At 46.8% G+C, this 72089-nt stretch overlaps 1 protein-coding gene and 1 long non-coding RNA gene across 2 annotated transcripts; both read right to left on the reverse strand.

Moving 5' to 3' along the window:
• Positions 1-2225: 2225 nt before the first annotated feature.
• LOC119402758 (zinc metalloproteinase/disintegrin-like) lies at positions 2226-16970 on the reverse strand. The gene is made up of 8 exons (XM_037669836.1): positions 16903-16970; positions 16719-16849; positions 15360-15415; positions 14491-14596; positions 8433-8570; positions 5494-5626; positions 4525-4623; positions 2226-2309 (listed from the first exon to the last, which is right to left on the reverse strand). The coding sequence occupies exons 2-8, from the start codon at positions 16790-16792 to the stop codon at positions 2280-2282; spliced, it is 636 nt and encodes a 211-aa protein (XP_037525764.1). The 5' UTR covers positions 16793-16849; positions 16903-16970; the 3' UTR covers positions 2226-2279.
• A 3226-nt stretch (positions 16971-20196) lies between these two features.
• On the reverse strand, positions 20197-47297 carry LOC119402759 (uncharacterized). The gene is made up of 4 exons (XR_005185914.2): positions 47115-47297; positions 38336-38462; positions 30285-30323; positions 20197-20316 (listed from the first exon to the last, which is right to left on the reverse strand). It is a non-coding gene; the product is annotated as an uncharacterized LOC119402759 (long non-coding RNA).
• Between the last annotated feature and the right edge of the window lie 24792 nt (positions 47298-72089).

The following is a 72089-nucleotide window of genomic DNA, read 5'->3' on the forward strand; positions in this document are numbered from 1 at the left end:
CAAGCAAATGACGAAGAGAGCATACTGTGCGCAGCAGCGTTATTGCAGCCACAGCCGCTACATAAAAAGAAAGGGTACTGAGAAGGCAATGCACGCAAAAAAACCTTGCGTGCCCGCTGTAGCAAACGCCGCTGTCGTCTGCTCCCGAGCGCTGTTAGAGAGAACGCGCGCGGGCGTGCTCTCTGGCCGCGCCCGGCCTGTAGCGCTTGTTTTTCTTTTTTGCTGTTGTGACTGGCTTCGCGCCGCAAGGCGCCGCCAATTGAACTGCCTCTGTCGGCGCATGTTATTTTTGTATTTTTTGTGATGTTATCTGGACGCCCGCCGACGCCCGTTCTAAAGGGACTTTCGCTTCCTAAATATTTTTTCCTCCGTGATCGAAGTACAGGGCCTCAAGCATTTCGCCTCCATCAGAAATGCGGCCACCGCGACCGGCATTCGATCCCGAGATCTTCGGGTCAGCAGTAGAGCACCACAACCGCTAGACCATCGTGGCGGGTTTTAGATACGAAGCAGCTCTTTGACTAGCCTGTGTAACGCTGTCCGTCCGTCCGCACAAACGCGAGGCTGCGCGCTTCCCTCGGCGCAGGTGTTGAAGCGGTGCCAAGTAGGTCACGCTGCAGCTGGGCGTTGACGTCACGCTCCCCTCGCATGCTTCCCTCGCAGGTGCGCGCGTACGTCACTCTCTCCCTCGCCCGCCGGAGCGCCCGCAGCTGCCGACTCCAACGCCCGCTCGTCTCCCGTGTCTGTGCTTCAAACAAACGTTTACACCAGTAAACGCTACACCGAGTTTCGCTTCAAACGATTCTTCCAGCGCTCACCGCAGCACCCGCGTTAGCGCCGTTCAACCCGTGACGCCACCCGTGCGCAACGCTGCTGCTTCACATCCCATCAGGGTTCCCTTCGGGGAGATGGTCCGAATTTTTTTTGGGTTGCGAATTGGTCTGAATAGAACAATGCTGCTCTAGCTTCAATAAATTTTTTCGTTGTCATCTCTCTAAAGGCAAGCTCGTTTAGACAGCAATATAATTTTGTTGGACGTCAGAGGTGCTTCAAAAGTGACAGCCATGTGCTCGCCTAATATCTCTCCGCAACAAACGGCACATTACAGCATCAGCTGTACTGCAAAAAATAAAAGAACTGAGGGCTCCTTGTGCCTTCGCCTAAGGCGACTAAGAAGGCAAGGACCATGTTCTCTTTCCTCTCAGTCGATTTATTGATCCTCCCACGTCCCCCATCGAAAGCCTTTCGCAGCTAACGTTGTTTTGCACTACCTCCAGGATCGGATATGCATCAAAAAGGACAGGTGGGGTTGATGATTGGTCCGGTTGGTTTGGCTGCTTGGTAGGCACCATAGAGCGAGCGTTATCTCATGTGCAAGCCCTCGAAGATCTCTGTACGCCGACTGGACTCCGCCGAAGAGACGCCACCCTGCTTTATCGCTTATGGCTAGGCGTGGAATTTACGATGTCCTACTCATTTCGTAATCGAATGGCCGACAACGTTCTTTGCGATGCCTGTCGTTGCAAGGAGACTCTACACCACGACCTATGCGACTGTTCGGCATATAATGTTCAGAGACAGCGACTTGCGTCCGTTCTAGCGCGCCTTGACTGTAGACAAATGTCTGTTGAAACAGTTCTTGCATGCCGTCAACAGAAGACATCACAGCTGAAGGCGACGAAGGCACTGCTGAGGTTTTTAAGGGAGACGAACTTGGACAAGCGGCTCTGACAGAAATGTCGCGTACCACGCAAGAGTGACCGACTGATTCTGTGTGTGCAGTGTCATGTGCTATCTTTCTTTCTCTCTCTCCTTCCTCTCCACCTTTAATCTACCCCGCCCTGTCCCCATGTGTAGGGTAGCGAACCAGTTGTCCTATACTGGTTAACCTCCATGCCTTTCCTTCTCTATTATTTCTTCTCTCTCCAGGATCGGAGGCTTTCCGAGCTTTCTGCACCTCAACTTGTTTTGCACTGCCTCCGTGATCATCCCGCCTTTCATCAATAGACAATGTCATGTGATGACAACATCACGCAACATCATGGTGACATCAAAATTTCGGTGATATGTGACCTCATGTTGTTAGATTGTGGCGTCATGACGTGATGATCTATCTTTTTATACACTCAGGTTGACGGCGCCGACGCCGTCGACGGTGAATTCTCGCGTTTCATGAGGCATCTAAGGCTTTCGCCTTCAAATGAATTGCACAGCAGGAAAAACAGTTCGTCACAAAATCAACTTTTATAATTTGCTTTATTCGATGTGCCGCTTCACTGTTATGACGAGCATTGTCCTCGCACACATTTCTGTAAAGAACGAAGAATTCCTTGGTTTAAGTTTCACAGACTGCTTTGAAGCTTCCTAGGTGTTTCTTCTTAACCCTTTGAGGTACATGGGACGCTTATGACCCCCTAACTAAATCAGGTGTATATAAAGAGCTGCCGCATTGATTACCGTATAACTTGCACATTCGATTTGCTTAAGCTGGCTTTAACAGAAAATTACATTTAGGTCGGTGTAAATGCCATACAAATTCCACCAGAAGCGCTGCTTGGCACGCTGAAGGGCAGCGTTTTTCGCCAGGCAAAGTATTTGCGATTTCTTTAACTTCCTGTGTGTTCTAATTTTTCTGTGTGTGTTTCTAATTTTTCTGTGTGTAATTTGCTGTGTGTTCTAAGTTTTCATAGGCTTCATAATAAGTGAAACAGCAGAAGCAGTGGCTAAATCAGCACGTAGCGCACTTTATTTCGGGAAAAATTGGCTTGATATGCGCATGTCACTATGTACCGTGGCGGAACATCGGTTCTACGTTGACAGAATTGACGTGAACGCAGGTGGTGCATCCTGCCCTGGCAAATGTCACGAGAAAAATATTTCATGGTGCTTTCGTGTTTCTTCTTGTGTGTCCGTGAGCTCGACTTCGTAATTTGACTAACCTCAGCTTCTTGCCTCTAGGAAGATTGCTGGAAAGCGGCGTAAATTTACTGTGCCAGAATAAGAAGTCTACTAAATGTTCCTTGCCCATAACAGCGACGAAGGAACTGCGTTTTAACTTGACGTTGTGGGGGCGCTGGCAGCTGCTAGCAAGAATAGAGAAGAATAAAGGGCAGCCTAGGGCGTGCTCGCGCTCGCCAGGAGAGCTGGCAGTCTGGGCATGGCTTCCGAATAGTAAAGATGTCTGCTCTGATTGGCCTCCATGTTCTTTCTGAGAGCTCCGGCCGACCGGTGTCCCTGATCCTACAACATTGATGATTTGGAATCCAAGGACGAAAACGTACCAAACATTTGGGCAGAGACTTACACTAAGCACTTGAACAAACCGAGGTCCTCCCCACAAGAAAACCGTATAAGGCAGCCTGCCTCTCTCCCGTCAACTACCGCATCCAGATCTTCTCTTCTATTTATCCACGAAAGCTACAACGATTTGCCATAAGCTAATAATTACCAGTCCAGAAGATTTATAAATCATGTGGGGATGAGACTAGTGCGATGCATCGGATGGAGATTGATGGAGTGTTCACAAGACTTGAGTTTTTGTCAGCAGTCATGAACATGAATAGGGTTGTCTACGACGTACTTGTGAGAGAAGCTACTGATTACACACAGCAAAATATTTGTTGTATTCACAAAAACAAAGAAACGACGACGTTTCTGGAGTCAACTTAGCGATGAGTTACCACGCGTTGTTAGCACTCAGAAAGTGTTGCTCAACCCTGTCAAACATTGTGGTGCTTTTTATTACCAGTGCGATGCCTCTTCATCTTTTTTAGCTATGAATTTTGGAGAGAACGAGTTTGACCCGAGTTTAGAGCAGCCCAACTTTGACACAGCCTACAAAGTGCGGTCTCTTATTGTGTATTGCAATGGTCAAAATTCACTGTAGCAAGCCCGAATTGCGCGAAGGGAATTAGTGAAAATCATGCCATAAGTATGTGCAGTGCCCTTGGGCTTTACGACGGAAATAAATTGTTTCCCAAACTTTCATACAGCAAGGGCGTGTCGACCACTGCTTTTGCGTGTTGGTTTCTATAATGTACATAGTGACGTATGTGTCCAAGCCCATGACTTCTTTCTTAGAAATGCAGTATCGTTTAACTGCTTTTTTCCTTTTTGAAAAGTGAACACAAACAAAATACAATCATTGTATCTTGTTTCCAGTCTCTAGTTTTCTTGTGTACCTCCAGGGGGTTGAAGTTAAAATAAATATCTGGGCATCAGTTTCCGAGATTTCATTGAATGTTCCTAAGTAATTTTTCTAAAAGCGCAACTACTTTTTGGATATGGTGGGGTTATACTTTCGTGTGCTTTCTTACACTGGACACACTAAGAATTTCTATGATACTGTATGCGACTTCTACGTGAATATGCACTTTCAGCTTCGGGTAATCCTAGTTGCAGTTTATTATCGAACAGCATTATTTTATAGTTTCGATGTGAAATATACTTCTGGCAATACCTCGAGCACACAAACATCTCAAATTTTGTTCAACACAAGTTTTTAAAAAATAGGAAAATCTTTACCTTAGAACGATCACGTGGGTCGCATGGCGTCTTGTCATCGTCCACATGAACAAAAGAATGTGTTTCGGTGTAGCAAGTAAACTTGCACATTTGATACGTCTGTGTGAGAAGATGTCAATAAAAACACTAACAATTTTGACATTCAAAATATCAGTAAGCCGCTACATACATGACATTCGAGAAACCAGTTACCAGGACGCCCGCAAGGTTGGCGAATGTTTACCTTAGACAAAAACAAATTTTTCTGAACTAAAACTTTGCTACTGAGAAATTGGGTCTCATTCCCTTGGTTGTAGGACCGGGATATAAAAAGGGATAATTTTTTTAAACGGGATAACAACTGGTGGAATAAGCATAACCACACCGTACACAAAGTGGGTTCGCGTTTCTCCGCAATACTAGTATGAGTCACTAACCATACTACTATGTCATTCATTATTTCACTTTTCTTTCGTATCGGCCTCTTCTCACAACGTCTTCGCTCATGAATTAAAACAGATGCGGCAATCAAATTTTTAGGCGAAAACAGGTTACAATCTCGCAATGTATTATTATATTCTACTGGGTATTTGAAAGGACAGCGACTGACGTCATTTCTATGGTTTTAGAGAAGTCGTCACGGACGTAATGAGTCTAAACTCTCCAGCATGGAGGATACCTACACGACTGATATTGAGTCACTCTTTGTCGCACTGTTTACCTATTTTTGATGCAGGTATTTGGAAAATGATGATAACGGTGCAGTGTTTCGGGACCTAGCAAAATGAAATGTATTTGCAGTTCTCAACAAACAAAGGAGTACCAAGTTACGGCACTATAAGTCTAATAAACGGTAATCGTATCCTGAGCTTTACTCTGTCACTGTTTATTTCAAAATGCTTAAGCAAAAATTTGGCTGCATGAAGAGTTGGATTAATGCTGATGTTATTTTTAGCACGACACTAAATTAATAGGTGATAGATGTCATACCTCAGTCACCACAAGTCTCTCTCCTCTGGGCAAGAAGGCTTTGCACTTCTGAGCCCTTCTTTCAGCAAGCCGTGGATCAACTGGCATGGCTGGTACATGTGTGTCTGTGAACAAGCACGTAGCTTTCGGGGTGCTGCGTAAATGCATGAATTAAGATTTCTTAAGAATACGGATCTCAAATTTTCTACAAACGAAATGTGGGCACTAATGCCCAACCGACTTGATTGACCCTTGAATACTATTGTTTCGTGAATCACTTTATTCCAGCTATTTTCGTTTGTCCACTGGGCCACATAGTGATGATTCCAAGGAGTTAGTTGGCGTCTACAATCGTGTGAGAGTGTGGAATGAGCTAGAATATTTTAGAATATTTCCAGTAATAAAAATATTCCTCTTGCTATATATTTCTATAGATGACGAATCATCGAATTCGTCACCATTGAACGGCAAGGTCCCTCGCGGTGAAAAGTACAAACACACACACACACGCTATATATATATATATATATTATAATATTAATATTAAATGCGTCTATCTACGCACATTTGCACCCACAAGGGCAAGTTGCCCAGCCTGGAAAGTTGGGCTTCCTTGTTTCGGGCACACCACAATTCCTTGATTTCTTGTAATCATGGAATGTCTACCTAGTAGCTTGTTGAAGGCCAGCGGGTAATATAGCGTTATATATGCTTGTTTTCTTTTCATGGCGACCATGCTTCACTTACGCCGCGCCAGGTCACGCCAGAATCTGCGGAGCTTTGCCGATTGTTTGGTAATCATATCGACGCAGATTGCGCGCATGAGTCGAGTAGATGAGTTTGTTCTGGAAGTAACGCAAGTACCAGAAAAGCGCTGGAGCGTTCCGTCGCATAGTTCTTATTATTTGAACATGCTGCAAGCTCAAACAGCCCTTGCAGGAGTGGTTACATAAAAAAGGCAATCATGTACAGAAATGAATGCGTTGCACTTAAGTAACAAATAATTTTACAGTATTACACTTCACAACACTACTAGTTAAGCCATTCCAGTGAGAGATTGGTAAGGGAAAGAGTTAATATTTGTGTGTTTTGACGCGGCTGGAAGGTTGTCTAATGGTTGTACTGTTGTTATTTCCTGATGAGTGCTCGAAAGGATGGAGTAAATAACGTGACTTTGGAATTTGGAACTGACCGTCGTACCAGATGATCAACACAGTTAAGCTTTGAAGCTAATATAGCAGCTCTAGGTTTTTTTCACTAATAGTTCCATCGACGATTACATTTTTGACGACCGGCTACCCTTTTCGCCGTTATCGCTGTACAAAGAATGCTGCTTGAATTGCGGGTGTGCTCTGGCGGGGCACAAGTTCGCATAATCAATAAGTCGATCTTTGCCAGTGGGACTAGGTTATTCTTCACTCTCATGACCACGTGACAAGGCACATGCTGATTATCGGATTATTACATCCGAAGAGCGATATCAGTTGGTATTAGTGAACCCAACTAAAAGCAGGTATTTAAGACAGACAGTTTAACGTGATAACGATAAACATCCGTAGCATATGCAAAAAGAAACATTTAAGATAATGCTTTTGCAATGTCAGAAGTATGAAATGTTAATAGGAAATTGGTAAGCCGTTCCACTCTGTAAAGGTGGAAGGCCAGAGCGATCTGTTTAGCTCGCAACACAGAGGTGACACAGAATATCGGACAACATCCGATCACACATCTTGCAACTAAATCCGAAATGTCTGCCCACGAAATATCTTTCTGAATGGAGCGTAATCTCCTTGAATTTTTTCAACTTGAGAAGCATGCGTCGTTTTGGCGCGACATGCGTAATTTTACCTGACTTGCCGCATGCGTTCGATGTGTAGCGTGCGATCTTTCGAAGCCATTTGAGCAGTACGCGTCTTTTTTCCGCCTTCAGCGTTTTAGCGACATGGGTCGCCTCCTCTGGCATGCGGTTCGAGTTGCGTGCGAATCGTAATTGGTGAGCAAACCACACTAGTGTGTGGTTTGCTCAAGCTGTTTGGCTGATACGTCAACGTTTGGCGCCATTGTGTTTCCCTCACCAATTTTAGTGGACCAGTGGTAAGTAGTAAGGTTTGCCCAATTTCTGTGGCACGCATGATTTTGTTTGCACACAGACCGTTTGCCCGAGTCATACAGAGCTTCGATATGAAAACATGTCTCTTTATAGTATAGCGCCGTGCCTCGATACGAACTGTGTACGAAGAGCGGTCTACAAATGGTATTCATACATAGTAAAAATTGCACATGGTGTAACTGTAGCCATGTTTTCGGTGAAGGCGTTTTGATCCAACAGTATTGATTCAAAAACCATAAAGCTTCTCACTCAACCACGAAGATTGAAATTTTGCTTGAATTGAGTGAATGCTATGGCTGCTATTTGGCAACGATTTATGCCCCTTATATCCAACGATGAAATGTCATCTGCTTGAATATCTTGCTCTCGAAGAACACGGAAAAGAATGTTTGCGGGCTTCACATGCAGCGGAGAAAGAAAGAGAGAAGATGACTGTTTAAAAGTTCTCTTTGATCCCTGCAATGAACTACTCATCTTAATTGTTTCTCACACGACACTTATACGTCTTCATATGTTTTCTTCACAGTATTCTTTTCGCTTTAATTTTATATGGGCCAAACTACCATATCTGTAGAACAATGCGTTTATTTTATTTAGTCTGCCGGTCTTAGTCCCCTTGCATTTAAAGCAACAGGAAGTAATACCGCTATAGGCCTCAGCACCAAGGCGTTACAGATTTAACACCAACAGAGAAATTGGTGAAGAAGGATTGACAACCTGTATTTCGAGCGTATGGAGTGGGACGCCATGATGGTCTCCCCGGTTAGCAGCGCTGACGAAGTGCGGTGAGCACATCGGATTGTTTGTTGACGGGACGCAACCTATGAACAGCATAATGATGAGCACTTACCGCAGAAATTTGTTCACAGCAGCGATGGTGCAGTCCGAGTAGAATGGCACCGTTTGTGTCGTGGTTGATGGATTCATTACGTAACCATCCTTCGGGCAACCTTTCGACGTGCCTTCACCGTCGTGATTCGATCCGAGTCTGAAAAAAGTAATTTCTGTCGAATTGCATAGTCGGCCATGATTGACGTTAACGACATACATGAACTAGAACGCGTGAAACAGCGCTTATAAATCTATTAGCATTAAGTATAGGTGGGCGCAGTCAATATTCATTCACCGGTCGGCACACGAGTTGCGTTGTACGATCATGTTGTCGACCAAAACAACCGTTCTGACAATGTGTTCCACGTGTTCTTCTAAGAAGAAAAACATGGTTGGTAGAAATCAGCTGGCTAAGATAAAAACCGACATTTATCGTAAAAGTCTTCAGAGCCTTAACATAGAGATATTTATGTGTATGTAGCTTCGTTCGGTGTTACTGCTATGGTTAGTTTTTATAAGCTATTCAGTCAAACCCCGCGATATTCAACTTGGGTAATCCAATTATCCTTCATATCGAACTCTTTTCCAACACGAGAATTGTTTAACCTAAATGCATAGAAACTCCACGCCTACATCGAATAATAATTGTCGGAAGACATCATACATCAAACATCGGGCACTGCCAACCAGCCAGGAAGATGGCTGTTCCCCGCAAATATTTGGCTTTTCCTGGCAGAAGGGGACTTCTGCAGGCCAGGCATGTCTTTGAAAATGTGAGTGGTGGGTTTAATTAGGAGGGCTCCGCGCTGAGCAAGCAGAAACTGGAGCTTGCCATTGCGTGCTTTCTCCCATGATTCTTCGTGGAAGGACCCGTTGGCCCGTTGTGTTGGGTTGCCGGTCGTTTCTCCATCCACTTTGTTAACGCAATGGTTGCCGTAAGACAGAACAACCTGGCTGTTTTCCGCAATGCTGGCGATAATTAACATAGTCGAACAGAGACAAAATAAGCCTGGCATCGCCGCTGCGTACTTGATCCCAAGAAGCATGCTCTGTACGGTTGAAGAAGGTCGACAGAAAGTCCAAGGTAGACTAAAGGCTCTCGGCGCCCCACGCGTACGCACAGGTACGTATATATGAAGATGTTCAGGCGCTGTTTACATCGATACTGTATTTACTCACGTATAACACGCTTCAGCATATAAAATGTATTTCCAACTGTAAACTGCGCAAAAATAAAAACAAAACAACACAAAACAAAAAGTATCCCAGAGGTAAATTGCGCACCGAAATTCGCTTCGAAAATACGCCAATTTATTTAAATGCTCGGCATGGAATTATACAATATATCCAACAAATATCCCTCTTTTATTAGATTACAGTGTTTATACCGATGGTCCACCAAGATTTCAGTGACGTTTTCCGTCGCGGAAATGGCGTTGAAAAAAAATGCACACAATCACATGGCAAAGAAAAAAGATCTCCATTAACTGAAGTCGTACCCACGACCTCTCGGTCCACGACAACAGATATTGGGCATGCTATCCATTGCCCCATGGTCACACACTCTGGAGGCTTTACAAGTGCGCCTTTTATATTGCCACGCACGCTTCTATTGCTATGTTTTTGTAACTGGTCCGTTGCACGTATAATCGCTGTCTTGAGCGGCCGCGCCAGAATGTCTAGGAACATTCCAGATTGTAGTAGATTATTTTGTCAAGATTGCGCACATGACGCGAATAGTCAAAATTATTGCAGAGCTTGCGCAACCACTAGTGATAAGGCTGGAAACTTCCATGCATGATGTATAAAAGATAGCGCGTTCCAGCCATGAGCAGTTCATCGACGCCCGAAGCTCTGTTCGCCGCTATAAGCATACAATGCGTATTGCTGTAGTTCGACTCTCCGTTTCCCGGCCACGAATTCAGCCAAATAAAGAGTTTCATCTTGAACACACCTACTGGTGCCTTCGTCGACGTCACGACCCCGTGAAAATATCTCACCAACACCTCCCAAAAAACTATGCCTGGAACGCGAGCCACGAACGCGCTGGACTACCCTCGAATTTTACCCTCCCTCTCCGGTACCTAGGCGAGTGTCTCTGGCGGACGCTTCTGTCAAACACGAACATCCCTCAGAGCTGCCTCGGAGCAGCTGCCAAGGTTATATCACGTGACTAAGCGGCACGGTGGCGGCCGTTCTCCGACATCGCCTGGTCGCAACACGCGCCAGGCCTCTGAGATTGCGCTCCGGCAGGAGGCCCTCTATGGAAAACAGAGCGACATTCTAGGCATACTTTTCAGGAGGCGTTCATGTCACATATTCTTGTCAGTGTTCTTGGTCGGCGGGGTGGTGTCGCCCTCTGGGAGCGGTAAAGTGACGTAATAAATCATGACCGTGGTCTCCGCGATTAGCTCCTGCAATACGTGCTTGCTACGCGTCCGTGCCAGTTCGTACCATTCGGCACGTTTCCAATATTATAAGTGGGATTGTGTCAGCGGCTTAACACCGCGAGGTGGCGACATTAGCCCAAATGTCGGCCTCGCTCAGAGCATCCATCCATACCAAAAATAGCTCTGCGATGCGCGCCTTCCTCGCCTGGCTGTAACACCGCGCTCCCAGTTTACGCTTGCCCCGAAAAAAAAGAAATTCGGCAGATCCCGCGCTTTGTGGGAATCGGTTTCGTGCGAAGCAGTCAGCGAGTACTTCTATTGAATATTATGGCTCTGAGCCAACCGTTACGAGGCGGATCGACGTGTTTTTGTAAGTCTAGCAGCTGTGTACACATCGTGGGCTTACCAGGCGCGTCGACAACACAGGCTTTTAAAGGGTAACTTACGGTGCGACATAACCTCAGCCCTCACGTAAGAGTACATACGTCAGTATTATAGGAACTAAGTGCACTTTATGGTGCAATCATGGGAATATCATACGTACCTTTCGTTAATGTATTCCTCCGCGGTCGAGCAATGCTTGAATATAGCTTTCTGAATCATAGGATATGACGCCTGCATCGTAGAAGTGTACATATGTAGTGTTTATCGCTTTCTTGACAACTTAGACGGCCAGTACCACAGCCACAATTGACGCTGTACCGACATTACGCCTGCATAGGGCGTTTTCCCAAAGCAGTTTCTAGACCAGGCGTGGTTCTGTGGTAGACTACCTGAATGCCACAACGAATGCCTGGGTTCGATTTCTGCTGGGATCCTAATTTTTATGCTTTGCAATCGTCGGGCTCAAGGCTGCTGACGTCGGTTTTTCTAAACGATCTCGCAATTAAATTACCAATGTATGTTCTCGCCGTTCTAGGGTAGATAAAAACTATCAATCACCTGTGGCGCATACCTGTACACTGCGGAGCGTGGTAAACGAGTATGTGCCACGCGTGACTGGAGGACAGGGTTTGACTACGTACGCGAAAGGATTTGCACGTTATTCATGTCATGACCCGAGAGTCATATTCGTAAAATTCACGTACCCTCCCATGCCAATTTTCGTATACACAAAGTTAAGGAGGTGATTATGAGAGCACCCAGACGCTGGCGGCTTGACAGATAGATAGATACGTAGATAGAAACGCTCACAGTGCCACATGTTCGTTACATTAAGAACTGCTTCGCAGTTAACACACAATGCATGCATAATACATAAATACTACTACATAATATTCCATATTACATATATGCAAATATAGCTATTTCTTAACTCAGCGGAAGCTTTTAAATGCGGAACAGCGAACCTTTGGCACTTTGAGCGTTTCTATCTATCTATCTATCTATCTATCTATCTATCTATCTATCTATCTATCTATCTATCTATCTATCTATCTATCTATCTATCTATCTATCTATCTATCTATCTATCTATCTATCTATCTATCTATCTATCTATCCGCCTACTTCTGGGTGCTCTAATCATCGCCTCCTTAACTTGGTGTTGACGAAAATCGGCATGAGACGGTAAAAGAATTTCACTAATGTGACTGTCGGGTCATGATGTGAATAACGTGAAAATCCGGACGAGTACGTCGTCAAACCCTGTCCTCCAGACACGTGTTGCACATTTCCGTATACAGTAAGCCGGTATGCGCCACAGGATATTGACAGTTAATATATTCCCATTAACGGCGAGAACATACAGTGGTAATTTAAATCAGAGAGCGGTAAGAAAAACAGACATCGGCAGCATTGACCCGACGAATTTAACTAATAAATATTAGGATCCCAGCAGGAATCAACCCAACCATTCTGCGTCGCAGCCAGGTATTCTACCATATAGCCAAGCCTGTCTATAGGCTATTTTAGGGATGGCGATGAAGTGGATGGGTTTAAAGGAAGTATATATATGTGACACTACTCCCTTTTTTTCCAATAAACAAGTTGTAAGTTGCCCAGTGTGTGTCCCGTCTCTTCTTCGTCCTTGTCTTTCAAGCGCATCCACTTCATCGATATGCTGAATCAACTGCCCCAACTAAGTGCACTGACAAACTTTAGGGATGGGTTTCGGTGCCGCCATATTGGGCTGTTAAACTTGTCGATTCTTATCTTGAACAACTAAGCCAACAGCACTACGGTGGGCGCATACACACGAAGACGGTTGGGTTGGTGCATTAAGCGTTTGCTGGCCTTATCAATTGACGTCACGAGAGAGAAAGTAGGAAAACATTCGGTCAACAGCCCAAGGTGGCGGCGCCCGATTGTCTTACGTAAAGTAGTCTACAGACTGCTTTGGAAAAAACAGCCTATGCAGGCGTACTGACGGTGCAACGTCATTTGTGGCTGTGGTGCTGGCTGTCTAATTTTACAAGAAAGCAATAAACACTACATATGTACTTCTACGATACAGGCGTCATATCCTATGATTCAGCAAGCTCTATTGAAGCATTGCTCGACCCCGGAGGAATATATTAACGAAAGGTACGTATGATATTACCATAATTGCACCATAATGTCCACTTAGTTTCGATAATACTGATGTATATACTATAACGTGAGGGCTGGCCTTACGTCGCACCATAAGTTACCCGTTAAACGCCAGTATTGTCGACGTTGCCTGGTAAGCCCACGATGCGCACACAGCTACTACACTTACAAAAAGGAGGAAACATCTCCCGCTAAAGGGGACCATAAGGCGATGCGAAGCCGGAGCACTTGCACGATCGCGTTCCGTTGGCGTTCGCTGGGCATGCTACCGACCTCGCGTCGTGGAACGCGAAGAGGAACACTACACGCGTCGTGTCTTCCCTCTAGCCTGGCCGCTAATTCTCACAGGGCGTGCGGGGAACGTCGACAGGCGCGCGAGAGAGAGGCAGCGTAGGAGAGGAGAGAGAGGGGGAGGGGACGCGCATGCGCTGGTCCTCATCGCGGCGCTACGCAGGAGAGAATTTCGGCACGCCGAGACCGCATTTGAGAGGAGACAACCGAAGCAAGCGCTGACTGAACGCGCGCAGCGCTCTTCTATTTGAAGGAGAGTAGACTAGAGGAGCATATGCGCCGTGACAGCAGAAGCGAGAACGCAGGAGAAGAGCAAGCAGGTGCTGGTAGATAAGTGGAGAGAGTAACGCGCAGCTGTTAGAGAGAGAGACGGAGGAGAGTCGCGCATGCGTAGTGTGAGTGCGGACCACAATGCTGCGTGCGGATGACCACGCCGCGTTACACACCCCCGAGCAAGAGATACTTCGCATCTAAAACACGTCGATGCACCTTGTAACCCTTGGCTTAAAGCCACAAAATACAGCACAGAAGTACTCGCTGATTCTTCGCATGAAACCGATTCCCACAATGCTTGGAATATGCCGAAATTTTTGCATACGAAATGTACTGGAGACCCCGGCCGTCAATTAATTTTGCGTATACCTACAAAATTACAACAGGGTGTGGGGGGCGGACACGTCCCTTTTGTTGAGAGATAGCAGACAGGCATGAACATATGCACTAAGGTCGTGTGGGTTAAACACCGGTTGATGCCCTCCGTGTGCTGCCAGTTATGTATCCTCGCTGTTAAGAAACGACTCGTGAGACAAACGGAAAAAAATAGCAAGCAGGAGACAGACCAAAACCAACTGATGGAGCACTTACGTGTGTCCTATTTCGTGGGCTATGGTCATGTAAACGCCCCTACGATCACCGTCGTAAACTACCAACGTTTTGCGAAGACCGCAAGCAGACCCTGTAAACGCCACACCTGTAGGAAAGCACGGATACAAAGTAATTAACCTCCGTGATAATTGCACAGTCTTGCGAAAGCTGAAAGTAGTTCTTCGGTTATTTAGCGTGGTGGATGCTTGTTCTGAAATATACTTTTCATAGCCTCTATGTACAATAATAGGACGTACGAATACACCGGCACACTGAGCACCAAATTTCGGAGACCTGTTAACAGAGCAAGTCAGGAGCCATTTCTATTTTTTCCTGTCTTTCGCTCCGAACGCTGTTCATGTGAAGCAAAATCAAACTATCATTTCAAGTTAAAAGACGAGGATAGAGCGCGACCTTGTATAGCGACGTAAGTTGTGCATGAATAGTTTTTTGCAAACTTGCAGAAGTCGGGGGATTTAAATTGATGCTTGTGCCAGAATTGATTTTCATTTATCAATTTAACGCAACCAGGATCAACCTCGTGGCCTAAATGCTGGCGCGCGCGTCAAGCAAAAAATAATAAATAATGAACACAGTCTTTATGCGAAAATATGAAAATGTAGTTTGCAAGAACACAACAAATACACTATGACAGTGATCATAAAGAGAGTTCACGTGAAACAAAGCACGCCATAAAACGATACGAGAGGAGAGGAAAATAGCCTATATGGTATTGAGTTTGAAGAGAAAGACCTAAGGAACGAAAAGTTGCAATTAAATTGTATTACTGAAAAAAAATATCCGATGGCATAAACACAGAGCACTTGGACGAGTACATAAATGAAAATGGACATGAAAGCAGGACATACCAGTTAATTCTTCAGATGGATTTTTCCAGCCACCTCTAACGTAAACGAGCTTTAGACTGCAATGTTGAAGCAAAACATTCCGGAAAATCTTTTGAAGAGTTTTGAAAGACCTCAATACATGCACGCTTGAAATTTATAGCGCAGAAATCAGCATGATATTGAACGATGTTGAACAATTAGCGAAAGATGGCATCGGTAGCTCGAGACATATTTGGGCGGCGGTAGTTCTACAAATGTGACAGTCGCATTAATCCATTTCTCCTACACACTACTCTAGGTAATAGCTAGTGCGGTCAGGCATTAACTAATTAAACCACTGACGAGGTATCGTGCGTCGTACATTGTATTTTAGTTCAAGGTTCCCAGCTTCCGAGTAATCAGATAACTAAATTTACAATCGTTTCCTACTGAGCGCAGCTAAGATGCGCTGGAATACGATCGCGAACTGGTTTAATATTATATACTAGGCTGTTAGTGCTTGCGACTTTATGTATGCTTACGTATTGCATCTGACCTGTTTTACAAACAAATCACAAAAAATTGCACACGCGCGATATGAACATGAAGGTTTAGTATCATGGACAAAATTATGGCGCATGAGTGAGTGAGTACATTTGATAGGAATAACCATATTCTTATAACTTTGTCGCATGGCAAGGTTTCGCACGTGCATCAGAAAAAGCACTTGTCTGGCATGGCGTCTGTGTAAATTGTTCGATGGCCGCTATAGAGGAACAGAATTTAGGTGGCGCGTCAACCACACAATAACGGTCCATGCAACACTACATCAACAGTCTAAATTTGCCATTTTCATGAGCAACATTCTTAAAGGATGCTGTATCATTTGGCATAAGAATGTTCCTGTTGTTACCAGAGTTCTCGTGTTCATTTTCTTTGGGGGGGGCGGGGGGGTTAGGGCGCGGGAAATATTGATGACTATCATAGTACAGTTATTTCTCCGTTATAAGATAATATGACGTGCATCTACCTTCTACACTAAGCGAGCTCGGCATATCAATCAGGTACAAATTAAATCGCCAAGTTTCGCAACCAGTATCATTGAATAAAAGGAATGAAACACCATTTGCAATCTCGATGTATGCGTGTTTCCTGAATGGTAAGCTCGCCAAGGCTCAATAAACGTGCTTCCCTAAATGCCTCATGGTAATGGGCTTTTTCAGTATTCTCACTCGGAGTAAACCGTTTTAGCATTTGTTTCCAGTGCGAGTGGCCGCACTGGAAATGCGTTCAGACGCAGCAGGTAATTCATTTAAAAACACCGTGGTCACAGCTCTAAAGATTGATGTCACAACGAGGATGTGCATGATTTTAGCGGAAAAACATCGGTGTATTCCTCACTCAGTCAACAGCAATATGATGTCTGCAGTCCACATATGCATGCGCGGCCTCGCATAAGAATGTAGCCTTTTCATCGTTTCAGGTACCAGAATTTCCCCTTCTTTTGTCTTTTGCAAGTAGCCTTCTTCTCCCTGAAAGATTCGTTTCGTTACACAAATGCGGTGGCGAGACTCATTACACTCACCGATCGATAAGTGTGACATCCTTTTAGAGTAATAAAGCCAGGAGGTTGAAGAGTGCTTAGGATACCGTTTACCTACAAATGTAGAGAGCGTCAAATGAACTAGTTCTTTGCAGTCATGCACTGAGCGTATCATATCTCGTCAGGAGTTAGCCGCCACGGTGGTCTAGTGGTTATGGTGCTTGACAGCTGACCCGAAGGTCGTGGGATCGAATCCCGGCCGCAGCGGCCGCATTTCAAAGGAGGCGAAATGCTAGAGGCTCGTGCATTTAAATTTAGGTACATGTTAAGGAGCACCAGATGGCCAAAATTTTCCGGAACGCTTCACTGCGGCGTCCCTTATAATCATATGGTGGTTTCGGGACGTAAGACCCCCACAATTACTGCATTAATCGCCAAGCGTTGAAACATCAATAAAAATATGATTGTAATTTTGTCGCTTTTCAAATTATCACGTCACATGCACAAATCAGATTAGCTTCAATTATTGATAGATGACGTTTTATATCACCAGAGCATGCAAAGTACAGATTGAGCAGAGGAAACAGGTGAAGTGTCACATAGTGTTCTTTATGATAAAGTGAAGGTGTGCAGTGTTTAGACAGATTAATTATTCATAGTCGCGCTTGAGTACTGACAATATCCCAGGAATAGTATACAGATAGGGAGTTCCACTATGTGTAAGTGCCAGAGCGGTGTGGCTTACGTCAAAGATTTGCCAGAGCCTCTTCGACAGATTGAAGTTTTTTCCGTAATTCAAACTAATGCAGGGCCGCGTGAGCATTAAGGTGCTCACTGTAGACTAAACTGTTCATCAACTATATTTCTCCCATTGTGTGAGAATTTCGTAGCTTGGTTATTTTGGTATATACGATTCGTATATTCGCGCATGTATGAATATTGCCACGTGCGTTTATTATCACTTTTGCTGTATTAGGTTTTCGCCCACAAAGACTGTCAGAAACGCCCAGCGCAAACCGCGCCTCATTGTTCCAGAAGCTTCGCGATTATTGGAGATCGTTTTGTTAAGATTGCGCGCAAGACGCGAACACTCCAGCTTATTCTAGAGCTTGCGCGACAACCAGCGATAACGCTGGAATATTCGACGGCAGATATATAAATGCCGACGCGCTTCACCACTTGTCAGTTTTTTTTTTTTTTCGACGGCCGACGCCGCTATCAGTGTGGCAGTGTGCGTCGCTGTAGTTTGACTTTCCGTTTCCCGGCCACAAGTTCAGCCGAATAAAGAGTTTATTCTTGCACACGCCGCCTGCTGCCTTCGGCCCCGTCACGACCCCGTGACAATATGTTGGAAAAAAAGAATGGGCTCCTACTATGCGGACGCCATTGCAGCCCCGAGAATTTGTTGCAACATGTAGTTTCTGATTTCTAATTACTGTTTAAATTGTTATTATACCTTGTATGTAAAGTTATTTTGTATATGTACGCGCTTAAGCAATCTTCAACTCGCAAATACAGTTTTTTAAGTGAGCAGTAATTACTTGAATGCTCATGTACTATGAAATGTGACTTACTAATACTAGCTTCAGCAAAAGATATGCATTTCTAAGGACGAGAGGACGCGCCAAATAATCAGTGGAATTTTGAAGAGAACTTCACTCTTATAAGCATCTAGCGGCGTTAGTGAGCAAGATTACCTCATTGAAATACAATTTACATTGTGATAAATTTAACCCACTTTTTCAAACATACCGCCATCTTCGTGTCGCAATTCTGTTCTCGAGAAAGCATTACGAATTTGTTTTAGGAAGTTCAGAATAAACAATTAGGAAAATATCATGCATCGTGCAGCCATTAATGACTGTCTCTTTCTTACTTTCAGATATGCGAACAGAGTAACCAGAAATATTAAGAAAAAATATGGTTGATCCCTCCGTCATAGGAATCGGAATAACACGAAAGTAAAACGTGCCCTTATAGAAGTAACTGAATCTTTACTGTACATTGATATAAGAGTATTTGCACAATGTATATTGATGTCTGGCAGCTATAGCACCGTTTAACGTGGATGCACCCACTTGGATGTTTGGTGGTACATCTCCATGCCGACGACTAACGTCCATGTTCAATGATTAAACAAACCCTTGTGGTAGCTGTAGTAGTTAACGGTGAAAGCGTAATCAGAGAACGAGTTGTGATAGCCAGATGAGCGTCGCATATTGGAAGCAGAACTTGGTCGCCATCGTGCGGCATGTTAAAATGCGACTGAACACCACGGCCGCACTAGAGGGAAACGCAAAGCGCGTCGGGCCTCCCCGGAGCCCGGCCACAATTTTTCTCGGGGCGAGCGCGTTGGCGGGGAACGCGGTTTTTACAGCCAGGTGAGAGTTGGTTCTAGTTCAATATACAGGTGAGGCAGGCGCGCGTCGCAGAGCAATTTTTTGTTTGGATTAGCGAGATGCTATGAGTGAGGCCGACGCGCTTACGACGCTTGCGTTAAGGTCGCCACCTCGCGGTGTGTTAAGGCGTTGACAAAATTACACTTCTATTGAAAACGCGCCGAATGGGACGAACATGTAACGCCTTGCAGGTGCGAATCGCGGAAGCCACAGTAATGATGAATTACTTTACTTTGACGCTTCAAGAGGGCAACACCACTGCGCCGACCGGGAGAGTGGTAGATATAAAAGGCGCGTTTGTCAAGCCTCTATAGTCTGTGACCATGGCGCAGTGGATAGCGCGCCCGGCATCTGTTGTTGCGGACCGAGCGGTCGTCGGTTCGATTCCCGTTGACGGAACTTTTCTTCTTTGCCATCTGATCGTGTACATTTTTCGACGTCATTTCCGTGACGGAAATACGTCACTGAAGTCTTGGTGGACCCCGGCATAAAACACTTTCGTGTTAAAAATACCTTGTATGCCTCAACAGGTTTCTCGAGCGCGTGTTCATTAAGTTCGGGGGATTTTCGTGCCAGACGCAGTACTGCATGAGGAGGAAGCTTGTTGTTGTGAAGCACTCCGTGGAAAGTTTTACCAGTTGGGTTTTTTTAACATGCATTTAAAAGTAAGCAAACGACCGTTTTTCCATTTCGCCCCCACTGAAATGCGACTGACGCAGCAGGCAACAAAACTCGCGTCGTCGAACTTACTGGCGCGAATCCTTACCTTATGAGCTGCCAGGACGGTTTCTCTACATGCTGGTCATTGGTGAGCAATATTTGCTTATTAAAAAAAAACGAAGCGATAACTTTCCGTTTGTAGATAATGCAAAAACTCTTAACACATTCAAACTGATTATCTAAAATATGTTACTGAAAAAGCGGTTTGAACTTGCCTTTGATATGAGACGCCTAACGTGATTCTCGATGTTGTTGTGATCGCTGTGAAAGCGCGTGGTCAGCGACCGGTCAACAATGACGTAAAGGCTTATCCTGAAATCGGGCAGTAAGCCATCCCCTGTTGATACGTTTGAGAACAAGATTAAGAATTTAATATTTTTTGTTTCTATCAGTAACTCTTGGTGTGCATTAAGTTCACTTGATACTGCCTAAAGAATCCTGCGTGTACTACTGAGAAAAAAGATCGTAACAACTATTTTAACGATAATAATATTGTTATGCTATGACATGAATCCCCGGTAGCATGTCACGTTTATTTAGCCAAGGAAATTTTTTTCCGACTGTTTATAAAGTTATCAATGCAGGCGGTTTGATTTCACAATTCGCGTGGACACTCCTACAGAGGGCAGACGGGGCGCTGGCTAAATGACCACCAGAGGAAGTGCGCGTGTTATTTGACGCAGTCGTCTGGTAGCACGTCAGCACATTGTTAGTGTACTAGAACAGAGGAGTGCTTGGTACGGCCGCAGCACCAACCTACAGAAAGTGAAGCCCAAAGAGGGTCAATCAGCTTGTGGCGCTGCGATCGGTAGTCTGCAATGTGTCGTCGGTTAAGAGTTGCGCGTGGCTTCGCCAAAGTGGTGCAGGGGTAGAATGCCCGCTTCCCACTCAAAAGTCCCGGGTTCCAATCGCAGCTGTAGACGGTGCGTTTTTAGATGCGAAGCAGCTATTTGACTAGCCTGTGTAACGCTGCTCCTCCGTGCGTCCGTACGAACGCGCCGCAACGTGCTCCCCTCGCCGCAGGTGTTAGAGCGGTGCCAAGTAGGTCACGCCGCAGCTGCGCGTTGACGTCACGCTCCCCCCGCAGTGCGCGCTGTATTCACTCTCTCCCTCGCCGGCCGCGCGCTCCCGCAGCGCCCACAGCTGCGGCCTCGTCCGTTCGCCCGCAACACCTGCCGCTACCGCCGCTCGCTCCGCTACCGCGACCGCCGCACGCTACACCGCCGACACGTGGGTTCGCGCGCAAAATTTATACATCTTCCCAAAGGGAACCTTGATGGGATGCGAAGCAGCAGCGTTGCGCCCGGGTGGCGTCACGGGTTGAACAGCGCTAACGCGGGTGCTGCGGTGAGCGCTGGAAGATTCGTTTGAAGCGATGGCTGGCGTAGGTCTTGTCGTTTCTTCAGAGTGGACACGGGCGCTGGACCGGCACTGGCGCGCGTTAGCGCCGTTGGACCCGTGACGCCAACCGTGCGCAACGCTCCTACTTCGCATCCCATCAGGGTTCCCTTTGGGAAGATGTATAAATTTTTGTTCTCGCGGTCATATTTTATAGCTGTATTGGTTTTCCTTTGTTTCTTAAAAGTAGCGTCTGTTGCTACGTGTTGCTACAAAAAGTAACGTAAAATGAGAAATCTCGTTTCGATTCTCGTATTGGCAAAAATCTCAAACGCCATACTTTACGTTTTTGTTCAATCCCGGGCGGCGGCGTTGCCAATAACTACGCTGACTGTCAAATTTCTTGTATTTTCTTTCACATTTTGCATTACTTCATTGCACTAGGAGGTGCGTGAAAACCACTATTGTAAATCATTTTTTATTCAAAGGAATACAAAATCAGACAATAATTATCGCTCTCAGCCACCCAGTTAACTAAGACTGATTGAAGGAACTTGTTAATGAGGCAGCGAGCGGGCAGTATTGTATTGAAAAGTGGCAGGCAGTAGCGTTTCTACACAGTTCAACGGGGAATAATTCATCCAGCATGTCTGTGCCCGAAATATTCCACTGCAAAATTTAATTGCGGTTTGCATGATTACGCATTCAAGACGGTGAGGATTGGCGCAATGTTCCCCCCTGATGTGACGAGCAGTCATTGTTTGCTATCGCCAGTCGATATCAAAAGGGTAACCGTTATCATCTTTGCCTGGGCCTTCAACCTGTTATCAGATTAAACGCCACACGCAACTGCCACAGCATATCGGGCGGGGGCTTTGCGCCAGTTATCCATTGTAGACTATTCCAACCTGAAACGGGCTGGCTCTTTAGCGTGTAACATGAAACGGGCTGGCTATGTAGCTTGGTTAAAGTCAATTGTTTTACAGCGAAAGTTGCTATGAGATCATTTTAACGGCCGTTTTGGCGCCGTATTTGTCCGCATCCGCCACCACCGGTGTCCGTAAACGCTATCGCACGAAATATGAAAGAAAATAACTTAAGAAAAAATTTCCAGGAAGGAACGAGGCTTGAGCCTGGGCCCTCTGTGTGGGAGCCCAGTGTTCTACCTCAGCGCCATGCCGTTGCTTGAAACTGCGTGGCAAAAAGACCCTATACAGGCTTCATGTCGGGAAAGAACCACATTAACATATGTAATATAGTGTGGTAGAAGAGTAAAATGACAACCAGGCGTCACACAAACCCGAATTCAGTAACCGGGCGTCACACAATGCGAATTAGGCAACGAGTGGGTCGTTGAATGCTTCCAACCAATTACAAAGGTCTCTGTGATAATTCTTCATCGTCATCAGCCACAGCATCAACAAAGTGCACACAATGCTTTACAGGTGTTTATCGATTACCACGGTTCTCCGCAGAATGACGAAAAATTTCTAAGGGGCTGCTTCCCTACTTCACAAAAATTATGATGATTTTAGCGTAGTGGGTTCCCCGCAAGTGACTTCTATTGGTTGCCAAGGAAGCCCATAAGGCTCTTACGATCTATTTCCTCCGGCTCTCAATAAAGTTAATTACCTCTCTCTCTCTCTCGCTCTCCGTTTCTGCGGTAACGAATGTTATAAAGCGTGGTGGGACAGTTAAATAACGACCGGGCGACACAATATTGTCGCGACGTCAAGAGAGAGGTCGTAACGCCAAGATCGAGAGAACAGCAGGTCGGTCTTTTTAATACCGCGCGCAAGTGAGTTCCTCTTCTTTCTTCATTCTGGCTCCTGTAAAACGCGTATGAGCCTTTTCGCTGTCGTCTTCGTCTTTCTCATAGCACGCACGTGGCATTTGCCTCCCTCCGAAAGACGCATCGTCCCGATGCGCAGCCCAGGCGCTCTACTTAGAAAAGCGCGCACATATGCACTGAAACCCAACCAGAGTTAGCTGGACAGGTACGGTTTCATCCGCACGACATGCACGACTTCGGGTGAATGCTTCCGGCGACTGGAACCGCAATCACTGTCGGGAACGACCTCGTAGTTCACGTCGTTCAAGCGTCGGATGACTCTGTAGGGACCAAAGTATCGTCTCAGCAGTTTTTCAGAAAGTCCGCGTCGACGTATTGGGATCCAGACCCATACCTTGTCGCCGGGTGTGTAAGTAACGAATTTGTGTCGCAGGTCGTACCGTTTCGCATCTTTATGTTGCTGATGACAGATGCGTACGCGGGCAAGCTGTCTGGCTTCCTCGGCGCGCTGAGTAAATTCTTCGGCGTCGGTATCAATGTCGTCACCCTCGTGCGGCAGCATAGCGTCCAACGTTGTCGTGACCTCGCGACCATGGATTAAACTGAACGGTGTCATTCCAGTAGTTTCCTGTCGAGCGGTATTATAGGCGAAGGTCACGTAAGGCAAGATTTCGTCCCAGGTTTTATGTTCCGTGTCGATGTACATGGAGAGCATGTCTGCGAGGGTCTTATTAAGGCGCTCCGTTAGTCCGTTTGTTTGGGGATGGTACGCAGTCGTTCTCCGGTGAGCTGTACCGCTGAGCCTGAGAACCGACTCCAAAAGTTCCGCCGTGAAGGCAGTTCCTCTGTCGGTGATGACCACTCTCGGGGCGCCGTGCCGAAGGACGACGTTTTCGATGAAGAAGTGAGCCGCTTCTGCTGCTGTGCCCTTCTGCATAGCTTTAGTCTCCACGTAGCGAGAAAGGTAATCAGTGGCGACAATGATCCATCGGTTCCCTGCAGTAGAAGTTGGGAATGGGCCCAGGAAATCCATTCCAATTTGGGTGAATGGCCGTGCTGGTACTTCTACAGAATGTAATAGGCCCGCTGGCTTACCGGGGGGCGCTTTGCGTCTTTGGCAGTCAGCACAAGTCTGAAAGTGATGTTTTACAGCAGCAGGTAGTTTTGGCCAGTAGTACTTTCGTCGCAGTCGGGACAACGTTCGGGTGTAGCCTAGGTGACAGGAAGTGGCCTCGTCATGGCAAGCTTCTAAAATTTCTTTTTGCAGTGATGAAGGCACGACGAGCAAGTACGCGCTGCCGCTTGGAGAAAAGTTCTTCTTGTAGAGAACGTCGTTCCGTAAACAAAAAGATGGCAGTCCTCTGGCAAAAATTCGCGGCACGTCTTTACGTCGTCTTTCCGAGAAATCGATGAGCGGAAGCAGCTCTGGGTCGCCGCGCTGCTCTTGTGACATAGTGGCCGTGTTGACGACTCCCAAGAATGCGGCGTCCACGGATTCGTCATCAATGGCGGCAGGCTCGACGGGCGACCGCGAGAGGCAGTCGGCGTCAGTATGCCTCTTTCCGGATTTATAAGTTATGCTCATATCAAATTCTTGATGTGGAAGGCTCCAGCGTGCCAAACGGCCAGATGGGTCTTTCAGGTTACTGAGCCAGCAGAGCGAATGGTGATCGCTGACGACCTTGAAGGAGCTCCCGTACAAATATGGACGAAATTTGATTACTGCCCACACCACAGCGAGACATTCCTTCTCGGTAGTCGAGTAGTTCTCCTCGGTGCGAGAGAGAGCTCGGCTGGCATAGGCTATCACTTTTTCAGTGCCGTCTTGCCACTGTACCAGTACGGCGCCCAGGCCTACATTGCTGGCGTCGGTGTGAAGTGCTGTTGGCGCTTCCTGGTCAAAGTGCGCAAGAACTGGGGGTGTTTCGAGGCGTTGACGTAAGTCGGTAAATGCCATTTGTTCCTTTTCGCCCCCAAAAAAGGGAACATCCTCTCGTGTGAGTCGGGTCAAAGGTGCCGCAATAGACGAAAAGTCCGCGATGAATCGTCGGTAATAGGCACATAGTCCTAAGAAGCGCCTGACTGCTTTTTTGTTGTGTGGTGCAGGAAAGTTTGCAACAGCGTCTATTTTGGCTGGGTCAGGTCGAACACCCTCGAGCTCCTCTTCTTTCTTCATTCTGGCTCCTGTAAAACGCGTATGAGCCTTTTCGCTGTCGTCTTCGTCTTTCTCATAGCACGCACGTGGCAATATGAATTACGTAACTAGTGGGTCGTTTGAAGCTTCCAACCCATTACAAGGGGCTGAGCCATAATTCTTCATCTTCATCAACCGTCGCATCAACAAAATGCACATAACGCCTTGCAGATGGTATCTCGCTTCTCCGCAGAATAACGAATAATGTCGTGGTGGGTGCTTCCCAACTTCCCAAAAATTATTTGTGCCGTAGTGGGTAGGTTGCTAATGTACTCGTATTAGTAGCCACAAGAGAGTTTTAACGGGCTCTAGAAATGCCGCTCTTCCAGCTTTCCGCGCATGCTTGGCGTTTTTTTTTTCTTATCCTGTTTAACATTACCGTTATGAATATTTCTATAGTATTGTAAGCAAACTCATGGACAGATTATTCTTTACGTATTTTGTGTATCCGTTCCCTATGTATTATTGTAACTTGTCATTTTTCCACTTGACTGGCAGCATGAACGCTTTGAGGCATTAAGTATAAACAGCCGCAAGATTTTTCCATATAAAATACTCTGCTGATTCCAAATTACTCGTTATAGCTTTTTAGCATTGATATTTAGGACATCATGTCATATTTCACCAGATTTTTATCCTTCTATGTTCAGAAGGTCTTCCTTAGGCACTAAAGCTATGACATTATTTTTCTTGCACACTGTTCACAGCGAAAATTGGCAAGCTGTGCAGTACACAAACATGCAAGTCATTTTTCAAAAGTTGTGAATTACAAAACAATTAAGGCAAGAAAACGAAAATGGATGGCTTCATTGCACTTCTGAATACCTCGTTACTGACGTGCAAAAATCATAATCGTTCCATCGTGTTTTCTTAAGGAATGAGAGGGATGAATGATGGCAACCGCACAAACACACAAGCTTGGAAAACGGGCTCCCATTTTTTGTATCGAATTCGCTTGCAAAATCGCTTCTTACTCTCAAAATCGAGATGACTAGTAATCTTTCCTGTATTGGGACCTAGTTGGTTCTGAATTTTGTGTCATTTTAGCATTTACATTCCACTATCAGCCTTTAGCGTTACTAAGCACTGCTCCATGTAGGCCGGCGTTTTACCTAAATTCTTTATTCCCTGCACTTCTGTCAGCGATGAGCTTAGTCACGGCGTTCGACACGCCACTGGGCGGATTTCATGATATTACTGTTCAAAACATCGACAATGCGCGAAGTTCCCAGCGGTGGTCTCGAACAGACCGTGGACGATGTTCCCCGTGATTTAGTCGCAGGTGTCGATCTGCGAAATGTTTAGCTGCAGCTTTTTGGACTTCGCGTGCGATGCCCTTTATCGCGTAGGACAATACAGCGATGGGAACTGATGGGCGTCATTTGCGCCCGCTATTCTGAGAAGTTATCGCGCGATGCACCTCGTTGCTGTACCGGAAAACGCCGCGTTCAATATGCCTGTTCGTGGAGACCAAAATACGTGGAGACCTAAAATGTTCAACTTCTGCGGCGACGAGCCAGCATGGGGTGACTTTGCCAGCCGGACACTGCCAAATCCATCAAACACTGTTTGACAGTGCGGGAGAAAAAAATGAGAAAAAGCGAAGTCACCGTCGTTATTTTCGCGAAATGATTCGCCACTTTCTCTTCTCTGGTACAACATGTCTGTTGTAGGCTCCAGCCGTCCACTGGCGCTGAGTGTACGGCTTTTATGTTACTTCTGCACATTAAAAACATGTTCTAATTGTGTTTTAAAGTTTCGGGGTGTTCGAATATATCGATAATAGAAGCGTCTGCCTTTCAGTCGAAATCCATCCGAAACTATTTGATTTAGTTTGAACATTCGCACTTTTCTATTTTTCACTGTTATAAGCCTGACTCTATTTATCTCGTGTCACTCGCGCTTTGCCTGACGTATCCCTTGCAGACGTAGGTACCAAAACTGTACTGGCCGTTATGTTTTATCAATTTTAAAGTCAGCCGACTAATGGGCTTGCACCGAAGTGACTTTTCCTTCTAGAAGCTAGCCACATAAACAAATACTGGAGTAAATTCACGTTTGATGTTTCGCCATAATTGTACTCCCTTTATTCAACCACTGCGAAGTCTGGTGGAAGCTACGATGTTCGGTTTCGGAGATGTCCTTCTGCGTTCCTAGGGTTTACTACGAGACCATACGCACTAGATCCATGCCGGCGCCTACACCTCTCAAACATAGTATAAATAGCACTTGGCTAACCTTCGACGAATTCGTGTTGTTCTCGAATGCAGGCAACGTGTTACCACAGCACTATCGCGTCATTTACATTTAGTTTTAAACCTGTTTTGTGCGCGTAGCCTCCCAATGGCAAGTAGGGATCTCCACTATTTCTTCCCTACTTCGGCGCATTCATCGCGCTATTGAAGCGACGTCCCCTTTTTCATTGCACGAAAGAGCCACCGAAGGCCACTGCGCTCCATGTTTTATCGCTTTCAGTGAATGCATTTATCGAGCTGCCCGGAGTTCACGTAAAACTTCACGTTACAAAGCGTGCTGGCGGATTATACAGGCAAATAGAGCACTCAAAGCAGAGCGTCAACATCACGGGCAATTGCAAACAAAATAAGCACAAATCTTTAATACAGCCTGAAGAAATGTCTCTTCAGCCGCATCTTGTGCGCGGTCATCCGGCTAACTGGGCAACGTGTGCATTGTTTCTCAGGATCGCGGGCTCTAATCTCTGGGAACTACTCCTTTTTGGCGGGTCTGTTTTGTTCCCATCTCTTTTTGCTGTTTGTTTTCTCTCTTTTTCTCAAGAGGTGGATGTACACCCTACCCGAGAATCCGTCTCTTGGCACCGCTCCCTGGAAGCCAGATATTGACAGGTGCTGTACCTGAGCCGCTGCACATTTTCTGCCTCCTCTCCTCTACTCACTGTTACCCAATAACAGGGATTGAGCTACCTGGTGCAATAGTTGCTCAGCACCTCCCACATTACACCTACGATTAAGCAGAAGACCTCAGAATTCAGCAGCTGTGGAGCGTCAGACCACGCGCACAACATACGTGATACGAACATACGAGGGCTATGGGACGGGGACATAGACAAGGGGCACACAGGACAGGCGCCTCTTCCCTACTGAAAACGTTCCGTAAGTCAGTACCATAATACCGTATGTTTCCGTATGATTCTTACGGAAAGGTACGGAAAACATATGGAAAATATACGGAAAACATATGGATTCCGTACGAAACATATGGAATTATGGTACTGGCATACGGAACGCCTTCAGTAGGGTTGTCTATGTCCCCGTCCCATAGCGCTCGTATGTCCGTATCAAGTATGAACCAACTTGCCCAAACACAACTCTTGCTAAGCCAAAAAAACAACATACGTCTTTTGGCATGTCTCTCTGGACGCCGGAGATTGACAAGCTACGCACCTGAGGGTTTGCCCCTTTAAGACAGCAGCTTTTCTTTCACCTTTATGCGTCTCAATCTCTCACAGGAACAAGAGAGGAAAAGAAATGAACAGAGCTCCGTAGTTCAGTATTGAGACGCTTGCTCGCACACGACACTTACGATTAAGCCGAAGAACTCAGTCTCTAGCAGCTGCAGAAAATCTGAACATGGTGGGGTCGGATTTCGAACTTAGCATACGAAAAATCCCTGAACCCGAGCAGACCACCCCTCAAAGCTGAACTTGGCGCTGCTGAACTCTGGAACTCTCTCGAATACCACTAGACTAGTGGAATTACTCGAATAATTACCAGGTCTCCACTGGGACATCCATGACGTTAGCGAGGACAGAATCAAAGTTTATACAGAGCTGACTCACAGGCACTCATTTTATCACCGAGGGCTCAGTGAGAATGAGGGTATGGGGTGGAGTTTTTTTGTCGACATAGATATTGCGTTAGACTTTAAGGAATTCTAAAGTAAAAATAAAGCGCAACATGCTTCCAGAATAAAACTAGTTGGAAGGTATAAACAGAAAGTAGCTGAACAGTACGCTCCAACAGGCAGAAGCAGTCACACGGATGTACAAAAGGTTATTCAAGTTCATCACCCACGCAAAATGGCATGGAACAAATACAACACAGTAACGCGCGACTTGAATGTAAAAGCCGGGAAAAACCGCGAAGAACAATCAGTGGGCTTCTATAGCATTGAAGGTAGGAGTCACAGAGGAGAGTAGTCAGGAGAACTGGCGGAACAATTGACGCCTTGGTCAAAAATAGAACGAGGAAGTTAACAGAAAAGACTAACTCTGCACGACCGCTGGCTTTGTTGGGGCGTAACCGTGTCAAGGTAGTGTCAACTTTGTTGGCTGCTGCTGTAGCAATCAAAGAAAACATCGCCGTGTCACCCTGTCGGTCTATATATATATATATATATATATATATATATATATATATATATATATATATATATATATATATATATATATATATATATATATATATATATATATATATATATATGTATATATATGCCTAGAGAACTGTTGGAAGTATGATCTCACCATCGATTGGTGATGTTATACAATCCCGTTCATCTCACCGCCCATATCAGATATCGGGTACCTTCAATTTAGCCTTCAATTGCGTGGGCCTGTTACTTATAATCAGTTGAACACTTCGAATCGAAATTAGCGTAGGTTAGCCATTTTGCATGTTCTACGTACAGCTGTGGCTAAAACACTCCTGGCATGAGTGCGACGTATGAAAGAACATTCGTTAACAAGGAAAGAAATGGACGCGCGACAGGGCGAGAGTGGCAACCACAACAATTTCCAGGATCTACAGTAAGACTGGTACATGCATTTATTCAGTTTTTAACCATTCTGACGATAAGCTTGATCGGGGTCCCAGGTGCAATATGCAGAATAAGTAGTCATGCATAACTAACACCATGGTCCTTTTTTTAAACTAACGCCTTCGATGTTACACTGATATAAGAGTTGTGCTGTTCGAAAATGTGCGCATTTTAAATTACTCACCATCATTCGGGCCTGATTTCGAACTAGCCGAACAGAGGGCTGGAAAATATGAAACCATTTTAAGAAGAACGCGTGCTTAAAATGAGCGACCTTCAAAATATCAGTAGCACAATCATTATCATGTTATCCGGCCTAAACGTAGAACCCATAACTGCATACCAATTTCATGCACCTAATTCTCCTGTTTAATATCCTTTCAGAATACATATTCGCGTCCTCTTTTCACTTCTGACAGGAATCAATTTTCGTTAAAAATGTGAATTCATGAGCTACACCGATTGTAATTTTTTCTTATGGAAGAAGACACTTCAGCTGCGAGAAAGACGATAATTTAAGCGGTGAAGGGCTGTTCTGTCTTCTTGTTCATACTATATTAGTGCTCTCATTTTGCGAAAGTCACTGCCCATATTCTGGGTGGTTATTTTAGAAAAAAATCATAACAGTTGATGTTCCCAATTAGGATTACAGCAAGTGCTGCTTTTTTTAAACATTGAATGGGCCTGGCCTCGAAGAAATGTCTCGCGGGCTATTTTAAATGAAAGCTTCTGGTATTTGTGGAAGGTGACGAATGCATAAAAACATGGCTGATCCCTCCGTCATAGGAATCGGTATAACACGAAAGCGAAAGGTGTCACCATAGATGTGGTGCTCATTGTATAGTGGTATATAAAAGCTTGTAGAATGTTTATTCGCGTTTGGCAGCTATTGGCGGCTAGGAGTTACGGAGTCGCCCTCTATGAGACGCACCTCGATTGCGTGCTAGATAGGATACCGCCGGCGCGCTCCCCATAGGTTCCGCTGTAGGCGCTCTACAAAAACACCTCGCGGAAGCCCTCGAGGGCATTTCTGTAAGTACTTTCGAAAGGAACTGTGTTCTTTACTGTCAAAATAATCATTTTCGACGAACTGAAAGCACAAGATAGTCTATAGTCGCTGTCTCTTTGAAGAAAACCGAGCACCCGCTTCACGCGGTCACCGCGTTGGAGACACCTGAACCGGCTTCTTGCGTGAAAGGTAGTCACTCGCTGAGTACAAACTATGTGAAATATTCCGTTATAGTAGACTGCCTGTATAACCAAACGGAGCATAACAGAAAGAAGCCTCAAGCCAGTGATCGCACGGGTTCGCGACGACTGACGGTGCCTGACGACGACTGACGTTTTGGCACCGCGCTGTGAACTTTAGGCCACAAAATATGAGAGTTTTTGAGTACACAAGTACTGTTGCACGGACGCTGTCAGAGCAGTTCAAAAACAATTTCGTTACAACTACGGCTTTTGTTTGCATGGCAACTTTGTGATGTGCCGTCCCGACGATTCAGTGTTTTTTTTTTCGGTCTACATTCGTGTGCGTTTCAATGTCATTTGACAAAGTTGTCTGGCACTGAGTATTGGTCGGTCTTCTCAGCGGGCAAATACCATTGCTTCTGTTTCTTTATTCAGTGCATTCGTTTCGTGCTCACACAAAACGTGAGCAAATGCGACTCCTTTTTTTAAGGCTCCTTAATTATCATTCCCTTTGCATTCCAGTGAACTTGCCGCTCTCTGTCATCAACATATCCATAGACCAAAGCTTCACCACTTCGAGATTGCTGGTGGAAGGAGAAGCAGTCTACGAGACCGATCATGTATAGTAGCATGCAACGCCAAGGAAAAGAAAGAAAATACAGTAACGTTCGCCGGACTTGTTCTGATAACGTCGGCTGTGAACTAGGACCCAGAAGAGCTTGAAATAGCGGTGAACAAAATAGAAGTTATTGCAGCAATTAGCAGCCGCAAAACAGGATAGTAATTATTTGGCGAGTACCCCAGCAAATTTGGCAACAGTGTCGTGTCTAACGCCAACAGGGTGGCATATCTTTTCCACGAAAATAAATGAGGCTCCAAGAAAATACATGGGGTTGGAGAGGCCCAACGTGGGTTTGAGAGTGGCACAAATAAATATGGGCTTTTTAGCACATAGTGTTTGCGTCAGGGGAACGCAAACTTGACTGTAAGAAATGTTATTGCCAACATAAATGCAGCACACAGCCGCAGAATTTGACTCTTTCGTTATGTACGTCCATCCACCAGCAAACGTCGCGTAGCTTATGAAGGCGAAAGCCTTAGATGCCGCTTCAAATGGAAAGATTGACCGTCGGTGGCGCCAAGACGAGTGACGCAAAAAATAATCGTCACGTGAAGACGTCACCGTATAACGTCACAGATTTCCTAAATTTGTAACTTCATTATGACATCACCATGACGTGACATAACGTGACGTCACATGATGACGTATTCTCACGACATGGTCCCTTTGCATTGCCTCCGTGATCGGTGGGCCGATCACGGAGGCAATGCAAAACATCGTGTAGCTTAGGAAGGCGAAAATCCTAGATGTCTCATCAAACGGGAAGATTGCCCGTCGGCATAGTTTCTTACAATAATAACTAGAGGGGAATGTGGCGCTAGTGTCTACGCGGGCCCCTTGAGCGGCGCTTCAACCAGCATGGGAATGATGGGAAGTACAGGCTTGGGATTTGCTTCGAATGGATTAGATTCTTGAGATCCGCGACGCTTGTTTGCCGACTGTAAAACAAAGCAATATGAACTTATTTCCAATTCAAACTTGCTTAATTCTTTTGTACCTAAAACTTATCGCAAAAAGTTTGCTTGACCGTGAGATGGAACTGAAACCTGGACAAATTCAACCACCAGGGTATGCATTGCTCTGCAATAGTGTTCCAGATTTGGCATCACAATTTAAGTAATTATTTTGTTTACAACACTTAAAACAAACGCGCTTGTCTCTCCCTCGAAAGTACACATTATCTATTCATGGAAATAACAGTACCGTTTCGAGTGAGAAACACTTAACGTATCATCTGCTGCGATGCCAGGTGCGTCTGTCCAAGTGGTCTGCCCCCAACGCATCTCTCGTTTTGTTGTGAAGTCAGAGGAGCGTGAAGGTGCGTCTACTTAGCTTCGCCGTCGTTTTGCAGTCGATTTGAAAGAGTTTTGACAAATAGCGCTTATCATAAAACTTGAACCCTATGCGATTTTCTGCACTGGCATGGGACACTACATCTATGCGCTGCGGTGAGTGCACGACGCTTTGCTAAAACTGTCATAAACAACCTGTAAAGCTGCAACATCGCAACAAACGAAGAGATCTAGCGGTATTCAGCTTCTTTGAACAACAAAGACACTGCTTGAGTGCTTTGCAACGCATCCCACTTCCCAGGCCTCGCGAAGAACGAAACTGAAACTGTAGAAAAAGATGCGTAGACAGTTCGCTATTTCACGCAATTTTATCCGAAGCATGTACTTCCCATCATTCCCATGGTGGTTGAACGATCGCAGCGCCAGCTTCCTCTCTAGGTTATTGTATGAAACTCTATGCCCGCCGGCGTCTCGCGTCAGCAGCGTCAACACGAGTGATGCAAAAAATAATCGTCACGTGATGGCGTGACCATATGACGTCACAATGACGCCACAGCTCATCAAAACATGTAGGGTCATTATGACGTCGCATAACGTGACGTCACATGACGACGTATTCAGACGTCATGGTCGCTTTGCATTGCCTCCGTGATCGGTTGCGGAAGCCGTGCAAAACCGCGTTAGGTGCACAACGCTTTTGGAGGGGGGCGCGGGAGAATCAATACATCGACTCACAAGAAGAAGAAGATGGCTTTCGCCTTCTAGTCATCTTTAGCGAATTCATAAGGGACCCTGTACGTTTTTTAATTCAACATATCCAAACAATGACTTGCGCATCTGCAGCCGATTTTGTGGACGCTGAGCACGAGGCCAACGATCAAGAGGTCGCACGGGAGAGTTCTGATATGGTATGGCACGTGGTAATAGGTAGGGCCTTTTCCATCCTGTGGCAGATAAGCATCATTTGCCGGCGGGAAGCGCGCGTGATCCATTGTCTCAGTGCGCGCTGTCTGCTACTCACCGAACATCGCTGGCCCGACGCAGTAACGAAAGTCTTCCTCGCGGATGTGCTTCTTGCACACAAGACTCGTAGCCGATGGCTACTTGCCGGTTCTTAGCTTTAAACTCATCAGTGGCGTAGCCAGGGGGGGGGGGCACACCGGGCCCGTGCCCCCCCCTGAAACTTTTTTTACTTGAAATGAAATAGGTGCCCCCCGCCCCCCCCCCGAAAAAAATTTCTGCCTACGCCTCTGCAACCCATGCTTCACGCAGTTTCTTGTCCCGTGGTTATCGGTTCAGGCTGACACTGGGCTCCGTTGCGTAAGCCCGGCACTGCGGCACCGAGCGGTAGAGCCCCATGTTCATCGCCTTCGGAGGCAGCCACTCTGTTAAAATGGCTTCAATTGAGCAGAAAATGCGAGAAAACTTCTGTATTTGAACTGACCGCAGCGCATGTCGGACTTGAAACTCATTTTCAAAGCACGCGGCAGCGCTGCACAAGCAACCGACGTGGCCGCTGAAACCACGTGATCCTGCCAAGCACGTCACGCCGACGGTGGCGCTGGCGTTTCCAGTGTTAGGCCTCGATGCCAATAGCACCGTTTGACGTGGATACACCCTTGTTAACGCCTAGTGGCATGTCTCCGCCGCGACGACTAACGCCCATGATAATGATTAAACCGTTGTGGTAGCTGAAGCTGTAAACATATATTTAAACACAGCGAATTGTGAATCCCGCTTAAGATGACATCAACAAGCTCATAATCAACACTGGTACCCGATGTGCACTTCTTCAAAACGTCGTAAATTAAGGATAGAAACGGCATGGTGTGCGCTTTTCTGTAATGGGTAACCGACGCATGTGCTTATGCATACACTACCACACTGCGTTTGAGCAACATGGGAGGCAGAGGTTCGTAGCTTGAGCCACAAACGCGTGCGTCCCGCTATCGTCTGTCTCGCTCCACCAAGGCATGACATTCGCCCGTCGAAATCGTGTCCATTATGTAACTGCGCAAAAAACGGACGGATGAGAGAAAAGCATAAACAGGCGTAGACTACCAGCAGAAGCTTCATTGCAAGAACAAGGCAATATAAAGGACAAAATAAATAGCAAGCAAGGGCAAAGAGGGATGAGAAGAAGCCAAGAGGGACCCATATCAACAGAAACCCAGGGATCATGAAACATAGCACGCCCGTCATACAGACCAAGATAACTTGGCTCTTTTCATGTAAAGCAACAGAGGGAACACTGTTGCCTTGTTCTTGCAATAAAGCTTCAGTTGATAGTCCGCGCCTGTCTGTGCTGTTCTCTCGTCTTTTATTCCCGTCCGTTTCTTGCGCAGTAACATAATCGATCATTACCAACTCGCCCAAAATACCACTTTCTGCAAATTGTGTCCTTTCTGCAGCAGGTATTGCAGCAGTTTTTTTTTAGTCGGTGCTCTCGCAATGGCGGCGGAGAAATCCCGTCGGGGCTTGTGGAAGCTGCACTACTCCGATGAGCCGGCGCACGCTAAGACGAAGTGAAACCCAAAGAAAGTAACTGCGTTTAGGGTGCCTCGGCGACGCCAGCGCGGCCAATGTCCCTGGCTGGTATCGAGACGCTTTAAGCATGACCTCTCATATCGCGCGCAATTTTGGAGTAACGGCTTGTAAGTGTCGATCGTGACTCATTACTTCTTTTCGCCTCTCACAGACGGCGGCACCACCCCGCTCCGCCCCGCCTACCTGCACCGCCAACAAAGAGCACCGTACGAGAGAGACTTTGTGAAAGATATAAGGTGCGTTCGTGAAGTGTCCAGCCATCTACTCAGGTAGCTTAGTTGGTTGAGCGTCTGGCGCTTACCGTCGTGGCTCGCAAGGTCGTGGGTTCGATTCACAGCTGCGGATCTCTTTCTTGGTTTTTATCATTCTCACCCGTTGGCGTCCATTTTGTCGACATCATATCCGTAACGGATGTACTTGGTGGACACCAGCATAAAACAGTTTCGTGTTAAAAACAAATGGCGTGTGCCTGCCGCATTCTAGGTGGTGTCCATCCAAAGCCTACAATACATGGCATTTCTATTAAAAGAAAAAAACGGTTATTCCAAGGTATGTGTGTATGTGCGTGCAGGCTGTATTCCCTAACTCTAAGAATAGCTACACTTGTGTACCTCATCATGACTTTCTCAGTCGAACAGTGGTTAAATAGAATGGTGAAAACTCCATGTTATCTGAGCTTCGAAATACAAACAGATAGCAGCATTTCATGTGTCTCACGACGCTTCGTTGTCTTCGTTGTATTTTTACGTAATATGCATTCTCAAATTCATAAGCACTGGATCCTCAATCGTGAGCAATAATGGCGCATTGTGCTGTGCGTGGACGCCTGGCAAATGGAGCAAAGTGCGGGTGCCGCAGTGCTTAATGGTGCAAAATGAACAGTGATGCAATAGAACGTAGTGAAGAGTTCGCAGTGTTGTGTCTCTTATCTTCCTACAGTACTGTTCTCCTGCGAATGGTTCAAAACATTGTATTTACAGGTGTTTCCCAATTTCCCTGTACATACCTGTTATATTTATGCTTCCCTTAAACAGCATGACTGTTTGTTACAGTAGGAGAATCTGTTGTAACTCATTTATGGCAGTGCCGGTATCAATGTCATGAACTCAACAAAAGTTGTGGGTCCATACATTATTCGGGAAACATTTTCCAGGACGCACGTAGAGGTGCCATGTAGGGGGGAAGTATATGGCACAACAAGAAATGCTCCTTAAGAATTTTAGGAGCATATTTAGCTAGTTTTGGCAAACTTCGCAGGAATATCCCCAGAAGTTTGTGTCAAACAAACGAAAAGTCTATGGTTACCTACAACAAAAAAAAAACTGTGAATAATATTCGTCATTAGGTGGAACTGAGGAATACAAAAAGCTCGGCGAATGTAACGAATAAAATCCTTATTGTTTTATTAAATTATGGGTCAGCGAATATCAAATGTTTAAGTGCGGAGCTGATTACAGAATGAACAGTATGTGCGGGCCGAATGGAATGCTTTTTCAATGCGGCGTGCACAATGGATTTCGCAAAACGAAGTCACAAGTGAGATGATAAAAGGTAAGTTTCTTGTACAGCGAATAACGTACAAGAACTTTAGGCGTCCTACTACACAATGGATTCACAGTAGCCCATATGCAGTTAAATAAAGGTGCCATAAATGAATAACTGCTCATTAACATCGAGAAGCAGGGACAACACTGTGCATGTCACCATTCCTCCCTACAACGAAAGCTACCGCTCACTAGACACACAAGGGGTGAAGTGTTACTAATCTTGTCGTCATAGTGTAATCCTGTAAGCTTGCTTTCTCTGTTCGGTGGCGCAATGACAACTGATCAGCATCGTGTTCACTGCGGGTGCTTGTTCGTAGAATAACGTTAAATAGCACAGTGTTTAGTTTTTGTAGACATGTCTTCTTAATTTTACAGTAAGGCTGTCTATTGCTAGGATCTCAAAAAATGTGTCCCAGATGTTGACAAAATTAACTATCCGTGCAGCATGGCCTAGCCATCTCTTGGAGGCGGCGTTATACCCGCGCCGTAGCATCGACACGAAGGTTTCTCGCCGTCTCTGGGGAATGGCGTCAAAACACCGCGCACGCGTCTGGAGCGTCAGAGCCAAGATATACGTGAGTTCAATGCACGTCATCGCACTAAATTGTCTCGGATGTCGGGCCAATGACGCTAAGCGCGCAAACGTTGCCCTTAAGGATCATTTGTTTCGCGAAGCGGGAACTGCCCGTGGGTGAATTGTTTATAACCAAAGAGAGCGTTTCCAGGGAGCCTGGGCAAGATGTCAATCGGAGTTGGTCGGCAATGCGTTTTGGTACTCTTGCGGTGATTGTGATCGCCTGCGGTTTGCGGGACACCTTTTCACGAACTAACCATGTGGTCAGGGACCATAATTTACAAGACAACTATTTGTTTTGGGCATATGGTACTGCCTAGCAAACTTGACTGATGTACTCTTAGAGTTTGTGAAATGCAGTGCTTCAAGAGAGCCAAGCTAATAAACGGAAAAAAATAACTCACGAAAAAATGAAACGCCACGGAAAACTATAAATAACAACACAAGACTATGTGTAGTTACCGAAAATGCTGCTCCATCGAAGAATTACTAGAAAACCCTTGGCCATTGTGGTCGACTTCTTAAACAGGTATTCAATACTCGGCTCACAGCGTGAGAAAAACGCGTATATTTCAGGCGTACAACCAAGCTACGCAAAGAAGAAATAAAATGACACGTTACTAATTAGATAAGAGCAGCGAATCAAGATAGCATTGAATACAAAACTATAAGGCATGCAAGGTCACTAAAATCATTTTTACTAACTGAAATAGCCATGTTGGCTCTCTTGGCTTGGGAAACGACATCTTTAAAATAAGACATACAGTGAAACAAGACATAAACATCAGCTAAAAATGCAGCATTCACCGGACTTCAGCAATTTCGCAGATTAAATAAATAAATAGTCACAAAGATATTGAAACACGGGTGGGCTTCTAATGGCTGCACTGCAAACAGAAGCATGTTTAACTTGTCGCTCAGCAGCAACTGGAGCATGCCAATGTGTTCCAGTTGCTCAATCTTGAAGTAGTTTTATGCCATTCCTCTTGTTACAACATATTGTGCTCACACCAGAATGATCCACATAAAAAAAGTCGGGAAGTTTGCACTAAGTCGCGCAAAGCTTCGCACAGTGAAGCACAGGCCCGTCGGCGCTCGTACTCCCCGTCGACCGATACGTGCAGTTTCGAGATGCGCGGCTTCTCCCTCGGGAGTACACACTTTCTTAGGAGGCACGACGGCTGTCACGGCACGATTGGAGGCAGCCAGGCAATGCACTGTAGAGCGGAGGTTGCGCGCGATGTCTCCGTCGGTGGGCGTGGCTTAGCTACGGCGAATGCGAGGCTTGGCCAGGTGGTTCGGTATCTCGTCGCTATCCTTTCTTCGTCTTTCTTTCAACTTATTAACGCGAAAGTGTTTTACGCCTCGGTTCACCATGAGTTTCATGACGTATTTCCGTCGGGGAAATACATGAGCTAAATGCACATGATCAGATGGTAAAGAAAAAAAGTGCCGCAGTTTGCATTAAGTCGCGCAAATCTTCGCACAGCGAAGGCCGGACCTATCGCCGCTCGTACCCCCCGCCGACCGACGCGTCTCTCTTCGGGATGCGCGGCTTCCTGTTTGGGTGTACGCAGCGAGGCGATGCATTATTGAGCGGAGGTTGCGCGCGATGTCTCCGTCAGTGGGCGCGGCTTAACTATTGCGCATGGGCGGCTTGGCCACATGGCGCTATGCGGTCGCTAGACGACGCAAAACTTGCTTCCTCTATCTGCGTCTTTCTCTCTGTTTCGTTTATCGTCTGTGTCTTTTTTCTTCTGCATAACTTTCTCTATATTTCTGTCCTTCCAGTATTTGTGTGTTATGCCTTACTTTTTCCCCTCCTCCATTTCCTCTTCTTCGCCATCACATCTCTCCTCCCCTTTGCTACACTACACAATACAATACTATGCTAGGCTCTGCTTGCGTGTCTGTATACCCGAGTGGTTAGGACACACGCCTTCGGATTGATGGTATGCGGGTTCGAATCCCGCGTACCCTCAGTTTCCGTCTCTCAGTTTGTTTCGTTCTTTCTCTCTCTCTCTCTCTCTGTCTGTCTGTATTCGTTCTGAGGTACATGCACAATGGCACGTACCCGTTAAGGTGGTGATAGTTTTCAGCGATCGACTCACAAGGAAAAATTTGCTAACAGCTTGGCTCTTAAAAATTGGCGGCCATGCCACCCTGCGACCGTCAATGTCAAGAACCCAAGCTGTATCAAATACCACAAATGATGATGGGCGAGGATGGGGTAGGTTTTTTTTTATTACTTTAGCGTAATTGTAGTGGTAATCGCTTTGTGGTCGCTGTGGTAAATCGTGATTGGTACCACCACGATTTTCAGTGATGCGAACATGTTCGTCTCGTCAAGCATTGTATTCACGCTGTTCTTCTGGTGCTTTTGTTTCCGTGGTCAACCATGGCAATCTCGGAAGGCGCTGAATGAGTTGCTAGATGGCATTCCCTTTTACATATGAAAGCGGGAAACGCATGCTGAGAGGAGGAATAGTCCTTTCAAGTCATGCGGAGGCCTCGTGTGAACGGCGAAGAAGCTGCAACCTAGTCTTAACCCCGAACGCGTGAGAAGGGGTTCCCATTGTTGACAGACACCTTATCACCTATCATGCGGTTTTGATGCTTGTTTTGTGATTTTATTTATTGAAACGAAGACTGAACTCTGTACTGTATGCCTGATTGCGAAGAAAGATATGCTGCTTGCCTTCAATTGCTAAAGCTTACATCATTTCATAGTTCAGATCATTTGAGTTCTATGAACACAGTACGTGACACTATACAACCAGTGCCAAGAAAAAACTTGGCACATACAGGCATTTGCCTTTTGAGGACAATGCCGCTTGTGACTCTAGAGTTTAGACACGCGCCAGGCTGACTACAAGAAATACATTAGCGAGCGTACTGCGGCAAAAACGAGAAGATGAAATAGTCTTTGAACAGGACGCACCAAAAATTTCAGCTAAAACACTTATGAGTTTGGAGAAACGGAAGTGCTTTGCTGCCCAGCACGGTGTTCTGCTAGACACTGCTCGTGAGAGCTTCGCCGATGTAGCTCAGTCTACAAACACAGCAGTCTTAAGTGCGCAAGTGGAGCAAAAGATTACTGCAAACATCATACGATTCTCGGTAATCGTAAATTTCCATCTAAATCGGCAGCATGAACCGCAAACGAATTGAAATGTCATTTCAACATCTGATGCTTCCTTTAGCTTTTGATAAGCTGAAACATGGGTGTTTCAGCTTCAGGAACTTTCAGTTTACCAGACTTCTTCGAGAGCTTCCTTGAAGTTCGCTCAAGGGAAGTTTCACTTCACACTTTCACTTTACAGAAGGCATTTCCTGTGGGAACAATACCCTTACCTTAAGATACGACGCAAGAGCAGTAGTTGGCTAGCTTAGCGAGAACTCGCACGCGGCTGACGTTTGCAAAACACGCCTCCGGAAAGAGCGTGACCTCCCCCATAGAATCTGGCGCCAGACTAGCGGAGCCGTAATAACATCCCGCGCGCGCTCCGCTATGCAGGAGCAACCGTCGCACAAAAGGAGACGTCCCGACTCGAAGTACTCGAAGAAAGCGCAGATCAATAGTAGGCGCCCTGCGAAGCGTCCTGTTATCTACAACACGTGGCAACAAACGTAGCATTCACAAAGGGAGCATTCCGTTGCCCACCGTGTCAGTCAGCCTTTAACGAACTACGCAACAGAAATTTGCAGCAACCCTCCGTAAAGCAGCCTTCCCAAAACAAACGCTTTCGCGTTCTAACTGTCACTCCAATATGCTCAGGCATCTTGTAGGTGTTTTCTTTGCGAACGTACTGCTTAACGTGTGTAGATATGATACGTACATAATGTGTAGTGTTTACGCCACATTTTACGCATATGTACACGTCGAGTAAGTACGCGGTGCTTCAGAAGCCATAGCCCAATAAAAAAACACGAGCCAAAATGAGACAGGACGAGCAATTGAGCGCTTGTCCTCTCTTCATCTTGTCTTGTGTTCGTTTATTGCGGTCTGGTTTCTGAAGCACGATGAACTACTTACAGGCCCAAACTTCCTGCCTACTGGAGTACATACAAACCGTCTACAAAGAACTAAATGTGGTGGCTCAACTCGCAAGAAATGTGAATATCACTGCGTGAACCCTCTTAGCATCTTACAAAGCTTTTTCATTGCGTTGGTCAACTAGGGGATGAAAAGTCGATACTTTTCCACAAAACTGACGTTCCCTACAGTGCATGCGCTTCTCCATGCCCAAATCACACCCTCTCAATATGAAGAATAATCGCTGAACAGAAGTTGCAAGCAGTTCGCCGCTGTTCGTGGCGGCGGCACCGCTTTCGCTCGCTCTTCTACCGCTCGCTCGAGGTTTGCCGGTTCGCTGTCGGTCGCGGCGGCTGGCGGGCTTGGTCGAGCTGTACGGCGCCGCTCACCGAAAACTCGCCGACACGTTAGCAGCGCTATGGCGTGCTGGCTGCAGTGGCCACACTTGAGCGTTTGCGCTATGCCGCTCGAAATGCGTCTTTGATTATGTAAGGCATCACGGTGAAATTATTTGCATGACATATTTTCCACGTATTTGTCATGTGCGTGCCTCTTCGTCCTGTCTCTAACGTGTAGATAACTTTTCATGACTTCTTTTGCGCAGAACGTACAAGGACTTCGAAAGATGGTGGATTCCGGCACTACGCAGAGTAAGAACAGCTGCCAGATGAAACACAGCCAACATTACAGGTCTTGCAAAACAGCAGTGATATACCAGGTTCCGTTCAGCTGTGGCAGATCTTATGTTAGGCAATCTTGAAGATGTATAAACAACAGCTTGAGGGAGCATGACTCTGCATTACGTAGTTCGGGACGAACACATCTGGTGGACCATTGCAGGTCTTGTGGGTGTGCAAGAATTTTTAGACACAAAGATTCTGTCAACTCACAGGAAAAAAATTAACCGGGAGTTGATTGAAGCATTCCATATTAGAAACATGGGAGGAAATTGTGTTAGCCAAGCTTCCGTCACAATGTCCGATAAAGAATTCGACTTCTTGAAAGGCACGTGCAACAATCCGTCTGGAGATGCGTGAACTGCTCCTAAAAATAGAAAAAAAAGTTTGTTCTTTGCTCCTTATCATGACGTAGCGCTCAATAAGTTTTCTTTGGTTTTCTCGTATGTTCCCGGGTCCACCGGTGAGGGGCGTTTGTTATACGTGAAGATAAAAGTACAGTTCGTTGTTCAAAATAAATGAGTTGTGAGTTTGCGCCCGTCTTGTCTGCCTCTTTTTTCCTTGTGTCCGTGTACGTTTTGTGCAAAAGAAGTCACGAATGTGTACAAACTCGGCCAACTTTCAGTAGTGTAGATAACTATTTGCAATACTTTCGTGCTTTGAATGACACAGCCGTTGTGCACAACGTGCAGACTATTTTGTGGACTGGCGCGTGCAATGCCAGCCAGTTATCGCTTCCATTAGAGTAGCTTCACATAACGGACTCTGCGAGATATGACAACGTGGCTGGACCTGTGTTGTACATTTGACAGTGAATTGACAGAAAGAAAGCAAAACCTTCCTATGTATATAGAAAATTAAACATTTCATTTTCTCGCTTTTGTCTTTCGTTTTCGCATTCACTGCGATAGCAGTGAAGCACGGATGGCTAAATATTTGGTCGCGTGGTCTCTTTCGCACCATTTCTTGCTCACAGCGAAAAAAAACGCGCCGAAATGTTTAAGCATTGACTGGAGAAACTGGAGAAAATTATCCCTGGTGATTAACGGACCATCTGAGCTGGGGATAAAAATTTCATGCGCATGGGGCACTGGAATGAACCGACCATTCTTCTGGAGAGGTGCAATTTTGGGGACTAAGAGCTGCCCGGTAGGTTGTAAATATGCGCACTAAATGTAGCTCCATTGAGGTGATCTGTCGGGACTAAAAGTGAGCTTGTCGGAGTAACTGCATGAGAACTAACTGTTAGACCCGGTGCCGTTAGTCTTTAAAAGGGTTAACGGTTGTGCCAGCATCATTAGTCCCCAAAAGGAAGAAGCACACACCCGTTTAACACACTTTTGCCTGAGAGTGCACGCTTGAGACACCATAGCGCTATAAACAAACCCGAGGCAAAATGAAGACATGGGAAGCGCTTAAGCGCTTGTCCTTTTTTCAACTTATCTCACATCCGCTTATTGGGTAATGGCTTCTGAAGCAGGATTAATTATCAACGTGCCCAAATTTCATCCCTACTGGAGTAAACACGCATAATCTACAAAGATCCTAAATGTGCTGGCTGAGCTACAAGGTATACAAATTGTAGTGTGTCGCCGAATTGCACGGTATGAATAAAGCCGTTTATTGCGATAGAAAAGATATGGTTTGTCGTCGGCGTCATCGTCATGCCCCGCATATATATATATATATATATATATATATATATATATATATATATATATATATATATATATATATATATATATATATATATATATATATATATGTGTGTGTGTGTGTGTGTGTGTGTGTGTGTGTGTGTAAATAAGCCAGAACGAAATATATTATGGTAGAATTCTTTCCGAAGCGTGGACGCGAACAGGCAACCCCTCACTCCACAGACGGCTAGGCCACGGCCTTCCTCAGGATAATAATGGCGAGCTAATGCACCATTTACCGTTGGCGGTACGCAGATCTCGGGGCCATTTCAGCGGGTTCTCTGCATTACAAACCAGATGGCGCGTAGGGCGGGCTGTAGAGATCGTCGCCCTGCTCGTTGCGATGCGTACGGTCCGCTAACCCCTGTATATTTTTGATGCGTGAAATGCGCGTTTTAATTTTGAGCCTTTGAAAAGTTCGCTTCATAAAAAGAAAGACGACAAGGAGTGCGCACGTAGAGATGAGAACAGTGCTGAATGGAAGAAAACGACGACGAATACCCTCACGAGGGCGCGAGGCGCAAGGGTTCGCCGTACAAGTGGCCCAATAGGAAAACAGCACGGAACATATCAGGGGCCAATCACCTGTCAACACGGCAGTGGAGCTGTGTCCATTCGGGTGATGATAAGTTGACCCGAGATCAAGAAAAGCCTTGTGCACAGGAGATCACAGGAGAGTTCTAAGGGAACGAGACAAGAAGGTTCTCACCGGAACGGGCACTGAAGATGGCCGTCGGGTTGCGGACCTGAGCCACCAAGACTTCAACTGGCCGTGGCCTCCTGCCATCGAGTTTCCGTGCGATACCATAGTCATTGTGCGCGAAATCTAGCCCAAGTTCTGCGGGTTCCGCTGCCGGCAGGCAACGTAGAAGCAGCAGTTGGGCTACACGCCCGAGCTGTTCGACCAGCTGCATGGCCAGGTTGCCCTGGCACCTCAGCGCGGCACCCAGCAGCCACCGCTCACTCGTCAACGCCAGCCAGACACGCCAACTCAACCAGTCAAGCCTTCGCTAGTTGGCGAGACCGAACTCATATTCTTCCCCGCTCCGCCCCTCAGCTGTGTCAGAACTACACTGTAGTTTAGGTTATTGAACTTGCATTTTTTGTGGCGTTAGAAGCCTTTAACGTGTGCAGTGAACTTTTTATTAAGTGTTTACCTGTTCATAGTTAGTTTTCCTTAAGATTCCCATAAAACGTTTTTTGTGGTGTTTGTGAAACCAACGACTTTGTCCTTAATAAAGCTCTCTGACGCTCATCTTAGAGAGCTCTCGTAAACGGAAAAAGAACCTGCATCACAATATTACCCTTGGTACGACCGGCTATGGAATGCAACGTGGCCGCCGCCATTGTGCGTGCTGCTGTCTGTCACGGTTGTTATTCATAAGGTTTCCTCTTAGGCCGGCGCTTGGAGAAAGTCACGGAGCACGGCATTTCTCGGGAGCTTATGGCCGCGTGTTAAGGCAAGCGTAGAATGCAGCCGCAGACGGGTTCTCACTGGAACAACGGGGAAGCCTCGGGCAACTCTTTCTAGCGCGGTGCAGTCGGCAAGGGATAGCGCCTGTGTCGAGTTTTCCACCAAACCTCAGCAATCCTTATCCCGAACGCAGACATGAAAGTTTGTGCGAGTTCAAGGGAGCCGTTCGTCTCCCACTCGAGGTAAGCGACACTCCCCCCCCCCCCCCCCACCTTTATACCCTTTCGGACTCTCATCCGCGCCATCGGGTCGTCGGGGCATGGCACTTGGATTGTCTGGTTCATGACCTTCTTGCTGAAGGGAGAACGCCAGGTCGTCGAGCCATCCGATTGATGGAAATTGTGGACACCGGTTGCCTAGGTGCCTCAATGTTGTCTGGCTTGTGGCTATATAAGCTGAAGACTTATGTATGTATATTTCTCTCTTCTCTTCTGGATCCTCTTGATCTGATGTAAATAAATTTCCGTTCATCCGCACGAGCGCCTCTCCTCTCTGCAAGGGATGGGTCCGGTGACGAGGGCCAGCTACCAAACGTGGCCGACCGGAGCCAAGGTAGGACACCTTATACAGAACACCCTTATCTCGTGATCGGGGCACTCTCCCTGTCTTATGCTTTCACCGTAAAGCTCGCGTTGAAGTTAGACAGTGCATGAATGTCACTTCGCTCGCTGCAGCGGCTGCGTTTCCGAATTAAGAGCGCTCCTCAAACACAAAGGAGTAACCAGTGCGACACCTCTTAGTTTGCGTTCGTCCTGTGTATACCTGTGCGTTTGTTTAGTGCGTCCTTCTTTGTTTTGAGCAGCACGCTGTAAGTGTCGAGCTTGGAACGTTAGTAGTTCGTGCTCGTGCTGTGTGTGTTCTTTTCGTGCAGCCTTTGCGCTTGAGCAGCGCACTGCACTCTTCGAGCTGCTTGCCGTTCTTCGCGTGACATTGAAATTTGTTGCTATCGCATTCATTGTTTCGACTTTGCGGCGACATTATGACTCTTCATGTGTTGGTCGGCTCGAGGATAAAAAAGTGAACACCTATCCACAAGGCTGGCGTTCTCTACAATGCCTGTGCTTTTGCATGTTATAATTACACCCTCTGAATGCGATGAATAATCGTTGAACAAGGAATGTTGTTTCAGCCTACAATTCCAGAATTAAGCTCGTCTTTTTCGAAGCGTCGTCAATCCACGAACAACATGCCGCGGTTGCCTTGACGAAGGCATGTGCACTTATTTAAACTTTCCCTCCATGAACACTCCCTGTTCAAAAACTTTTCATCTCTTCAAGCCTCTCTCATCACCATCCCTTCTCTCTCGTTTACCTTGTCTACATGCATAACATGAAGGCTAATTCACAAACATACTTACTATATCTTGGCCAGTAAAAGCTTTCGTATGCCTTCCTGTGACCTCCCGCTTTTAGTTGTTCCGCCACGTAGCAAATATTCACATTACGTCGTCTGTTAAAATTGGAGAAATATTCTTCTCAATAAATCCCTTATTTGTACAGTCGAATCATGTATTTCTTCACAGTGGCCTGTCGGTGCTCTGCGATCACTTCGCCAAGATTGATGCTACTAGTGTTTGGGTACACCTTGTAAAGATCATCACCGTCGAAATTTGCGAGGGCAGGTGGTGGCTTCATTCGCTGTTTTATTTCGTCAAATGGCATGCTCTGATTCATATTCTGGAGCAGTGGCTTAGAGGTTTTACTATCCTCGTCAGCATTCAATAGAATGGCAAACAGGTTCACAAAAACAGAGGGGCCACGGGAAGACCTTTTTACATGCTGTAGCCGCTGCTGGAGCCGCTGCACTTATGCCGCTGCTTTACGGCAGCGGCATAAGTGTGCCTAATACAGTGATGTCTCATATACATATATTCCTTCAATGTATTGTTAATATCTGAGAATTACGTCAGTGAGGTTTTAAATTCACTCCACCTAGCAGTATAAGCGAAAATATATATTGAATATCTTGCGATTGGCATAGGAAAGAAACTGCTCACTAATGGGAAAGAGCATAATATTTTGCTACATAAATATCTCATTAACAATCACCCTTATTACTAACCCAATTGGAAGAATGTGTACAGCGCGGGGCTACTGAGTAGTTCCTCAATGCAGTTTCAAACTCCTCGCTACTCGCTCAGAAAGTTCACATAAGGCATGATGATATTTATGCACTATTTGCTTCAGGATGTAATACATGCGATTTTGGAAACAATGGAGCCACATCTGCATGTGGAGCGCGAGAGTGTGACTTCAACGAATCTGCACAGATTTCCGAATCAGGTGTACTTTATAATTTGAGCGAGTGCTCCTTCAAATACATTCGAAGAGCATGCTTCGTTAGATGAACAAACAATGTGTCGCAACCAATCAGTTCCGACTCCCAGGGTGGTAACGGCACCGATGGAGCCATCATTACGAACTCCTGAGAGCGTAACTGCGAAATGAGTGATTATGTTCCTTATATTTTGTGGGGGGGATTCTTCACTGCTGGTCGTCATACAGTGAAGCTCTGCATGACTTGTTGCTAGGATTTCTTCGTGTCCGCCAACAGCAAAATCCCCAGCGCCACCCGTGGACCAGTGGAGGAAATAATGCGTAAAGGTGCCTAAAAGCACACTGCATTATATGGGGAGCGGCGTGTATGTGTGTTTTTGTCTAGCGCCCCCAAAGGTTTGTGCCTGCGACGCTGAGAAGCATCCGCTCGCGCCACTCGTTTCCTCTGCGCATCTTGCTCACGGCATCCTGGAGTTCCGCGTTCAGGGGCCTCGGGTATACCCCGCGTCCACTTTTTGTAATGCGTGCTGTCCGCAAGAAAAAAACTGTGGACCGATTGCGGAAGTTGTGCAAAACATTTTGAGGTGCACAATGATTCTGCCGCTACTGCTTCCCTGGAAATCCGCCTTGACAGCGGGTATCCGCCTCGTGCGTTGCTGCTTTCAGTGGTACTGGTGGCGCCACCAACGGCGGACGGTGGCGATAGGTGGATATGCGCGGCTCATAGAAGCCGTGGGCAAAGCGCCTGTTACTCTTTGTTTTTCTATTCATGTTTCATTCTGGTTTGATATTTGTACTGCCGACGCTGCTCCACTAGACAACCATGCCGTCTGTTACGTCGATTGTTCTATATTATTTGTTTTAAAATGACAGGCCCATTTTTTTATGCGTGCGCGCGATGCACTGCGTACGTTTCTTACGTGCACGTGTCCAAGTTGTTTGCGTGATCTGTTAACACAGATGAAATAAAAATTGTTGCAGTACAAAACAGCATTCTTGTTTTATTGAACACCCCAAACAGTACAACAACAATGACTATTACGGCTGTATGCCTGCTTAAGAAACACACAAAAGACACGCGATTTTATCTTCGCCCAACACTCGTAGCACTCAACTAGGCCAAGAAAACCAAAATCTAACTTGCTGAATGTTTTAACAGTCGTCACACAGCTGCGTAATAATGCGTGAAAGTACTGTAGCAAATGACCAACAAACATTCACACAGCGTTTTTTTTTTGTTCACAGACCGTATTGACATATCAGAAAGTTCTAACTGCATTGCAATCACATATTTCGGAATATCTAATCACTTTCACCATTGAAGCCACAATCCAACACATGCGCTTTAAATTGAGCATGGCATTACTCAGACGTATATAGGAAATGCGCACGCGTGGCATTACTCAGATTTATGTAGGAAATGCGCACGCGTGCAATGTATCTCGTATGCTAGATTCTCCTTTGGTACGTGCAGCTCAAAATAAAATGCGATTCTAGAAGTAATGTTCGTGGAGTAGCGAGCATATAGCAGGACAACTACTTACAGCTTCACTTACCTTTGCAAAAACGGTATTCCAATTGCAATTCAATATTAACCGACGCAACAACGATAACAAGACGCTTGTTGCACACAGGCGTACCAGGTTGACGCTCGAGGCCAAGCGCGGTATTTTAAGTGTAGCACAATCATGCGCGTACAGTACGCTAGAATATTCTGGCACAATGTCGTCAAGCTTGCAGTCACTTCAGTGGTTCCCACGATGTCGCACCAGTCGACGTCCTCGCGTCATCAAACTGCTACGACGCCGAGAACTACGCACACACCTGACTTGGAAAAACGCGGTCTTGCAGGAGGCCATCTTGTCCCGCAACCAACGGACAAAAGTACACAACTGAGCGTCTGAAACATTGCCGTTGATGAGATGGCAGCTGAACGAAATCAGGGCTCATCGTCCGACGTGTGGCCACCGCCTTAACACAATATTAACGTTGCAACGTTCAAGGAAGACGCGACGAAAGCGACGAGCCCAGCCGGTCTTGTCGGGTGCGCTACAGGACAGTGCACAGCGCCCGCTCTCACGGCCACCGAAAGAAATAAAAGAAAGTGGAGAGAGGGGCACCTAGAAGCATCGCGTATCGGTGGAAGCAAGAGGAAGTGTTGCGTCGTCGGTGTGGCGTATTGTCGAGAGATGGCGCTAGTTTGTTTTTGCGCAACGAAATCGCAAACTTCATTCAAAATGCATGGGATCCTATGGGGGGTTGGGAGAGGGCACAACCGCCTTAGCCGAGCGGTGGCGCCACCATACCGATGCACGAGGCGGATATTCAACCTCTCTATGGTCTTAGATGGAGTAGGTAGAGGTAGTAAACCACCTCCACCTACTTTTACAGTGAATCTACATATGCTTAACTCAAAATGGCAGCCCATCCGTGTGACCGCTGAGAACTGCCTCAGCGCAAGCTTACGCGTCTGCGCCAAAAACTAGGGCGGAGAGGAGATTTGCAAGAAATTACTGAGGAAATAAACCGAGTAAATATTGAAATAGACCTAACTATGAGCCTACAAAGACAAAGATAACGCCGAATAGCATGCGCAAACATAGAAGAGTTAACGACTGAAAATCATACATTGATGTGTATGCAACAATATGTATAATTAAGACAATCACTAATAGAGGACCCTAATCTCGAAAGGGAAATTTTCTGTAAAAAAAGCATAAGCTAAGGCACATTCGCTACGCACTGCCTAATTATAACAGAACATCTGCAGCAGCTAATAAAGCCAAATGCGTACACTCACCACACACTGCCCGTTCTAACATGATGTTTAAATATGGAGGATAACAAAGCAACTAGATAAAAAATTGAGGACCACGCAGTGTAATAGAGTGGAAAATTATAGGAGTAGCATTAAGAAACCGGAGGATCGCAGATTGGATCGGGTGTCGAAATTGAGTAGCGGATATTCTAGTTAACATAAGGGAAAGAAATGGGCCTGGGCTGGCCACGTGATGCGTACGACTAAGAACAGGCGGATAGCATGAGAAAGAGAATACTTACCAAAAGATGGAAAACGCAGCCGAGGAAGGCGGAGAGTTAGGTGGAGAGCCGGAATTAAGAAGTTCGCAGGGATAAAATGGAATCGGCTCGCACAGGAATGCGTAAACTGGAGATCATTAGTAGAGACCTTGGTGCTACAGGGACCTAAATAGGCCAAATATGATTCTAATGATAGCAAGCTACACCATTGGGTCGCCAAACACGGAGGGAGCAAATGCAGTACAGTATGCGTGTAGCCGGAGCGTGTGCAATAATAATGTCGTGGGTTCGTGACGTCGACGAAGGCAGCAGTCGGCGTTTCCAAGATAGAACCCTGTATTTGCACGAACTTGTGGCCGCGAAACGTAAAGTCAAACTACAGCAATACACGCTGTGCACTGATAGCTGCCAACAGAGCGTCGACCGTCGATAAAACCGAACATCGCTGGGATGCGCCATCTTTTATATATCACGCATCGAACTTTCCAAGTCATATCACCGGTGGTCGCGCAAGCTCTAAAATAATCTTGACTGTTCACATCATGTGCGCAATCTTAACAAAATGATATACTATAATCTGGAAACTTCCCAGACATTCTGGCGCGCTTTGCGCAAGGCAGCAGGTACAGGTGCAATAGACCGGTAACGCAAAACACAGAAAGAAAAAGGGTGTGTGGCATTGCCCCCCTCTGAAAAGGCATCGTCCCGATGAATGTAACAGAACATGGAAGGGGAAAACAAGTGCATACACAAGGGAAGCACAATAATAAAGCAAGAAAGTGCAACACGCAATAAGCACATGCAAAATTACAATAATCAAGCAAAAGGTACAATCCTCACGTTTGCTAACGGCCATAAAACGGCTTAAGGCGCACGACATGTACGACTTCAGCTCGTGCACGACACCGTTGAGAGTTCGTAATGCCGTCGGGGATAATCTCATAGTCCAGAGCGCCGAAGCACCTTGTATGGCCGGAAGGCGGCGTATCAGTGTCCAGACCCACACACGGTCACCGGGCTGGTATTCCATGTGGCGTCGCCGAAGATTGTTGTGACGGCTGTCGATCCTCTGCTGGTTCTTGATACGCAGGCAGGCGAGTTCTCGAGCTTCTTCGGCAGGTTTCAAATAAGTAGCGACGTCGAGATTCTCTTAGTCGGTGGTACCTGGCAGCATTGCGTCGAGCGTCCTTGCCAGGCTCCTTCCGCAGACCAACTTGTACGGTGACAGCTGTGTCGTTTCTTGTACTGCTGTGTCGTATGCCAAGGTCGCGTACGGAAGGATGGCATCCCACGTCTTGTGCTCGACGTCGACGTACATGGCCACCATACCCACGATGGTCTATAAAATTTCGGTGAGGCCGATTGTCCGTGGGCGGTAGGCGGTGGTCTGGCGGTGGCTTGTGTGGCTGTACCTTAAGATCGCCTGAGTAAGCTCCGCAGTAAAGGCCGTACATCTGTCGGTGATGAGAACCTCTGGGGCGCCAACATCGACGTCCATGGCCAGCATCACCACGATGGTCTTTAGAAGCTCAGTGAGTCCGTTGGCCCATGGGTGCTAGGTGGTGGTCCGGCGGTGGCTTGTCTGGCTGTAGCTAAAGACCGCCTGAGTAAGCTCCGCAATGAAGGCCGTACCTCTGTCGATGATAGGACCTCTGGGGTGCTATGATGCAGGATGACCTTCTCGCCGAAGAACTTTGCGAATGACCTCGGTGGTGCTGCCTTTAGGCACGGCCCGTGTTTCGGCGTAGCGAGTGAGGTAGTCGATAGCTAGGACGATCCACTTATTACCGCAAGCCGACATTAGCAACGGCCCCAGGAGGTCCCTCCCGATCTGCTGGAACGGTCGCCGAGGTGGCTCAATCGGCTCAAGAAGGCCTGCTGATGTTGTTGGTGGTGTCTTGCGTCGCTGACAGTCTCTGCATGTCCTTACGTAGCTAGTGACGTCGGCGGGAAGGCGCGGCCAGTAGTACTTTTCCTGTATTCTTGCCAGCGTTCGGGAAACACCCAGGAGTCCTGCCGTCGGGTCGTAGTGCAGGGCCTGGAGTACCTCTGGCCGCAATGCTGAAGGCACCACGAGAAGGTACTTTCTTTTATGTGGTGAGAACTTCTATGGGAGAATTTCGTTGCGCAAGAACAACGACGCCAGTGCTCCCTTGAATACCTACGGAACGACGGTGGTCTTGCCATGGAGGTATTCCACAAGGTCTCTGAGTTCCGGGTCAGATCGCTGTCGTTCAGCGAAGTCGTCGGCACTTATGGTTCCCAAGAAGCAGTCATCATCCTGGTCGTCCTGCGGCGGCAGGTCACTGGGGCACGAGACAGGCAGTCGGCGTCAGAGTGCTTTTCCCAGACTTGTAAACGACGGTAATGTCGAATTCCTGAAGTTTTAGGCTCCACCGTGCGAGACGACATGAAGGGTTCTTCAAGTTAGCTAGCCAACACAAGGCGTGGTGGTCGCTCGAAACATTGAAGGGCCTGCCGTAGAGGCAGAGGCAAAACATGGATGTAGCCCAGATGATTGCTAGGCACTCCTTTTCTGTTGTGGAATAGTTGGTTTCTACCTTTGATAGTGACCGGCTAGCCTAACTGATGAGTCTGAGTGTGATGACCCTTTCCTGCACGTCAGTCTTCTCCACACGGACGGCGCGGAGTCCGACGCTGCTTGCGTCGGTGTGGATTTCCGTATCGGCTTATTGGTCGAAATTCCCTAGTATCGAAGGCATCTGATGTCGTCGATTCAGTTCTTCAAATGCTTCGATTTTCACCATTTCTCACTTTAATGGCACGTCGGTCTTCGCTGGGTGCGTTAGCGGCTTGGTGCTTCGTGAAAATTCCTTCCCGAAGCGCCTCTAATAGGAGCACAAGCCAAGAAATCGGCTTACGACCTTCTTGTCGGTGGGTAGCGGGAAGGCAGCGATGACAGCTGTTTTCCGCGGGTCTGGGCTACCCCCGACCTTACTGATCACGTGATCCGAACACAAGAGCTACTCGAACGCGAAGCGGCACTTTTCGGGCTTCAAGGTGAGTCCAGAGGTCTCGATTGCTTGAATGCAGCTTCAAGGCGGCAAAGGTGTTCGTCGAAGTTTGAGGCAAACACAACGACGTCCTCCAAGTGTACGAGGCACGTTTGCCACTTCAAGCCGGTGAGTACTGTATCGCTAACACGTTGAAAAGTCGCAGGTGCCGGGCAAAGACCAGAGGGCATGACTTCAATTCGAACACGCCGTCTGGTGTTGTAAAGGCAGTCTTTTCTCAATCTCTCTCGTCGACATCGATTCGCCAGTAGCCGGTCTTGAGGTCCCTCGACGAAATCTACTTCGAGTTGTGGAGTCGATCCAGGGCGTCGTCTATTCTTGGAAGAGGATACACGTCTTTCTTCGTGGCATTCTTCAGGCGACGATAATTGACGCAGAAACGTAGGGTTCCATCTTTCTTCCTGACTAACACCAGAGGTGACGCCCACGGAATCTTGCACGGCTTGATGATGTCTTCGCATAGCATTTTGTGGACCTGTTTCTTAACGGCCTCGCATTCTTGCGTAGAAATTCGGTACGGGCTCTGGCGGATTTGTCAGGCATTCCTTCTGTTACAATGCGATGTTTCGCAACTGGGGTCTGTCGAATTGTCGACGACGACGAGCAGCGGTCCTTGAATTGCAAGAGCAGGGCTGTGAACTGGTCTTTCTTGTGCTTCGGGCGGCTCGGGTTGACGTCGAAATATGGTTGGGGACCTCGATCCGTCGAAGCAGGTGTGATAGCATCGATGAGGGCGAAAGCATTGCTGGCGTAGGGTACGCATTTGGGAGGGTTAATTCATGACTACGAGTGAAAACAGCCCTAAAGAGACGGGACAACAAAGGGCCCGAGACCGCGGCGCTGGTCACTAAGAACACGAGCTCCGTGGTCTGGTGTCCTTCATTGCCCCGTCTTTTTAGCGCTGTTTTTCACTTTTAAGCATTGCTGGCGTCCACAAATTCTTCGATTTAGGAGACCGTTGTACATATGTTGAGGTGCCTACATTTGTGGCTGAGGTTTGACAGCACTACCTTTGCTTTGCCCGCCCGCCTCATCACGCACCTCAACTATGCCTCTTGCGACGCAAATCTGACGGTTCCGAAGCAGATGCTGATCGCCCTCGATGACGCCTTCAAAGTCTGCGGGTTCTCCGGTGCCGACGCAAATGATGACGCTGGAGAGAGGCGGAACGGCCACGTGTTCTTTTATCACATTCAGTACGTAGTTGCCTGGCGTGGTGTGGGGTGGCAGGGCTTTTTCTGCGGTTAGCGTTTTTGACTCAGACCTCACACTGATGACGGCGCCGTGGAGACTTAGGAAGTACGTCCCAAGTATAACATCCCTGGAGCAATGTTGTAAGATTACAAAGTTCTTCGGCTTACTGGGAGCGCGGTAACACACAACAGCTGAAGGAAGAACCAGAGAACACGAGCGCTTCTTTCGGAAGATTACAAAGCTCGCAGGATAAGTCCGTTTTCGCATAGTGACTCTTGCGGTGCAGACTCCAGCCGGCGTTATTAGATGGCCTCCAGCGGTCCAGATTTCGGGGCCTTCCCAAGCAGTCCTAACTTTCTCAACGTTGTGGCAAAATGTCCACTGATGACGGGATAGTCGGCTTCAGTGTTGACGAGAGCGACGACTCCGTGGCCTTCGAACAGTGCGTGGAAGTAGCTAGTCCGTCGCCTTGAGTTCCGGTTAGGTCGCAGCGTCGAATCACGGCTATGTCGGTTTGCTCCGCTGTTTCCACGTTGCGTCGTCATTTCTTCCTCGGGCCTCGAAGTTTCGACGTTAGGGGTTCGTTCGGCTTGCCGCATGTTCTTTAAATTTCGTCGTGGCGTCGTCGTCTTCGGCGGACGATCTTCGATATTTCGTCGTACAGCAACCACACCTCTATCCGTTGCTGCCCTTAGTTTTCCGGATGAGGGCTATTTGACCGGCCCCGGGCTCGGCCAGTTTACTGGCGGCGCTGCGGTCAGACATTGCGGCCTGGCGACGGCGAACGGGAGCGTTGTCCGGGCGTCCACTGTGTTCCTGCGAGGTAGTCGGTGATGCCGCGTGGTCTTTCACCCCGCTGTGGACGCGGCGCATCAATGGCGAACCAACGCAGTCCCTTCTGTCGGTACTGGCAGCGGCGGTAGGTGTGGCCAGCTTCTCCGCGATGGTAGCAGAGTGTGCTGTGGTCGGGGGCGCACCAAACGTCGAGCTTCATCGGCGTCAGGCTGTCAGGCTGGCGGGCGGTACGACGTCGGTGGTGCTTGCCGGTTGAACTGCTGGGGCGGCGCGGTGTCTTGACGTGGGCGAGGAGGGGAGCGTTCCGTCGGGCTGCAGCCGCATAGCTCATTGCTTGCAGCTTCGGCTGCGCTGACTCGAAGGTGCACAGCGACTGCTGCATTTCCTCTCGGACGATGTCTGCAATCGAGGCAACTTGAGGCTGGTACGACGGGGGCATTCGACGGAGTTGTTCGCGCACCACGGCCCCTATGGTCTCGCGCAGATCGTCGGAGCCGATGGCTTGAACCGCTGCGCTGTCTCAGACCACGCGGCGGCTGTACTGGCGGGCTCGTATTTCCAGCGTCTTCGCAATGGTCTTTGCTTCTGAGACAAATTCTTGGATGCAGCTTGGTTGGTGCACATCAGTCCCACGAAGAGCTTCTGCTTGACTCCTCGCGTAAGGTAGCGAACTTTCTTCTCATCGGGCATGGCAGGGTCAGCGTGGCGAAACAGTAGGGTCATTTCCTCTGCGATGATGGCCACGCTTCCGTTTGGGAATTGGACCCGTGTCTCCAGCAAGGCTGAGGCCCTTTCCTTTCGGACTACGCTCGCGAACGTCTCCAAGAAAGCACTGCGAAAGACGTCTCAGGTTTGAAGGGTGGACTCTCGATTCTTGAACCAGGTCCTTGCTCTGTCTTCCAGGTAAAAGTAGACGGGGCGCAGCGTGTTTTCAGAGTCCCGTTTGTTGAAAGTTGAGAGCCTTTCCAACGTCTCGAGCCAGGTTTCGGGAGACCAGGTGGGAGACCTTGCTGCCCGCGGCTGGCCCGCTGTTTGATGTAGATGTGTCCTTGATGGTGTGGGCTTGGCTCACTGCTGGAGGGGCAGTTCGGTTCATGGACCGGGAAGTGAAGTCGACGAAGTCGACGAAGGCAGCAGTCGGCTTGTCCAAGATGGAACTCTTTATTTGATGTACCTTGTGTCCGGGAAACGTAAAGTCAAGCTACACCAATACACACTGTACACTGATAGCGGCTAACAGAGCGTTGACCGTCGAAAAACCGAACATCGCCGGGACGCGCCGTTTTTATACATCACGCATCGAATTTTCCAGCCTTATCACTGGAGGTCGTGCAAACTCTGGAATAATCTTGACTGTTCGCGTAATGTGCGCAATCTTACAAAATGATATACTATAATCTGTAATCTTCCCAGACATTCTGGCGCGCTTTGCGCAAGACAGCAGCTACATGTGCAATTGGCGGGTAATATAACACAGAGAGAGGAGCGTGTGTGGAAACAAAATAGAGGTGCGCTCTTGGCTGCGCCAATGGGACATCGATTCTATTTGTTGCAGCCGAGCTTGTGGGCAGAAGCAGTGCCGCTCCGATTTCGCCTTTGGAAGGCCACTTTGCATTAGTTCTCCCGAGGTGCCGGCGGCTTAAGAGCAACATCGTCAAGAGTTAAAGTGGGAAAACCTTGTCGCCGTCGAGGCACCAGCACGAACACCATGTTGTCAGAGCGGGTCCGAAAGTCGAGTGCAAATTTTTAATGAATCATCGGGGTTAACCTAGTGAAAAACAACGGGTCACATGTTACAGCTTCGCTAGTGAACTATTTTGCAAAGTGTATGGGCGGTGATTTGTTTAAGGAGCTCAGCCAAGAAGTGCCTTGTACTGCAGAATAGGATGTTCCTGGTTTAAACACACCTTTGGAACACACCTGAACTCTCTATGTCTTGTGGAAATTGCTTGACCATTCATTCAGTGTAGGCAACCGCAAGCCTTATTCTTGAGCAGGATCAATCATCTTGAGGGTTTTTTGCATGGTGCACTATTACACAGTAGCCCCGTAGCCTGAACGTGTGCGCATTGTGCTTTGATACTCTCATTAGGCGTCTCGTAACGCTTTACCGTGTTGTGGGCGGCAAGACCCGATGTCGTGTGTGCGCAAAAGGTCTGTGAAAGTTGGGAACATGCTGCGACTCTGTGAGCCGTCTGTATGGGCAGACTGGGCAAAGCGCAGGGTGAAATGGCTTCTTTATGTAGTGCCGTCTTATGGCGCTTTGAACGATTGTCTAGACTGGCGCTTGAACTCAAATGAGCCATGCAGATTTCGGACCGTACATTACCGACCATAGAAAATCTCGCATAACAACCCTATCCTGCAGCTCGTGAATCGGCCAATGCTACTCGATGTACACCCTGAACTACAGTTGCACTGTATTACCAATGAAATAACATAGTCAGCATACGAGCTTACCCAATATAATCTGCGCAGACTTGTGAGAATTCGTATTGGCACAATACATTAGCTCGTGTTGTTGGCTAAAATGGCAAAGGCGGCTGGTTCAGGAAATATTTAAACATCCTGCAAGAACATCACTCAATGCCTACTTGATCTATCGGGTATAAAAGAGGATATTAGTGTAAGTTCATGATTTTATACAAGCTCTTTATCGTAGTAGCAAATGTAAAGAAACTCTAGGTGCATTTCTTGCCGTCGACGTCGCCGTCAGGTTCTGTATGAAGTCGAAGGAAGATAATTCAGGAGCCCTATCCCTGTCGGGGAAATGGCTGCAAGCGAAGCTTGTCGCGGGTGCGCCTGACCTACTGCTTTTCTTTCCTTCTTCCTTTCGCATTGCGCAATACTCCCTCCCAACGTGAGCACTCGGGTTTATTTTAGGTGGTGGTATGTCCGGAAAGTTGTTCTCGTGCTGAACTGGCATAGCGTCTTTGGCGTTCTTTCCAGCGTTCGTCACCCTCCAGAATGGCCCAACGAAAGGACCATGGGTGGTCATGGAAACGAGCTTAGGAATTCACTTTTGTCGAAGTCGGAAATCATCTGAAAGGTAAATTCCTGATATTAACCTTACGCGTTGTCCATCAGATCAATTTTACTCGGCGAGCGCGAAATACTCCATAAAGCACCCAAAGAAATTTACTGCTTCCAATTGTTCTTCGCATAGTAGGTACAACGCATTCGTATTCTTCAGTACCGCTCATATTCGGCATGCGTGAGCGCATGGCCTTGTGGTCAAGGAACTAGCTTTTTGACCGGTGGCTCCTCCGTTCAGAGCACCGCCCCGGCAAAAATATTGCTTTTTATTAAATGCAAAGCATTTCTTAGCGAACCTCAGGTACTTTGGCCGTTTCTATCTATATATCTATCTATCTAGCCGCCTACGCCTGGGCGCTCTCCTGGTCGAACCCAAAATTTGTAATATACCAAAATTGGCATTGCAGGGGATGAGTGTATGACAAACATAGTTCACTGCTCATGACATGAATAACGAAAAATACCTGTCGCGTACGTCATGAAACCCTTTCTCTCAGTCACGCGTCGCACATACCCGCATACTAGAGTTCATATTATGCGGGTATGCGCCACAAATGATACAGAGCCTCAACCAACACAGTAACCGCGAACACACAGTGACAGGTTTACTGGGACAGCCCCAAAGCATGTGAAATAGGTCGGCCCGGGGGGCCCGGCACAGCTTGCACTCAGGTGTAAATATAGTAGGAGAAATATATGAGTAGAGAATTGGCGTCGGAAACGAGCCCGTCTGGAGTTGCCTCCGTAGAAGCTCCTGTCGTTTGGTTAGTGATTCGTTCCCTGGGGGATACTGAAGTCTGGCCAATCGATAATACTGTGTAATTTCGTGATACGTCACCATACGGTCGCGTGTCGACCACCCAATTTCCTCTATCTCATTCCCCGTTCCGACCTGGGTTGAGCCATGGGCTCGGGAGGCGAAAGCTCGAGCCTGTCGGTGGGCGGCCTCATTACCAGGGAGTGAGGAGTGGGCTGGGGCCCATATAATTTGGACAGTGCATCGTGGCCCTACAGGGCTGGCAAATTACCACTACGCAGCAGTGGGAGGCCACACTGCTCAGCTCCGACCCTGCCGTGCAGGTCTGGATCACGGGGCGGGCAGAGGCAGCCGCCAAGGAGCAGGGGCTCTTGGCCGACTAGCCGTCGTCGCCTCCCACAATCGAGGAAACCATTGGTTTTCATTAAAAGGTTTTGTTCTCTCTCTCTCTCGCACAGTGACACGCAATAGTTGTTGGGGACTTAAGTCCCAAAACCACGATATGATTATGCGAGACGCCGTAGCGAAGGGCTTCGGAAATTTTGACCATTTGGTATTCTTTAACGTGTACCGAGATCGCATAGTACATGGACGTCTAGCCTTTTGCCTGCTTTGAAATTCGACCGCCGCGGCCGGGATCGCACCCGCGACCTTGGGGTCAGCAGCCCAGTTCCGTAACCGCTACACCAGCGCTGTGGACGCAAGGAAAGTGAGGAAGTTGAAGACAGAACACCACTGGAAGACGCTCAACTACAGTCCACTCGTCCAGGTGGTCCGAAATGTGGACCACGTGGATTACGCAAAAACCGGGGTCAATGCTTCCTACAATAAGTCTGCCGAAAGAACCAGGCCTCTCATCATTACCGGTGACTTCTACATTGATTTATCAAGACCCAACAACGCCTGGTCCTTATACTGCGTGAAAGACGACTTGGATGTGGACAGAGCATTAAAGGACCTTGCTGTCACTTCCAGGACAGGAGAAATCATAGATCCATCATCGTAAGAGGCGTCCAGGATTTGCACCAGCTGTGCTATACCTCGCATTTCACTACACTTAGACCCCTCGAAGCCGCGATTCCGAACGGATCCGATTAACAAGTCCGGTCCAGTTGCTGGTGCTCACTGGTGACGGTATGATGGCCTTGTTAAAGAACTATCACGAACCTTTTATACACATACACACGGGTTCGTGAAACGTGCGTGCGTTCTCCGTTATAACGGACAGGTGGAAGCATAACAATTGTAACGCAACTGTAACAACTGCAACTGTCAATATAACATACGTGCAGTGCGCCTGCGCGTGTCACTCTGCTGTGTATATATCTCGGGATACTTTCCTGAATGCAGTTTAGTTGAGAGCGACGCCTGTCGAGTGCATCTGTGTTCCTTCTTTGTGCTTTTCGGGTTCGCGCTATCCAGTATTGAAGAATATGAGCACTACATATCAGCTTACTGCGTCTAGTGTTGGTAACACCCATGTTGCTGTTGGCACCGTTACGCAACTGTAAACAACTGGTTATATAGTCGGCGATAGTCGGCTATCCTCGCACGTTTTCACTCGCGCAAGGATCATACGACGTGCGGGGCCATGTTATTAACTTCTCACTTAATAGGGAACGCAACGGCGGCGCCGACGCCGACGCCGACAATGTCCTTACAGTGTCCACATAATTTCTGTCGGAGTAAAATTTAAAAATTATATATTTTTCGTTCGTGATAATTGCATACAATAAACATCACAACATATAAAGACAATCTCGTTGCCACCATCACGATAATTTTTCTTTCCTGATTATTCTTTTTTTGCTAAAGCTCAATCAGCTACATCTCTGATGTGCAGTATTAAGTCATTCATTAGGTAAATTGTGATAAGCTGTTGTCCATGAACATTTTTTAAAGCACAGAACTAGGATGATTAACGCAGTAACGCGTACGGATTACGTTCTAGATGTAAGGGTTCAACTGCTACATTGCAAAATGAAAGTTCAATTGGAAATATTATATTGCTACAGAACAAAAGGGTAAATTTCGGCATGAATCCGTTGTTTTGTATTACTATATTTCGTATCTAGGTTTAAAACGCACATTGAAGAACGCATTTATTCATATACCGCATGGCAGTACTTCGACATTGGCCTAACCTTTCTGATGACCAATCCTCTTGTAGCATTGGGACACCGAGGGAGATGAAAAAAGGAAGGCTGGGAGGTTAACCAGCTATTAGCACCTGGTTTGCTACTCAGCGCTAGGCTGGGGGAAAATGGGCAAAAAAGAGGGTGTAGAGACAGAGAGCGAGAGAGGAAAAACGCCAGGCCTGCGAGGAAAGCGCAGCACAGTAACAGCGAAAGCTGGAAGAGCGGCATTTCTAGGGCCGGTTATACTCTCTTGTGGCTACTAATACAAGTACACTAGCAACGTACCCACTACGCCACAATTCATAACTTTTGTGAAGTTGGGAAGCACCCACCACATTATTCGTCATTCTGCGGAGAGGCGAGGTACCATCTGTAAGGCATTATGTGCACATTGTTGATGCGGTGGTTCATGACGATGACGAATTATGGCTGAGCCCTTTGTAATGGTTTGGAAGCTTTAAACGACCAAATAGTTACGTAATTCGCATTGTGTGACGCCCGGTCGTTATTTAAATCTCCCACCACACTTTATAGCATACGTTAACGTGAGAAAGAGAGAGAGGGGGAATTAGCTTTATTGAGACCCTGAAGAAATGTATCATGGGAGACTTATGGGCTTCCTTGGCAACAAACCGAAGTGAACTTGCGAGAAACCCACGACGGTATAATTCATCACAATTTTTGTGAAGTTGGGACGCAGTCACTATGCTACTTTTCCTCATTCTGCTAATAACCGGGGTACCCACTAAACACTTGTAAGACATTATGGGCACTTTGTTGATGCTGCGGCAGATGACGATGAAGAATTGTGGCAGAGCCCCTTGTAATGTGTTGGAAGCATTCAACAACTCACTCGTTGCGCATTTCGCATTGTGTGACGCTTGGTTACAGAATTCTCGTTGTGTAACGCCTGGTTGTCATTTTACTCTACTACCACATTACATTATGTATGTTAATGTGGTTTCTTCCCGGCATGAAGCCTGTATAGGGTCTTTATGCAAAGCAGTTTCAAGCACCGGCATTTCTCTGAGGTAAAATACTGGGCTCCCACGCAGAGCTCCCAGGTTTGAACCTCGTTCCATCTTGGATATTTTTTTTCTTATTTCGTTTTTTTTTTTCGCGCGATAGTGGTTACGGACGCCGCTGGCTGCGGCGGCGTACAACTACGGCGCCAAAAACGGCCATTTTTCTGATCTCATAACAGCTTTCGTTGCAACAGAGGGACAGAGAGGTGAAAAAAAAAGCATGGCTGATCCCTCTGTCATAGGAGTCGGTATAGCACGAAAGTAAAATGTGTCTTCACAGACGTAGTTGAGCGTTTGTTGTGCATTGTTTCGCCCCGAGGGCGAAGGAATGAATGCTATATCAACAAGTTGTAATGTCACGCGAAGAACAGCAAGCACCTCGAAACTTGCAACGCGCTGCTCAAGCAAAATTGACTCACGGAACGAACGTACACGGGATGAGCACGAAATAACAACTGTCACAGCGCGACAGATAAAGCTCGCTAGTCAAATACAAAGGAGGACGCACGAAACGAACGCACAAGTATACTCAGGATGAGCGCGAACTGTCACAGTTGTAACCTATTTATTTGTGAGGAGCGCGCTCCTTTCGCAAAAGCGGCCGCTGCACTGAGCGAAGTGGCCTTCGTGCTCTCTGTAACTTCAACGCAAACTTGCGGTGAGAGCGCAAGACGTACAAGATAAGCGCATGCGCACTAGTGACCACGCCCTGTAGAGCTCATTTTCCTCTCTCCGTTTTTTTTTCGTTTGCTTTCTACGATGATGTAGTACCAACAGGCCCAGAATGCCACTCTTCTCAACATACATAAAGTTTAGTTGAAAGCCTGCGTGATGGTGGCGCAAGCCGGCTACAAGGACACGCAATGCGCCTGTGAATTGGCTGTAATAATTACGTGTTCAGTGCTGTGGCGTACCTTCGTTGCTTGGAGTCCCAGACTTGCGGATGTCCGGTTCGCAAGTTAGTTCAAAGATCCTATTTTTTGGAGGTAGGAGTAAAGAGATTGTTTCGCAGAAATTCCGTTGTCGTTGTCGGTGCCGTTGGTTGTAAGCAAAAACCAGCGTTGTCCGTGAGCAAAAAATATCGAAAGAGATCTAAATAATGCAAATAATGAAATATTCAGTTTGAGCGTGAATAGAACCCAGGCCTAAAACGTCGCAAGCGGGCATTCACTCACAGAGCCACGCCCGTGCTTTAAGTTGCTTCGAAAAAAAACACTATATGAAAGTTAAGTAGTGCGAGGAGCGTAATTAACACGTGTAATATCGCGTGGCAGAAGCGTAGAATTTCACCAGGCATCAAAACATATGAGTTGCGCATCGAGTGAGTGGTTTAAAGTCATGTCCATCGAAAAGCGCTCAGGCATACTAAATCATCATCATCATTATCAGCAACAGCATCAACAAAGCGGTCAGATGCGCGGGTGCACGTGTGGCCTTACGGACGCGTAGTGGGCACTTTCCCTATTGACAGAACGAACAATTATTGCGTGGTGGGCCATTCGCAACTATACTTCCCGTAGGCATTCTAGGATAGTTTGAAAGGGCCTATGTTAAGCGCACAGAGGTTCCTCTCCTTGTGGCACGGCTGAGGCACACACCTAAAACTGAAGCAGGCTAGCTATTGAGGAGGCGATGCGAACGGGGCCCGATCACGCTATCGCGTTCTACTCTTGGAGGCGAGGCTCAAGAGTCGCCCACATTTTTCTTCTAAGACAACTAATGACCAGAGATTAAAGACTGCAAATGTGTGTGCACGCCTTTCGCCACGATGGTCACCAATGAAGGCTACAAATGAGATCGTACCTTGGTTCGAAGTCCCGCATCACCTCTTTGCGGTCAGCTAAACTGCTTCACTGGTCATCCGTCTTCAGAGAGTAGAATGACTGACAGTTTCTTCAAGAACAATTTAAAATTGATATTCTTCATCCCGACCGCGGCTCTATCGGCATCTTTCTTTATGACCTTTTGTTTTCTGTTCACATCAGAGAAGCGGAAGTGCTACACTTTACCTACTATGATACCCGCCATTTAGCTGACTCAAGTGACGCATTCACAAGCGTCATATGCCACATAATAATCATTAATTGAAAATAGCAGCACGTCGAGGGGTTCGCTAACCTCGACAACCTTCGAAGAAATGGCAAAAATGTCCCCAGAAGGCGCGAAAGCACTGGACCGTCTTCTTGTCGGCTGGTGCAAGAGGCTGCGGCAACAACACGTGTATATTTAGGCGCACATTTGTAAGAGGTGTTATAAGATTGCTCAAAGGAAAACATGGCAGCAAAACACCATAAAAACCAGCCGCATCGCTACTAACCGGATGCAAAGAATATGTGAAGTGCACAACACCGGCGAATTGCGCCATAATGTCGGCGTGGTCGTCTCTGCCCTCTTTTGGGTGTAGCCTTGTAGACATCAGAGCCATCCTTTTAAAATGAGACACTGTGATATAAGATGTGTTGCAACAATAAGAACATGTGGGTTTTTAACGTGCCAAAACGAGCATATGATCATGAGGCACGCCGTAGTGGAGAGCTCCGGAAATTTTGACATCTCAAGTTATTTAAGGTTCGCCTAAATGTAAGCACACGGGCCTCTGGCGCTTGGCCTCCATCAAAATGCGATAGCTGTGGCCTGGATCGAACCCGCGACCTTCGGATCAGCAGCCGAGGACCGTAACTACTGCATCTCGGAGGCGGACAGGGGGTGTTAAAAAGAAAAACGAGATATAAAGACAAAGAAGCCCTCCTCACTTACTATCATCTTTTTAGAAGCACGGAAGCTTGGGCGAGTTTGTAAGACATCATGGCACAACTTCAAAGCGCTAAAAAACAGGGACAAACGAAAAAGAGAGGACACGACGAGCGCTAATCGTGTCCTCTCTTTCGTTTGTCCCTGGAACAACGCAGTTAACCGCCAGTTCGGCATCTCCAAAGCTATGAAAATATAACACAAACAGGGTGGGCCCTGAAGCTGTATTCACTGCACAATATACCAAGAGGTGTTAAAAAATTGTCAAAACTTCTGATAAAGGCACTTTCCGTAATCACATTTCGGTAACCAGCGTCGTGCGAGCGATCTGATTAGAACATTTCCTTATATTCGAGAAAGTTGCGACAGACAGTAAGCCCAGGCGCGTACGTCTTCCGCCGAACGATCACACGAGCAACAGTTCTCGCCAGTAAAAGCAGAGATAAAGGTAACTGAATAGGAGCGCTCACTGTTTGAAACGCGGCAACAGGAAAGCGCCTCTCACTCAGCTTCGCGAGCTTAATTTTTCAATGTAGATGGCGCGAGAAAAGAAAGGAAACGCGAATAAAATATATTGAAAGATTTTAGATACTTTAGTGAAATCTTTTTGGCATAAAGCCTGTATTTTGAATAAGAAATTACATGTAAGAGAAGTTAAGTAAAGATTTTGCGAATTTGTTTGCCTGCGCCGCCACCAGTCGAAGCCATGCAGACCGACTATCCAAAGAGCAGCGTTTGCACGAGCATGCGTTGGCGCCTTCCTTTATTTAGGTGTGTTTTTGCTCGCAGAAAGTGCGGTATTCGACCGTTTTTTCTGTGTCAACGTGGTGTTCTTGGACACAGCACTGCGCATCACCTGCGGCAGCTGACGACAGCAAGGTAACAGCCACTCTAACATGTTTCGGCGTGCGAGTACGCAGTACATGGTCGTCGGTTTTTTGTGACTGGGTCACAAATGCACGCATATGTCCGGGGGGGTTGACACTCGCCGTGGTAGCTGCATGGAAGGCGTCGCGCTGCCATGTTCGAGGGCGCGGGTTCGACTCCCAGCCAAGGCGGCCGCATTTCATTGAGTGCGAAATGTAGACAACGGCCGTGTGCAGAAATTTAGGTGCACGTTAAGGAACCCCAGGTGGTCGAAAATAATCAGGAGCGCCCACGACGGCGTGCCGCATTATCATATCATGCTTTGGGCACGTGAAACTCCAGGAATTATAGGTGCGTTGACTGAAATCACAAAAAAAGGATTCTTGACGCTTTTCTTGGCCCCCAACAGCATGTTGTAGAGAAAGAAAAAGAATAAACACGTGCTGGGGAACAGTGCGCAAAAAAGAAGGTAAAGGTTGAAATGATGAGTGGATCTCCGTCTGATTTCTTCGTGGATCGCTAGTTTATTTATATATGTAACTTCTTGCGTTAATTCGCGTTATCAGTTGACGGCAACACCGTGACAATAAACTGACCAGCGTGGTGAAACACGACGAGCATTTGCCGAAGTGTTGTGTGTGTGTTGTCTTCAAGTTGGCGTTCAGTCACGGCGCGACGTTTTATTACCACTGCCAACCGACTATTCCACCAATGTACTAGCGAAGGTGTCTGATCCTAAATGACAGATTTGTTGCTTTTCAACAACGCGTTAAAGCGTGGCATAATCTGTACGTTGCACTAGTGTATGTGGGAAAAACGACGTGCAGTGCGAGACAACTACTTTATAAATTAATAGCTTCCACGAGAGACTATTCAGAGAATCTGAAAGCCCTATTTTCTATTGGCAACTCCTTGTTGTGCGACGCGGTGCATGCGAACGAAAGCGGGAAATATTCTGACATACAGACCGACCTACTGCTTGAGATTGCATCGAATAATAATGCTTATTGGAAAAAAATAAAAGCAGCGTTACTCAATGCTTCAAAGTCGGTAGGAAAGAGCGAGTGAAAATTTCTACAAGTTCAGAAAATGTTATCTCCAACACACGCCCTGCATAAGGGGAATTGACAAAACAATTACTGGTAATTACAATACTCTGCAATTCTAAATGTGAGCGCAGCTCGACAGATGTTTCCATTTGGTGATACATGTGGGAAATTATTTCAAAAATACACGTGCGAACGAGGACAAAAGAGAGCGAACGCGGAGTTTGTCAATATAGCGAGCCACTGGCCTCTAACCTCGCTTTCTTCCTCCGTCACGCGCTCTGGCCCCTCGGTCGGAGCTTGTGCGCATGCAGGGCTGGCACGTGCACTGCGGCTGGCTTCGCTTGTCGTAACGGGGCTGTCGGCGTTTCGCTTGGTTAGCGACGCCTGCAATGTACAGATTGGTGTGCGTAAAACTCGAGCGCTGGCAGTTTCAGTGGAAAGATATAACGAATATTACATTGCTACAACTGCGGTGAGCCGAAACTTGAAACGCCGTTGGTGCTGCCTCAACACGAAGCTGCGCTCAGAGTTCACGCTAGGCATTATGGTATTCGTCGGTGAATTTTATTTTAAATTTTATGGCAATGATCGTCATTTGTGACAGAGGGACAAACAGACAAACTGGCGTGCGGCTTTCTCTTCGAGTCAGAACAGAAGTGCTTCCGTATTTAAAACCATTTCACAAACTGCCGGCAGCTCAGGAAATGGAGGAATGCTCTCATCATCTTTGACATCATTGGTATGCACAAATTTCGTCGCGAACTCCTAATTTCAGTGTTTTTATTGATCATTCATTTGAAAGACTTGCGACAAGTAAGATGTGTCATTGTTTTCGACTATAATATAGTAATTATGGCGGGACGAAAAACCAGGTAGTTGTGTCTGAGCAAGGTCTAATGTTAAACGGTTGCCATTGACGTTGTCTCCAAAAATTGATATATGAATAAATGTGTTATGTTCCCTAGTGAAGTACTCCGTTGCTATCATAATTACATCACCTACCGCGCTGATAATATCCCAGAGTTAACGTTTGTCTTGATATCTCATTTTCTCTGGCAGACCAAACACTACACAAATTACCGAGACCAAAACTTAAAATTCTAGCTATTGACTTCTTCCGTTCATCTACATTGTTACACCTTATTTGAATACATTGAATGCGTGTATGGTGATGATGATGTGTGCTCTACAAAGAAATTTTGAAGAAATACACCTTGAAAGTACAATTGCCTTTGGTTATATGTACAAAACGTAGCGGTGAGGAAAACATAAATTTAAACCATTCCTTTATGCTCGGATTTTTTTGGCACTCAAACTTGGGTAAAAAATCCAGCACCACCGGAAAAGGAGAGTATACGGAAGGTGACAACAACGTGATGGGGCATCTTGTAGTGAAAGTATCTTATCCTGAAATATTTTTTTCGCGAGCCCTAAAGGAAAACGCGTGCCTAAGTCATTATTTGCTTAGGAAAAATCGGCGGTCGGCTTTTCCTATGATTTTCTCTGTACATATACGTTTGTATCGCTTAATTTTAATCTGTCCGGTATCTTACTTTCTTCTATTCACTTTCATTATCCTGGCGGCGAGGGTTAACCCTGTGTGGTTGTCCACCCTTGGGTGCACCAGAGAGACAAATAGTCAATGAACTTTATTTGATCCTGCGGAGTTCCTGACAGGAATCCTTAACCTGGGGCCGTTGTAACCGCTGGCCGCACCGACGTACACGACAGAACGCCGTGACGCACTCCGTCCTTTCCTGGGCCTTCTGGATAGTATGGGCTTCCTTTCGGAGTGTCGTGCTTCTGATGGCCTCCTCCCATTCGGTTTCGCTGGAGAGAAGGTTGTTATGCTCTGGCGATGTCCCACGTTGCCTGTTCGGTTATAGTAATGAGGTACAGCTCGCATGGCAGGGCTTGCTTCACCACAGCGTCTGTCGTCTCCCCTCGTCGGGCTCGGTTGTGGGTGGCTGGCATTGTTACCGAAGACAAAACATGTTCATAGGCTCACGTAACCTTTTCTCAGAAGATCACTCCCATAAAAGCGGGCTCAACGATGCAACCGTTCGGTTCTTTTCGAATAAGTAAGACGCATTTTGAAAGTACTATGTGATACACTTTTAGAGCACAGATAAGAGAGTGCGAAACGTTTCACTATTCCTTGCTTTGAAGTTCCTCACTGAGACCATTTAAAGTGGCTAAAAGATCACCGAAGTGGCAAGTGGGGACGTTCTATGAGAGGTAAACGAGAAGTCGCAACTCCAGAAATAAAAAAAAAGCAACCTTTTAGCGTTTCAATGTCACCGTCCGCCTAACAAAGAACACCGTGAAAGGTGTCGTCTCAGATGACGACTTAATGGATCACACCGATAGTGACCTCTTGGCTTGCTAGAAAGATGAGAATGTCACGCCGGTACATTGTATAAAAATGCGGAGAGAAAACAAATTTCAGCTAAGCACATATTCCTCATCTTCGGAATTTTGCACAATGCCAGAAGAAATAGTAACAGGCTATCTCAAAGTTTCTGTAAGACGCTACATCTCAAATCCGTCGAAGCGTCAAATATTCGGGTTTGCTTCGCAACGTTGCCGCGGGCAGCTTACCTGTGCATGGTGTGGTAGCACGGGACACTCCGTAGGAATGACTACCGTGCCTATGTCCACTGTGCAAGCTGCCATGGGGACAAACCGGCGTATTCCACAACCTGCACAGCACGAAGAAAAGCAAAAAATTATCGCTATCAAAGTTAAGCACAACAGGAGTTTCCATGAAGGAAGGCATCGTGCTTTGCCATACTTTCCAAGGAAATCATTTGCCGAAGTGGTGGAACAGGGGGCAGCACCACAACAGCATGAGGCAGCCGCTCAAGCTACGCGCAACGTGCTGGAGCGATCATCGCTCGTCCCGAAGGCAGGAGCTGTCAAGGCTGCCCTGCCCTTCTTCAAGACGTCCACATCGGATGCCTCGACCTGCAATGACATGAGCAAGGGCAGCGGGCCGAGAGTGGGGGCCCCGTTGACCTCCGGCACCGTTGAGTCGAAGGCTTCGTCTCCTGAGACCAAGCCCAGAAGGCACACGCATCGCTTATTCCAGCGACTGTCCAACGCTTCCCCTGAAGCTAGGTACGCTACCATAAGTAAGGAATGGCGAGCATTTCTCGACCGCTCCGATAAAAACAGAACCATAACTACAGGGCCTTAAAGAAATCCTGTAAAGTCAACAAATTCGCATTTCCACATTCTAAAAGGGTGCGGTTTCTGTTTGATTCGACTACAGTGTCTCCAGAGACACCTCACGTCAGCTTTTCCGATCCCTTATTCACTCCTAACTCATTTTTTTTATATTTTCATTTTCAAGGTGGCTTTCATTCGACATTAGAATTCTAAAGGACTCATTCGTAACGTGGGTGACGTAAGAGATATAAGTAGCTTATCTACCACGACCATGCGCTCAGAAAAGACGACTGTAGGAGAGAAGCACGCAGATTTTCTTGGAGGGTTCGCTGCAGGGCGGCGCAACTGCGTTCACTTTAGCCGGCTTTGTGGCGGTATGGCTGTCGTGGTCCTAAGTGGCATCGCAAAAATAGAGATAATTCAACAGTGAGGCCGCGGCCGTCACTATTTTAGCTCATGAAACTATAACCATATCTTCTGTTTATCTTACCTACACGCATTTTACTGTTTGGAATTTAGAGTATATTTTGACCCAACAGCCGGAACATTTTGTTATAGCACGGTATTTGAACGCTCATTACGCTTTCCGAAAGTAGTACAACCGAAATCACAGGAAAAAAACTAGAAGATATTATCCTGAGCATTTACGTACCTGTTTTAAACACTAGTAGTATCACCTACGGCTCCCCAAGCCCAGAAGAGAACGAGTTGCTTAGATTTACCAGCGTGCTTATCATCGCTATTCTGCGTGTTTAAATGGAGCGTAATAGATAACGTATATGGCAGTGACCGTATGCACGATATCATAAAATGAACACGAAGCTTCCTTGCTACTACATCCAGACCACCTCGTTGGAAACTACATCTGGTACACTACACACTGTTGTCGGAAAAAGCCGCCCTAGAAAAGGAGGCGCTTGACGGTTTAAGCATAATAATAATAATATCTGGGGTTTAACGTCCCAAAACCACGATATGATTATGAGAGACGCCGTAGTGGAGGGCTCCGGAAATTTCGACCACCTGGGCTTCTTTAAAGGGGCCCTGCAACACCTTTCTTTGTTATATTGGAATAGTCCCATTATTGACGCATGACTCTTCACGAGCCATATGCCGCAAAAATTTTTCGAATCCGTCAAGTCTAAGTGGTGTTACCAAAAAATAGAGATCACGTTCCGCAGCTTTCTCTCTTAACTCAA

The sequence above is a fragment of the Rhipicephalus sanguineus genome, chromosome 8, assembly GCF_013339695.2.
Source record: "Rhipicephalus sanguineus isolate Rsan-2018 chromosome 8, BIME_Rsan_1.4, whole genome shotgun sequence".
In the NCBI taxonomy this organism is placed as follows: Eukaryota; Metazoa; Arthropoda; class Arachnida; order Ixodida; family Ixodidae; genus Rhipicephalus; species Rhipicephalus sanguineus.

Excerpts from the sequence above, each read along its gene's own strand:
- LOC119402758 (XM_037669836.1), bottom strand. The coding sequence starts at position 16,792 with ATGAAAAGGCTACATTCTTATGCGAGGCCGCGCATGCATATGTGGACT. Across the intron at positions 14,597-15,359 it reads TCCATCTGAAGAATTAACTG|GTGTGGCGTTTACAGGGTCT; the intron begins GTATGTCCTGCT and ends GCTTTCCTACAG. Across the intron at positions 2,310-4,524 it reads ACCCACGTGATCGTTCTAAG|AAATGTGTGCGAGGACAATG; the intron begins GTAAAGATTTTC and ends CGTTCTTTACAG.